This window comes from Lissotriton helveticus, chromosome 3_1, assembly GCF_964261635.1.
Source record: "Lissotriton helveticus chromosome 3_1, aLisHel1.1, whole genome shotgun sequence".
Taxonomy (NCBI): Eukaryota; Metazoa; Chordata; class Amphibia; order Caudata; family Salamandridae; genus Lissotriton; species Lissotriton helveticus.
Window position 1 is genome coordinate 1,443,031,711 of NC_136061.1, and position 72,089 is coordinate 1,443,103,799.

Consider the following 72,089-nt stretch of genomic DNA (forward strand, 5'->3'; position numbering starts at 1 on the left):
CTGAAATGGGGTGGCTGAGTGGGCCAAAGCATGGTGATGGATTAAACCCAGATCAGTTGACTGGGGGTGAGTGTTTGATTTGCTCAAACGCTCCGTCCATCATCCCCTTTTGTATCGCTTTGTTCGCCCTAAGTGTGGCAGGGTATGCTCAGACGTGTGTCCCTTGCTCACTTGGCCACTGGATTCAAGATAGTCTGGCTGATGAGGATTATGAATCCGAAACCGGTCCCAGGATGCTTGTTTCCGGTCCATGGAAGACATGGCTTGGCAGTTCGGGCTAGATTGATCCCATGAGGCACGGGGTCAGACTGATTTGCATATAGCCATGTCTGAAATGGGGTGGTTGAGTGGGCTAAAGAATGGTGATGGATTAAACCCAGATCAGTTGACTGGGGGTGAGTGTTTGATTTGCTCAAACGCTCCGTCCATCATCCCCTTTTGTATCACATTAGGTTTACGGCTCACCCGTTGGTCTACCCATTCCCAACAGAGTCTCTTAAGGTCATCTCTCCTTAGAGGTCCTAGGATGCTAGTTCCCAGCCCAGGGGGGACCTGGCCTGACAGTTCGGACTGGACTGTTCTCATTGGGCGCAGGGTCAAGACTGATTTGCATATGGCTGTGTCTCAAACTGGAATGGCATGGTGAGCAAAAAAAATGATGGATTTAGGCCCAGATCCTTGTACTGGGGTGAATGTATGACATTGTTCTACATTCTGTCCATCAACTGTGTTTTTTGCAATTTTCACCCCGAGTGGGCTGGGTATGCTCAGATGTGAGTCCCAGGCTCTCCACACCACTGGAGTCAAGCTATCCAGGCTGATGAAGGCTGATAGCCAGAAATCGGTCCTTGGATGCTTGATTCCGGTCTGGGAAAGACATGGCTTGGTAGTTCAGACTGGACTGTTCCCATGAGGCACAGGGTCAGAGCTGATTTGCATATAGCCAGTGTCTGACCCAGGGTGGTGTGGAGTGCAAAAATCGATGGATTTAGGCCCAGATCCTTGTACTGGGGTGAATGTATGACATTGTTCTACATTCTGTCCATCAACTGTGTTTTTTGCAATTTTCACCCAGAGTGGGCTTGGTATGCTCAGACGTGAGTCCCAGGCTCTCCACACCACTGGAGTCAAGCTATCCAGGCTGATGAAGGCTGATAGCCAGAAACCGGTCCTTGGATGCTTGATTCCGGTCTGGGAAAGACATGGCTTGGTAGTTCGGACTGGACTGTTCCCATGAGGCACAGGGTCAGAGCTGATTTGCATATAGCCAGTGTCTAACCCAGGGTGGTGTGGAGTGCAAAAAAACAATGGATTTAGGCCCAGATCCTTGTACTGGGGTGAATGTATGACATTGTTCTACATTCTGTCCATCAACTGTGTTTTTTGCAATTTTCACCCCGAGTGGGCTGGGTATGCTCAGACGTGAGTCCCAGGCTCTCCACACCACTGGAGTCAAGCTATCCAGGCTGATGAAGGCTGATAGCCAGAAACCAGTCCTTGGATGCTTGATTGCGGTCTGGGAAAGACATAGCTTGGTAGTTCGGACTGGACTGTTCCCATGAGGCACAGGGTCAGAGCTGATTTGCATATAACCATTGTCTAACCCAGGGTGGTGTGGAGTGCAAAAAAACGATGTATTTAGGTCCAGATCCTTGTACTGGGGTGAATATATGACATTGTTCTACATTTTGTCCATCAACTGTGTTTTTTGCAATTTTCACCCCGAGTGGGCTGGGTATGCTCAGACGTGAGTCCCAGGCTCTCCACACTACTGGAGTCAAGCTATCCAGGCTGATGAAGGCTGATAGCCAGAAACCGGTCCTTGGATGCTTGATTCCGGTCTGGGAAAGACATGGCTTGGTAGTTCGGACTGGACTGTTCCCATGAGGCACAGGGTCAGAGCTGATTTGCATATAGCCAGTGTCTAACCCAGGGTGGTGTGGAGTGCAAAAAAAGATGGATTTAGGCCCAGATCCTTGTACTGGTTGAATGTATTACATTGTTCTACATTCTGTCCATCAACTGTGTTTTTTGCAGTAAACCTAATGTGGGCAAACTAACAATGGCATTTTATTCACATAAACAAACTAGATATCTTGTGCCGTTTCTTGACATAATCTAGGTCCCTAGGGACAGATGTTGTATATACATTTCAGGTTTGGCACTTTACCTGTCTGCGAGATGACCGCGAAATGGCACTCATGCAACGAGACACCAAAATATTGCCCATGTTGGAGAACCCTGATAGGAAGCATTGCCCGTGTAATGTTCGCCTGCCCGGCATATAACAGCTCACGGGGTAAATGGCTAAAATTGCTTTGTCAGAAATTGGGCTCACGGGATTACCACCCAGCCCTGCGCATTCTTAGGTCTTATTCCAGACCTCTTTTTGCTTGTTGCATAGCAAGGTTTCCTGCCAGGCAAGTGGGGCAGCTTTGATTTGGTCGAAGTTGTGACAAACCTGCGTAACGACTCCAAGCCTGTCCACCGAAATACAGAATAAAAAACAATTTCCCATGCACAAGCACTTTATTTGCCATTTTTTGCTGCTATCCCCGGAAAAGTCCAGAATTAGCTTGTTATTAAGATGAAATGCTATCTGCTTTTATTCCGTTCTTATAGTCTATTTTTAACTGATGTATTAACTGTACATTTTTAATTTACGCATGAATTTTTTACTATTTGAATATTACAAATGTTTTACTGTGCCACTGAGTAAATGGGTAACAATCGCTGTGATGGTAAGTACATGAAACTATTAGGCATGCTTAAAAGAACCCTAATACCCCAGTTGGTGTCATGCTTCATCATTGGGGTCCCAACCAGGTGGCCGAATGCCCCCCGGTTGTGCTACACCACCTGATTACAGCAGAGCTGGTGTGGTGTAATTATGTGAAGTGTTGTGAATTTAAAAAATATCTCTGAGAATACTTGTCTGTAAAATGTATTAATGGGGGCTCAGGATATGGATAAAAATATATGTGATGCAACTACTAGGGAGTTATTACCCTTGATTGGCTAGATGATGTGTTCTAGATGTTTCAGTCTGAAAGTTACATAAGGTCGGCTTTCTTCAGTTCTGGGATTGTGAAAAAAAGTGAGTGGCAAACGTGAAATGGTGAAGTGCCTACACATGTGCTAAGGTGTGTGATAAAAGTGTTGGTGTACTGATAGACACTGTCAATAAAAACCAGTTGGGGAGAGAAAAGGACAAGACAAGACACATATAGTAGCAACATAAAAAGCAATCTTAAGAAGGTGCTGCAGTAATTCTCTCAGGTAAGTGACTACCACAGTGATTTATTACATAGCCGTGATTAGGTGGCGACGCATGCTGCTGATGGCTTAAGGTATGCGCTGCGGCTATATTGTAACATGCAACGAGGGACTCCAAGCTGAAGATTTATGCAGCGTTGACGGCGTGTCATCATGGGTGATCAAGTGCTTAGGAGAATAGAAATCACAGGGACAATGTATTAATCCTGTGAGGCCTTGATTGCTAGGAGTGCGATGTGCTAAATGGGGGGTGACCACACGTGTAGACAAACATGCGGCAGTTTAGACTAGATTTAAAGCATTTTGGGGCATATTTATGAGTTCTGGCGCATCTCTGCAAATCACACCATGGTGCAAGGAAGGGCAGATGCGTGACGCATCTTGTGGTGTACGGATGGAGCATTGCTGGAGTAGCATCGCAAGTGCGACGCAACTCCTGCAATGTACAGAGGCCACCCATACATAACTTGGTGCGTCACTCCTTACGCCTGCTTCAAGCAGGCGTAAAGATTTGCCGCATCAGCGTCGTAAAACTGACTCAGTGAAATCTTGTAGATTTCACTGCGTCAGTTTTACGGGGCTTTCCTACGAGGGAACGCCCACCCTGCGACAGAACGCCCACATGAAACCTGGCGCAGGTTTCATGTGGCGCAGGGCTTTACAACGTGACGCATCTGCCTAGATGCATCACGTTGTAAATAGGTTGCAGGGATGTGCCACGTTTCCGCGCCGTTGCGTCACGCAACGGCGGCGTAAACGTGGCGTAAGTCTGACATAAATCTGCCCCTATGTCTCATAAATACACTAGGTTTAAGTGTTGGGCAGAGATTCGAGGCCCGGGAGGGATCTCATCTGTAGTCCCACTCTAAAGAAATGGAGAGAGGGAGGCACGGTGAGCACTGCTGTCCGTGAGTGCTCAAATGCCCGGGTTATAATATCGGATGTGCAACCTTACATCGTTTAGATGAGAATCCTGCTAGTAACCTGCTGTGTTCTCCCGTAGTCCCGGCTGGTGAAAATTGTTAGTGAGCTTGAGGCTTTGAAGCAGGCCAGCACTGTCAGATACGTGCAGGATAGAGCGTCCTGACGAGTGAGTGATGTTTACTGGAACTGTTCCTGCGCATATGCGTGCATGCGCTGTCAAACGGTAGACAGGAGGTGAAGGAGTTAGATGGAAACAGGTCCATTTGGTAGTGGCCATCTTTGGATCCTGTAAAGGAGCTTTAAGGCTGTGTTTGTTCTAAAAAAAGGGGTAGAGTCAATACAATCTGCTTGTAAATGAATGCAAAAGAAGCAAAGAAACACAAAATGGGAATGATGTGAGCCTTGCTTCAGGAAACATAATGTACGTATGGCAAGACGGTGTTGCCATGTCCTGTAGATCTTACGAGCATAGAAAGTTCCGGCGGCATTTTTTCTAAGTATAGCTACATATATGAGGTAAGCTATATCCAAATTTAAAGGAGTTTTGACACAGGGCCAATAGATGAGGCCCTATCTGTGTTTCAAGTAGGACAGTTGAGTACAGGGCACACATGCTTATAGATGAAGTGCCATCAGGAGGTTTTTATGGGCTGCTCTAGGAGGCCACGTGGTGTAAGAAATAGTGTCTTAGCCACCTGGGCTTGGTATTGAATATTGGATAAGATTGCCATTTGTAGATATCATGGAGGCTTTCTGAGGCTGTTCCACGGAATTGTTATAGTTGAGGCCTGTTTTGTGACTGGACAAGCTGTAGATCCATCCCTGCTCTTTTTCTAAGAGGCGACTCTGTATGTTTGGTAGGTTGGGATCCAGTGTTTCAATGACGACCCAAAGCATGTCATTGGTTGTGTGGCCTGCCTCTAGGAAGTGGTTAGTCATTCGTGTGGTAATCTTCTTATATCTGATAGTCCTGCGTTGTTCACAGGTCCTGGTCTTTACCTTACGATTTGTCATCCCGATGTATGTAAAGTTGCAGAAGCATACGATACGGTAGATGATGTGTGCCGTGTTACAGTTTGTGTGCTTCCTTATTTGCCACGTTTTTCCGGGTTCCAGGCAGTCATAATTTCATGCTCGTGCGCATCATTCCAAGATGGAGATTTCAGACACCCTCCAGGCCAAACTACGAATTAATAATAAAGTCAAAGAAAAACATTAGAATATGAAAATAAATGAATGCACTGTACACCACTCATTCCTACTCTATTCCCTTTATTACATTTTAAGTGTAGTATTAGCAGTATAGTAGAATGAGCAAGACTTAGTTTCAGCACAGCATGTGCATTAGCTTGTGAGATTCAAGCGGCCATCTTAAATACTACTGCGCAGCTGCAAAGAATTCCCACCAAGCAAAAGACGTCATACTATGTAGATGCAGTAGACACATGCGCAGAAGAATCCAGCATTTTCGGCAGCCATTTTTGGACACTCGAGTTACTGGTTAGTAAAGTACACTGAAAAGCTTCCCTAGATGAAAAATATGTATTGTAATTGTGAGAAGTTGGCCTGATGTATGATGTCTCCATTTCTGGGGGCACCTTGTATCAGTCCAAACAATCCCTTGTGCTGGTGGTTGTAAGTCAACCTTAAAAAGACAAGCTATCCTAATGGTAGCATGGACTAAGCAGCCTTCAGGTTAAACTCAAGAGGGCATGTGAAGCCAGCTGTTTTACCATATGCATTCCTGTAATATCAAATGAAAGGACACCACACAAGTTATATAATATTAAAATATATGTATTTATTACTAGAATAATCCCCTGTACTCTTTATGAGTATAGAAGCACAAGCGTTTAAACAAACGCACAGTTTTACATATGAAAGTTGCACATTTACAGATGAGGCCGGTGGCCACTCAAACCATATATCAAAAAAGTGGTATAACTATCACTTTACGAACAGTGGTAAGGCCTGGGGCCTTGGGAATCGCTGGGACTACACTGGACTAACAGCAGTTAGGACGGGAGTAGCCAGCGGGATTCGGGTGCAGCGCCAAAAGCACACGCATGCACCAATGCAAAGACAATAGGGCGTAAAAGTTATCGAGTTACAGTTTTAAGGGTCTTCCGACTGGAATAGAATTACCACACTTTAAACTAGAACACTGGAGGTGTAAACCCCTACAGGAGCACCGGCGTTCATGAGTTACCTCACCCACAGGAAGCTGGTGCATAGGTGCCAAAGTGTGTTGGGTTTCGTCATGTAGATCTATGGAGCCTGGAGAAGAAGATGCTGCAGGCGGCCAGGAGAGAAGAGTCCGGTTGGATCCAAGGGTGGATCGAAGATGTAGAGTACCTGAAAGCAGAGGGACAGAGTCTGGGTCACTAGCCAGTGACCAGGAAGGAACCAGGAAGGAACCAGGCGATGTCGGGCGCAATCAGGTGGTTGTTGAGAAGCTTGTCTCCGCTGCCACGTGGACTCTGGGGCACCGAGGATGACCTGGAGTGAATCACGAGCAGTCCCACAAAGCTTCTCGCTGTCGGCGGTGACGGCTTCTGGATTGGAAATGGGGGTGGGGTCGCACACTACTCACACACCGGCGGTGTCGCCCCTAAGGACTATGGTTAATGTAGTAAAGTGTCAGGTATAGTACCATTTGTAACTTTAAAGCTCCCTTGAGCAGTGGGCTGACGAGCCTGGGATCCCGCACCTACGCGCCTGAGTGGTACTATACCTGGCAGATATTGGCAGCCATCGGCAACCCCAGTACACGGCCTATCCCTGCTGAGGAGGGGTAATACCCCGAAACACGTGTCCAGGGAAGGCGAAGACGGCGAAGATAGCAGAAGATCGAAAGATGATGCATCGCAAATACTTTACTACATTGACCAGAGTCCTTGGGGCGACACCGCCGGTGTGTGAGTAGTGTGCGACCCCACCCCCATTTGTAACTTTAAAGCTCCCTTGAGCAGTGGGCTGACGAGCCTGGGATCCCGCACCTACGCGCCTGAGTGGTACTATACCTGGCAGATATTGGCAGCCATCGGCAACCCCAGTACACGGCCTATCCCTGCTGAGATGGGGTAATACCCCGAAACACGTGTCCAGGGATGGCGAAGACAGCAAAGATAGCAGAAGATCGAAAGATGATGCATCGCAAATACTTTACTACATTGACCAGAGTCCTTGGGGCTACACCACCGGTGTGTGAGTAGTGTGCGACCCCACCCCCATTTGTAACTTTAAAGCTCCCTTGAGCAGTGGGCTGACGAGCCTGGGATCCCGCACCTACGCGCCTGAGTGGTACTATACCTGGCAGATATTGGCAGCCATCGGCAACCCCAGTACACGGCCTATCCCTGCTGAGGAGGGGTAATACCCCGAAACACGTGTCCAGGGATGGCGAAGACAGCGAAGATAGCAGAAGATCGAAAGATGATGCATCGCGAATACTTTACTACATTGACCAGAGTCCTTGGGGCGACACCGCCGGTGTGTGAGTAGTGTGCGACCCCACCCCCATTTGTAACTCTAAAGCTCCCTTGAGCAGTGGGCTGACGAGCCTGGGATCCCGCACCTACGCGCCTAAGTGGTACTATACCTGGCAGATATTGGCAGCCATCGGCAACCCCAGTACACGGCCTATCCCTGCTGAGGAGGGGTAATACCCCGAAACACGTGTCCAGGGATGGCGAAGACAGCGAAGATAGCAGATCGAAAGATGATGCATCGCGAATACTTTACTACATTGACCAGAGTCCTTGTGGCGACACCGCCGGTGTGTGAGTAGTGTGCGACCCCACCCCCATTTGTGGCTTCTGGATTGGAGTTAACAAGCCTTGGCAAGTGCAACCCATGCAGAATTGGAAGATCGCTTCTTGTTCGGACCAGCAAGGTCAGATAGATTGCTCCTTTTCAGGGGAGCGAGGGCCAGTCTGGAGCAACCAGACTACTAGTGTAAATTCAAAGGATCGTTGGTATTGGGGCCACTAGCCAACGGGCAAGTGACTGGACCAACGCGTCAAGCAGAAAAATGCAAAAGGGCCCCACGCAGCACTCAGTGAGTGTGGAGGGGAGATCTTCGGTGCAAACGCTGCTCGGGGCTCTAGCTTCTCAAACCCCAATGCACAGCTTCAAGGAAGCCTCGGGAGCTGCACGGTCAGCACTTTGTAGTTTTTTCAAGATGGCCGGCTCCACGCTTCACGTCGCCTCCAAGGGTCTCAGATTCGCTGGGACTGTGGATAGGGCTGCTGGAAGTCAGGGAAGTTGGGTCTTGTTGATCTCTGTTGCTCTAGTTCTAGCGGGAACTGCAACAAAGCAAACCGTTGGGCTCCTTGACCACAAGGGAGATTCTTCAGTCTTCCACGTCGAGTGGGATGTCGAAGGGTCCAGAGTTATGTATCAAAGTTTCAGTCAGGATAATCGGATATGCATTGGCACAACTCCTCCCTTTATTCCAAATCAAGGGGCAGGATTACCTGCTAGGTCCCTCCTATGGGTGGAACCCAGGAAGGGGGTGGTTACACCCCTTTCCCTTTGTCCAGTTTCGTGCCAGAGCTGGGGCTGGAGTGCCCCAGAACCTGTTTGGATTTTGCATGGGACACCTTGTGTGCCCCAGGCAGTGTCTAGTTTCTTTTAACCCTCCCTGCTCCAATCCACTATTTCCTGTCTGGGGTGGTGTAGCACCTCCCTGTGACAGGAAACTCTTTTTCCAAGCCTCCCCTGCCAGGTTTCGGTGAGCAGCAGGAGCCCAGACTTGTGTCGGGGCAGCATTTTGTGATGCTGAGGCTCTGGTTAGGATTAACCACGTTTTAAGGAAAGTAACATGTCTTCTCCCTCTAGAAGGGTGGAATGCTACCCCCGTCGCCAGAACTGGCGAGGGGGTAGTATTCCAAAGTGTATGACACCTTATACGACATGTTTTGATAAAGCCAAACCAAAGTTAGCAATAACCGCGAGGATTATAATGCACTTAAGAGTATATGGTATGGCAATATCCTGGAACAGCAGTAAGGAAATGGTTCCGAACTCTGCAGACAGGCTCAGCTCATGCTAGAGCACCATCTCACATAAAACCAAGCACTCTGCCTCCAGGATTGTAAAGGCCTGCCATAGGAGTGACTTATAGGTGCATATGTGTCCAGATATAGGTTAGATATAGGTATACTATATCTAAGCAAGGGGCGAGTACACCACCTTGCCCCAGCTGGGTGATCAGCCAGTTGTGTCGATTTGAATGGCCAGCCAGGGGTGGCAAAATATATGCTGCAGCCCCTGGTAGGCCTTGGATGCACCTATGCCCTGGGCACCTATAGTGCACTGTACAGGGGCTGATAAGGTGTCCATTACCAAATTGGTCATGTAACTATAGTACATGGATTATATGTAAAATGTGTAATAATGGAGCGCATGTGCACGATCTAATTGCGGAAAATGACCTCGATTGCCTGTTCGTTACAGAGACGTGGCTTAAAGCCTGGTGTACCCCTGATGTTGTTTTCGCCTTGCCGCAAGGGTATCATATCCAGCGATTGGACAGGCCGACACAACGCGGAGGGGGGGTTGCCATTATCCACCGTGATTCGATCAAATGCACTACGTTTGAACTCCCAGATTTAAGGGGGGCAGAAAGCCTGGGTTTCAATCTCCATATGCATAATACCATCATTTTTACTCTGTCTGGAGTATTGATATACCGGCCACCAGGTCCACAGAAAAACTTCCTAGATAGTTTAGCTGAGGTAGTCAGCAATCTTGCACTTAAATTCGCTAATTTCACTATCCTAGGAGATTTAAATCTTCACCTGGACTCTGACTCAGATTCCAATGCGTCTTGTTTCAAAGAGCTAATAGACGTACTGGGCCTGACCCTATTGACACGGGACCCCACTCACAAGGCTGGACATATATTGGATTGTGTATGTACAAACCTAGCATCCTTAAAGGTAAAATCGCCCTGTCCTTTAATTTGGACTGACCACATGTTCATCCCATTTGACCTCCCAGTAGAGGGGAAGGGGCTCAGAAAGGGTGTCCCTATGGCTGACGCCAGCATGAAACATGACTGGAAAAAAATTAGCAATGACCCAGATTTGCAACAAAGAGCCATGGCACTTAAACCCCTTTTTACGGGTGTCACGGCGGCAGATAATAACAACTTTAATCATTGGGTTAAGGAAATCTGTGGTCCCCCCAAGGCCAAAAACCAGAAAAAATCACATCACAATAAAAAAACGGCACCCTGGTTCTCACTCTCCTTGAAAGAGAAACATGTTGAGGTTAGAAGACTGGAGAGGAAATGGCGTCGCCTATATAAGGAGGAAGACCTCGGTCATTATAAAGAATCTAGGAGGCTATATCATGCACAGATTAAAACGGCCAAAAAGGACTACTATGTAAAAGCTATTGATTCCTCAAACAATACACAAAAAGAAATTTTTAAAATAGTCAATGATTTTACGAAACCAAGGTTCCTCCTATCGGAAATCCCTCCCTCCCTCACTTTGTGCAATTCGATTGCAGATTATTTTGAATCAAAAATATCAAACCTTACCAAGGATTTTTCTGAACCATTGACTGCTAAGGCAGTAGAGGACCGAGAAACCCCCTCTGGAGTAGCACAACTCTGCGATTTTCTACCTATTAGTTCAGAAGACTCACGTCAACTGATTTTGTCGACTAAATCTGGTTCTCCCTTTGATCCCTGCCCCCCCATGCTGATACATGCCCTGGTAGATACAGTTAACCCTACCATAAATAGCATTATAAATTCATCCCTGTCTTCTGCCATGATTCCATCGGAATGGAAACTGGCGGCAGTAAAGCCACTGCAAAAAAAACCTCTGCCAGATCCCACAACACTCTCCAACCTCCGCCCAATCTCCTTGCTGCCGCTGCTTTTTAAAATGACTGAATCAGTGGTGAACAAACAGCTGACTAAATTCCTGGAGGACGAGGATATCCTGCACCCCAATCAAGCTGGGTTTCGGGCCTCACACTCCACTGAGTCTGCCCTCCTGTACACCGTGGAGACATTGAAGACCGCCATGGATCAAGGGAAGAAGGCCGTCCTTGTCTTGCTTGATCTATCGGCGGCCTTCGATACGGTGTCCCACTCAATACTGATCAGTCGTCTGGTAGCAGCAGGGATAGCGGGTACTGTGTTGGACTGGTTGAAGAACTTCCTTGACCACCGTAGACAGGTCACGGTGTTGGGAGAACACTGCTCCGAGGAAAAAATTATACTAACAGGGGTACCTCAGGGCTCCACTTTGAGCCCGGTACTGTTCAACCTATATATGACCCCCTTGATTGAGCTGATTTCGTCTTTTAACATCAGTACTATTTCTTACGCTGACGATACTCAGCTCATTCTGGTATTAGACAGGGAAAATGGAAAGGCAGAGGAAAATCTAAAAGACTGCCTCACCGCCACCTTTATTTGGATGCGTGAGAACCATCTCAAATGTAACACCGGGAAGACCGAAATCATTCCTTTCGGACCCCAAAATCCCTTTTCCCCTAGTCTTTGGTGGCCATTGGATGTGGAGTCCCCTCCAGATACCATTGCCACGGCCCGGAACCTAGGGATCAGGTTTGACAGTGCCCTATCTTTTAAACAGCAGGCAGGGGCAGTGGCTGGGTCTTGCTTCAACACCATCAGAGGACTTAGAAAGTTTTTTGACTTTCTGCCTCTGACGGCCAGGAAGACGGTGACAGTGGCACTTGTAACATCTCGTTTGGACTACTGTAACAGCCTATATGCAGGACTAAATCGATCTGTCCTGCATAGGCTGCAGGTTGTCCAAAATGCCGCTGCCCGTCTGGTCCTGAAATGGCCGAGGAGGTCATCTGCCTCGGCCGCTCTCAAGGCCCTACACTGGCTACCCATCCACAAACGCATACTGTTCAAAATCCTTGTGATTACCTTCAGAGCTTATCACCAACAAGGACCCAAATACTTTCTCCCTTGGTTTAAACGGTATGCACCTACACGCTCTCTCAGATCAGCCAATATGAATCTATTACAGATCCCCAAATTCAGACTCTCAACAAGAGGAGGCAAATCCCTCGCAACATTGGGTGCGAAAGCCTGGAATAAACTCCCACCCAATTTGCGCCTGATCCCCATTGAGAAAAACTTCCGCAAGGCTCTGAAAACTTGGATTTTCAACCTCTCAGATATGGTCTGTATGACATTGGTTTAGTCAGAGTGTGTTCAGTATGGACAAGACGGATGTTGCGAGCTGACATTTCCGGCCTTCCATTTAGGCTACGGGCTTTAAGCGCCAAGATACTCCTTGGAGTGACAGCCGCGCTATACAAGTGCATAAACATAAACATAAACATAAACATAATTTAGAGAGAGAACAGCAGGCTGTGGGTCTGATTAGCAGGCCCACAGCCACATTAAGTCGAAAACCAGTGAAGCAAAAAGCAAAAATTGGGGTGACCATAGGAAAGCAGACCCTACTCTCCTACAGTAATGTACTTAATAGTATTCACAAAACATGTTGGCTACATTATTACATGTTATTCGAGAGGATTGAATCCAAGCAAGTTTCTTTACGTGCGAAACATTGCTCCATCACCCCTACACAACTGTCCAACTTGAAACACAGATAGTGCCTCATCTATTGGCTCTGTGTCAAAACTCCTTTATTTTTCGGATATATCCTACCAAATATATGTAGCTATACTTAGAAAAAATGCCGCCTGAACTTTCTATGCTTGTATGATCTATAGGACATGCCAAAACTGTCTTGCCATACGTACATTGCTTTTCCTGAAGCAATGCTCACACCATTCCCATTTTGCGTTTCTTTACTTCTTTTGGATTCATTTACATGCAGATTGTATTGACTCTACATCTTTTTTTGCGGTCAAACACAGCATAAAAGCTCCTTTACAGGACCATCAAAGATGGTCCTGTTTCCATCCAACTCCTTCGCCTCCTGTCTACTGTTTGACAATGCACGCGTACATGCGCAGGAACAGTTCCAGTAAACACCATTCACTCGTCAGGACGCTCTATCCTGCACGTACCTGACAGTGCTGCCCGGCTTAAAATCCTCAAGCTCACTAACAATTTTCACCAGCCGGGACTACAGGAGACCACAGCAGGTTACTAGCAGGATTCTCATCTAAACCAAGTAAAGTTGCTCATCCGATATTCTAACCTGAGGCATTTGAGCACTAACGGACATCAGGTCTCACCGTGCCTCCCTCTCTCCATTTCTTCAGAGTGGGTCTACAGATGAGACCCCTCCCGAGCCTCGAATCTCTGCTCAACACTTCAACCTAGTGTAATTATGAGACGTAAAGCTTTATTTTTGCAATTTGACTATCTAGTTTTAACCCTTTTTTAAATAACTTTACACCATTCTAAACAACCGTATGTTAGTCTACACGTGTAGTCACCCCCTGTTTAGCACATGGCGCTCCTAGCAATCAAGGGCCTCACAGGATTAATACATTGTTCCTGTGATTTCTATTCTCCTGATCACCTATGACAACACGCCGTCAACGCTGCATAAATCTTCAGCTTGGAGTCCCTCGCTGCATGTTACAATATAGACGCTGCGCACACCTTGAGCCATCAGCAGCATGCACTGCCACCTAATCACGGCTATGTATTAAATCACTGTGGTAGTCACTTACCTGAAACAATGACTGCGGCACCTTCTTAAGATTGCATTTTATGTTGCTACTATATGTGTCTTGTCCTTTTCTCTCCCCAACAGGTTTTTATTGACAGAGTGTCTGTGAGTACGCCAACACTTTTACCACACACCTTTGCACAAGTCTAGGCACTTCACCATTTCACATGGCCATTTCACATTTGCCACTCACAAACCCGGTCCTGAAGAAAACCCACCTTATTTATCTTTCGGGCTGAAACATGTAGACCACGCCATCTAGCCAACTAAGGGTAAAAACTCCCTAGTAGTTACATCACATATATGTTTATCCATATCCTGAGTCGCCATTAATACATTTGACAGGCAAGGATTTTCAGAGATATTTTTAAAATTCACATAATTACACCACACTAGCTCCGCTGTAATCAGCCATTGAAGCACAACAGGGGGGCCATTCGGCCACCCGGTTGGGACCCCAATAATAAAGCATGACACCAACTAGGTTGGTGTGTGAGGGGTCTTTTAAGCATACCTAAAAGGTTCATGTACTTACCATCACAGTGATTGTTACACATTTACTCAGTGGGTCCGTCCACATTGTTTAGCCTAGTATTGCATTGGGGACAAGGACATACCCCTTATTTTCCCTTGCTCTCTTCTTGTTTTCCATCAAATGTTTTACTGTTTCAAGGGCCCAATGGGCTATTATGTTGCATTGTCTGTCCATATGTTCATGATGTTGTGCCATTGTGTTTCTCTTTAAAAATAAAATCCATTTTTATCGCTTTTATGACATCTTTTGTCAAATAAAGCTTATACAAACAAACACATATTCGACCCCAATTTATAAGCATGGCACTCACATCTAAACTGAATGTGAAAATAAAGAGATTGCCAGTGAAGGTATCTCAAACATGGGGAAATTTAGTCCGTTTTTTGAGCACCTGCAGACAGGAGTATACTTCAATTTGAAGACACTTTTTAAAGGAAGATGAGCGCACATAGAAAAACAAGACATCAATTTTGCATTCAGTCAAAAAAGGCTTAGTCGTTCTCTGGAATGAAATCAGTAATTGTTTTTGATATCATATGGTTTTTTTTTAGTTTGATTTTATTGAAGAAATAAAGAAAGGGAGGAGAGGGGGGAGGAAAAAACAGGAAATGGATATGACAATGAAATACATCTTAATGAAAAGGATCAGCAAATATAAATACAAAAAGGAAATAAGCTTTACAATAAACTCTTGCGAAAGGCATGGATAACAAGCATAAAGATTTTTGCACAAACGTGTGTGTTAATTAGAATTACAGTAAAAATGCTGTGAATGTAATTCTAACAGAAGGCAAAAAAGTCACGGTGGTTTGCGTACCTCCATTACGCCCGGATCCGGAGAGGTATGTACTGGAGCAGAGGAGGAAAGATACGTTACCAAAGGGAGCCAAAGCAGATCACGTTTAATTGCCAGGGAGATGGGGGAAACATAGTTAGTATCTAGTCGGTGATGAAAACAGACTGCATTCCACCAAGAATAAAAAGGAGACGTTTGTATCTTGTTTCCAATTAGAAGTAATGTTATGGAAAGCGACAGCATTCAAAAGGTCAAGTAGGAGGTAATGATGAGGAGATCGGGGAAGTGCCGGTGAGAGGGATTCTAGAAAAATTTGAGAAGGGGAGAAGGAAATCTGAAATTGGAAAATCTTTTGTATTTGAGACCAGACCAGTGTCCAAAACTTGGAAATAGGAGGACAGTCAAACAACATGTGTTTGAGGTCAGCAGATGGACAGGAGCATGACCAACAAGTAGAAGGACTGTCTGGTGAAAAATGTGATAACACATGTGGGGTAAATAGAGTTCTGTGATAAATAAAGTATAAAGTGGATAGCTGACCTGATTTACGGAGGCTGGAGCCTGGGGTGCATCGCGACCTGCCACTGGACACTCGCCTCGGGCTCCCACATCGCGATGCCGGGAGTGGGCGGCTGGGGTTCAGCGAGACTGCAGAGCCAGAGTTGATCGACGAGTCAGGCGGTTTGGCGGAGGTCGGTGCCTGCAAAGCCCCGCGACCTGCCTCTGGTCATTTCCCCCGTCGAGCAGCCGGGACTGGGCGGCTGGGGCTCCGGGAACCGGCTGAGCCTGCACCGTGGTTGGCCCTGGCCGGCTGGGGCTCCAGGAACCGGCTGAGCCTGCACCGTGGTTGGCCCTGGGCGGCTGGGGCTCCAGGAACCGGCTGAGCCTGCACCGTGGTTGGCCCTGTGATCGGCCCGCACCACAGCTGAGGATTCGTAGCGGCTCTGGGGAGCTGAGGGAGGCAGAGGCGCGAGTTGCGGCGCTGGCTGCTGCGACCGGCGGGGTCTGGCAGAGAGGAGCCACCCGTTGTAAACGCGGCGGCCTCGGAGGACCGGGAGGCCCCCCCCCGCCTGATCCGCGGCAGAGACGAGGGCTGTTGCGCTTTGATTTAGGGCTGCTGGTTTTTATTTATTTATGGTGAAGCAGGGGTCCCGGCTCCACGGCGGAGGAAGCGCGGCGGCATCAAAGGGCTGGGAGAGGCCCCCCCCCAGCGCGCTCCTCGGCAGAAGGGAGCTGGTACCAGATCGTTGCGATCAGCTCACACCTCGGTCCTCAGACGCGGCACACTAACAGGACCAGGAGGGAACAGGAGGGTCGTCTGAGGAGTGGAGCCTGCCATCGGAGGCTGGAGAGACAGAGGCATTGGAGGGCTTTGGGAGAGACCCCTCTCCACCTCTGTATTCAATTTGATTAAGCATTGTAACAGCAACCTGACAATCTATGCTGGCAAAATCAACATGCAATCGATGCAGCTGGCCTATAAGGTATTTATTTATTTCGCCCCACCCGCCTGCTCACATCTTAAACTATCTCCTTTGTGCAAAATGGCTGGGGCCATAAAACTGTAGCAATAAATCTCACTGATCCCCCTGATGTCCACGAGGCTCTTCAGCTCAACTCCTCCACACAAGTCCACTAGAAGTAGAGATAAGCTCCCCTCCTCAGCATACTACGAGATGGGCCTGCTCTAATTGAAAGTGAACCTGCCCTCCCTGATGCACAAAGTAATAGCAACTGACAGAGGACTAATCTCTCGATCTCCCCTAGCGGTTCGGCCATCTTAGACTGCCTATCCCTGGCGACCATCATGGACTAGTCATTCCTCTCGAGTAAAAGTTTGCCTTACTACAGTGGTACTTTATGTATATGCCTAGTTGTATCTTGCACATCTCACTTTTTCTTCAAATGTAACGCACCGACGCTACCTCATATATTTACATCATATATTTACACATCCCACTTTTTCTTCACCCTATGCACCAATTGCTACCTCATATATTTGGGTTGCTCACTAGGGTCACTTTAGGTCTCATATAATTTTTGGTTGTAATTGTATTTTGCTGTTGACTTATATACCTCATTTATTTTTGACTACACACTATTGTTAGATAGCATATAACTTGGGGTGACACCCATTTATATTAACCCCTCAATCACAGACTTAGATCTCTCCCCGACATACACCAGCCGCACCCCCTCCCGTCCCACCAACACCCTGACCTCCATTCATACCACTCACACTCCTCTCCCCCCTGACACCACAACCCCCAACTACTACGCCTCTAGCATTCCTCAGCCCCAAATGGACATGCACCTCTCCTCTACCATCAGCACCTTAGACATACACCCACCTACGGTAGATACCTCACACCCCTCAATCACTGACATAGATCTGTCACCCATATTCACCAACCGTACCCCCTGCCCCCTGTCACCAGCCCACACGCCCATTCTTTTCACCCATGACAACACAGCTTCCACCCACAAGTTGCCCAACCGAGTTCAGCACCAGACCGACACGCACACAGACAACCCCCACCCTTTATCCCCCCCAACTCGAAGCCCCACTTCCACACATTAACTAATCATTCTGAGCACGCCACTATCAATTCAACTCCGTCTCCGCAAAAAAGAACCTCATACAATGACACTCCCCCCCGATTCTCACCCCCATTACCCCACATGTGCCCCCATCACAACTAACTACCACCAATACCTTCCTCCATTCTATGTCATCCTCCCCCAACCCTCCAATACCCATCACCAACACAAATCCCAAATCAGACCACGTTATGGCCTCCCTCCTCCAGCTCAAAGAAGACATTCACATCATCAAACAACTACTCCGCTCGCATTCCAGTCACTCCTCACCCACCACCCTCCTCAAGCTCAAACAAGACATTCACATCATCAAACAATTACTCTGCACACATCCCGGACACCCCACACCCGCCTTCACCAGCACCACCCTTCCTAACAGGACCTCCACTCGGGCGGCTGACTCTCGCACTCAACGCCCCCGCACTGGATCTCCATCCCTGTTCGCAATCGGGAAAACCGCCCCCATCGTACCGGCAACACACTATCGGACCTCGACACAGTCACCCTCCTCTGCTCCTACGACCCAGCTCCCCTTAACAACATACCCTCCGCGCCATTCCAACGATTCATCCAAATCCCCTTAGACCCCCCACGCAAAACAACAGAATCTCTATCCTTAGTAACCTGAGAAAAGTCCCCCTCTCTCTAGAACCCCCTGCCACCCTCGACACACCCCGTCTCAAATGCACCCTCCTCAACTGCAGATCCGCCTCTAGGCACTCCTCTGCAATTGCTGATCTCATCTTATCACTGGACTTAGACCTCATCATCATGACTGAAACCTGGCTAACTGAATCTTCTACACCCATACTGGACATACTGGTTCCCCCCAACTACCACATCACCAGATTAGACAGGGTTGGTCAAAAAGGTGGGGGAATCGCATGTATACACAGGAGTAACCTCTCTGTCAGGAAAGTAACCTCTCCCTCCCTACCCTCCCCAACCTCCTGTGAATACATTTGCCTTGATATTCTCAGTGAGGGCAAACCGATATGCTCTCTCCACGGCATTTACCATCCACCAGGGGACAACTTTACCTTCGCGCAACAAATTATGGATTCGATCACCACCAATTCGGGGCGACAACTCACACAAATATACCTTGGTGACTTTAACCTCCACTGGAACGATCATAATGACGCGGTGGTGAAAAGTCTTAAAAACTTCCTTGACGCCCTTGACCTCACCCAAATATGCAACAGCCCGACCCACGAGAAAGGCTCTATCATCGACCTTATCATCGCCAAAGAAGACTCTATCCAGCTCGAATCTATCAAACCCTGTGACTGGTCAGATCATCACATTGTCACGTTCTTCATCAACGAAAAAGTCAAATTTAACCCGGTTCAATCCTTCAAACCCAAAGTCTGGAAAAGAGACTTTAAAAAAACTCAACCCAAACTCTCTACCTCCCAACAGCTGCAATATATTATTCCCTCCCACTGGCGTTGCGGATGTCCAAGCCTTGACGGATCACTATCTCAATGCTATGACCTCTTTAGTTAATGAAGCTGCACCTATGCAGCTAAAAAGAGCATCCGCAAAAATGTCCAATCCTTGGTACAACGGGAGTCTCAACGACGATAGACGGGCCATGCGAATGGCAGAGCGCACCTGGAGATCAGCTCCCTCCGCACTGCACCTAAAAACGCTGAAGAAAAAGAGAAATGCCTAATTCAGGAAAATAAAACGCACAAAATCGGATTTCTTCAGCCGTCAGCTTGACCAAGCCAAAAACCGCCCGAGAAAGCTGTTTGAGCTAATCAGAACGCAATCCAAGGATCAACCCCAACCACTCAGTACTCTGGGCGAAGCACCCTCCTGTGAAGACTTCGCCTCTTTCTTTATCCAAAAAACAGACAACATAAAGATCGATCTCCTCATTGACGTAAGTCTCTATCCCAAACCGCTCTGCACAGCACCCGCTGAACCAAAAAACAATGCTACATGGTCATCCTTTGCCACCTACTCGGAAGAAGAAATTGGTAGACTGCTCAGCACTGTGAAACCAGCCAATCACCTCTCGGACCCCCTTCCTGCCAATGCTGTCAAAGACCTTACCCCGTCGCTCCTCCCACTTTGTACTAAAATCATCAACAGCTCTCTTCAACAAGGGACCATTCCCGACTCCCTCAAAGTTGGACAAGTCACACCTCTACTAAAGAAACCTACAGCCGACCCCTCTGATCTAAATAATTACCGTCCCATTACCAATATTCCGACTCTTGCCAAACTACTGGAAAAATGCGCACAAACCCAATTGACTAATCACATTAATCAGTTTGATCTACTCAACACTCATCAATCAGGCTTCAGCGCGGACCACAGCACAGAAACTGCTATGATACACATAATTGACGACGCCCTCCAAATCCTAGATCAAAACGATACCTGCCTCCTTATCCTTCTGGATCTCTCCTCTGCATTCGACACTGTCAAACATGAGAACCTACTTGATCTATTAAACACAAGAATGGGTATATCTGGAACTGTGCTCAAGTGGTTCACGTCCTTTCTACACAACAGAACGCAGAAATTCAAGAGTAACAACTTGATGTCTTCTCCAATACCGGTATCGCTAGGCGTCCCACAAGGATCCTCCCTATCCCCAACTTTGTTTAACCTAGTCATGGAACCTCTTACCACCTTGCTACAAGCATCCAATGTTCAATTCCACATGTATGCCGATGACACCCAACTTTATCTCAAAGTACAATAACCCAAAGACATTATGCTCTTGAATTCAATGATCAGAAGCACCCAAGCATGGTTGGCCGCTAATCATCTCAAGCTCAATGCTCTTAAAACAGAGTTCTTCTTGATCTCACCTCCTGCGAAGATCACTACCACTCAAATCTGGCTTAAACACTTAACCGCACTCAATGTTCATCCCACCATTGTAGACTCAGCAAAATCTCTAGGCATAACACTTGACACCAACCTCAACATGCAGGAACACATCAACAAAGCAACTAAAGGGGCGAACTACCAGATCAATACCTTAAGGAAACTCAAACCCTTCCTTCCAGCCAAAGATTTCCAAACTGCGGTACAAGCTTTAGTCATCCCTCGAATAGATTACGGCAGCATAGCCCTCTGCGGTCTCCCCCTAACTACCACGGCACCCATAAGAGCTTCTCTAAACGCTGCAGCGAGACTCATCACCGGATCAAGAAAACACTCACACATATCCCCTGACCTGAGAGCCCTGAACTGGCTACCTTTTGAAGCCAGAATTCATTTGAAAATCGCCAGCATCACGCACAAGGCTGTCCACATGAGCTCACCCGGATACCTCGCCCAAAAGCTGTCGATTTCCGGAGGCTCTAGAATCACTAGAGGCACAAACAATCTCCTGCTAAAGCCCCAAAGATTCCGTAAGGAAAAAACGTATAAACGCTCCTTCTCTGGAATGGCACCCAGGATCTGGAACTCACTCCCCCCTGAAATCAGGCACACCCCTCTACCGTACTTTATAAGAAAGAAGTAAAAGCTATCCTCATGGCGAAATACACTTGAATTATTACTGGGGATGTTAGTTACAGACGCTGTTTCATTCAGTCTTACTGACCTTTTTTGCATTTTTGCATGACTCGTGTTGATGACCTGCCTGAGTGTTTACGCTATCAATTATTTGTACTTGTATTTGTACTTGTATCATTATTGATGTAGCTGGTGGTCTATGCTCCCACATATACCTTCCCCACCCCAATACTATTTGCTCACACGTTGTTCTTTTCGTCTGTAAAGCGCTCTGATATCTGCAAAGATCTTGTTCGCGCTATACAAAACTTTCAAAATAAATAAATAAATAAAATAAAGTTTGGGTATTATTAGCAGCTCTACAGGTCGTATGAATCTTGGCCCAGATTTTATCCCAGAAAAGAACCGACCAATCCTGGGAAAGATCAGATTTCCAAGCGGTTTCGATCTTGGACTTTACTCTGTCAATTGTATATCGAAAGGAATTATAAAGGGCAGAAGCAGAGGGAGAGGATTCTAACAATAAGGAAGTGGATTTACGATCTGATGGAATATCGTTTGTAGGCGGTAAGGAGTGGAGATGAAGAATTAAGACTGGGTAAAGAGCATTATACTGTGAACGAGTAGAAGATGGTAATGAGAAAGAGGACTTAAGTTCCAGGAAGGAGAGAGGGACGCCATGTGAGAGTAATTGAGATATCCAACACAATCCTCGAGAATGCCAGATCTTCCAAAAAATGGTGCGATTACGGATTTTAAGAAGTGAATTATTCCAGATCGATTGCTCGTGAGTGGAGAGAAGGGACGGATAAGAAGAGGTTACGTAAGGAAGAAGAAGATTGGGAGAGTGAGAAATAACAGGCGAGTGGATGCGGGTTGGATAGGACGTAAAAGACAAGAATTCACGGAAATTAAAAGGGGAAATAAAGGAGGATTCCATGCGTAACCAGACGGGGGATAAAAAGGAAGATCAGAAGAAAATCAGCGAGTTGATTGCTTCAGCGAAAAGGCTCAGTTATATTCTCTAAAATCAGGAAAGCGCACACCGGAGTGAGCCTTGTCCTTCCGTAGGGAGGCGAGAGCTATCCGGGGTCGTTTGCCATTCCATAAGAATTTTAGTAATAAAGAGTCAATCTTTTTGAAGAAAGAAAACGGAATGCGCATTGGGAGCATAGAAATACTATAAAGAAGAAGGGGGGATAACATCATCTTTATAGAGTTATGCCGGCCCCACCAGGACGAAAAGAGTGGATGCCACCGTGTGATAGCTGTATCCATTTTCTTAGAAATATAATCAAAGTTCAGTTTAAGAGTGTCAGATAGGAGAGGAGCAAACCAAACACCCAGATATTTGATTTTAGAAGGTTGCCACGAGAAACCAGTTTGAGAAAAAAAGATGTTTTTGGCAAAGAGAGTTTAGAGGGAGGATTTCACATTTATCGGCGTTTAAACGATAACCAGATACTGCGGAAAAAGAAGAAACCTGCTGAAGAAAAGAGGGTAAAGAAGAAATAGGGTCGGATCAATAAAATAGGATATCGCCTGCATAAACCGAGAGTTTGACCTGATGAGAACCGAAGTGAATACCCAATATATTATCATCCTGCCGAATTTTGGTGGGGAAAGGCTCCAAGGCCAAGACAAAAAGCAGGGGGGAGAGTGGGCAACCCTGTCGGACACCCCTATGCAAAGAGAAATAATCCGAGGTCATACCATTGACGAAAATGGAGGCCTGGGGATTAGAATAGAGTAAGGAGATAATAGAAATGAATTTGGGAGGAATGCCAATCCAACGTAGAGCCTGAAACATAACGTTTCATCCAATCCTGTCAAAGGCTTTCTCCGCATCTAAGGAGATAGCTGCGAAAGGAAGGTCCAAGGATGAAGCTCTGCTGAGAATGTTAAGGGAAACCCGAGAGTTGTCGGAGGAAAGACGACCCTTAACAAAACCCGATTGCTCCGGACCGACTGAGTCAGGCAAGAGGGGATCCATTCGCAATGCCAGAATCTTAGCTAGAATCTTGTAGTCAGTATTGACCAGAGAAATCGGTCAGTAATTCTGTTTTCCAAGTCCTCTGTCTGCTTTTTAAGTAGAAGTATCTCCGCCTCCAGTGATGGAATATGGGAACAAGTGGAATGCAGAGATTCTGTGGATTGTTCTAGGGTTAACACACGCGAGTCCAGAGATTACCACTTTTCCTGCATAGCCTGCATGTTTTTAGTGGTGGCTTCCATAAATGGTTTGAAAGCGCGTAGCTCCTCCAAAATGAGATCCATAGCTGAGGAAGAAGACGTACTCCCAGGAGACGGAGGATCCTTCTTCAGTCGTTTAGAGGAGGCTAAGGAAGATGGCGATTTGCCCCCATTGTGTGCTTTAGGAATGGCTCCATGCGATGAATCAGACTTTGATAACATGCCTTCTTCAAAGTCCTGAGAAGGAGATTCGGAATCTGAACCAACAGGCACTTTAGAGGAAGTGTTAAGCTTCAAATTAAGGAGTTTTCCCATGAAAACCCCAGAATATCATATGAAGAAGGAGCAATAATCCAGCGATGAACAAGCAGGTATCGTGACACAGAGAAGTGCAGGAAGACCTGAAAAATATGGTCTCGAGGAGATGGGCAAAAAGCAGACACTTTATAGAGCAGAGGAGTAAAAATCACCAGTGCACAAAGTTCAAACCAAAATAAAAATACCATATAATAGCCATATATTGATCAAAAAGAATGACACCATCTTATCCCCTCAAGGCAGGAGCATACACATTAAAAAGAGTGAGAGGGATATTATCAATAAGCAATGTAACAATAACCCAGCAACCATTGACATCACATTCATGAGAAATTGAAGAAATATGTAACTTTTTATGCAACAAAATCACCACACCATTTTTCTTGTTAACAGTGGGGGAGCAGAGAACATGACCCACCCAACAACGCTTAAGCTTCAGAGCCTCTGCCTCTGAGAGATGAGACTCCTGAAGAAGGGCAACATCAGTTTTGAGTCTTGCCAAATGTGATAACACCCTTTGCCTTTTAATAGGATTATTTAATCCTTTAACGTTCCATGACGTAACACGGAATGGAACCGTAAAGAGAAACAACTAGCAAAAACATGCTCATTAAATGCATATAAACATGCTGAGAGAAATGAAGGAAAAGTAAATGTAGTGATGAGGAAGAAAGAATAGGAGGAGAAAAGGGAAAGGAGAAGAAAAAGAAAGAAACGATGGAAGGAACTACTTTAGAGAAGATACTGAACCGTGAAAAGATGAAGAAAAAATAGAGAAGAGAGAAACAGCAAAAGGAAAGAAAGAAGAAAGAAAAGGAAAGTAGGAAAAGGACCAAGAATAGAAGAGAAAGAAAAAGGACAGAAACAAAAAAGATCAAGAAGATAGTACATGTCCAAAACGAACGACTGAGAGACATACTTACAAAAACGGAAAATGCAAACGAGGACAGGGGTGGTGGCGCCGTGCGAAGACAGCGACAACATCCAAAGCGGACACCGGACCACTATTATCATGAATCCAAAGGGCAGCATATAGAAACAGTAGGGTACATCAGGGTAGAGAGAGAAAAGGGAACATCTGTAAAAAGAAGAGAAACAGAAGGTTGAATGCAAGAGTCTAAAAGAATCATGAAGAAAAAGTTGGATTAAACAGGGGAGAGACAGAAAGATAAAAATGACAACAATAATAGGAAACTACAAGTAAAACACAACATCAGTGCCATGAGAGAGACATCAGGTCGATGGTATGATGATATCCGAAGGTTATCAGGTCCTGTCAGAAAGGTATGGATACGTCCATAACATCAGGACCATGTTGATGAAGAAAAGCTTGCAGGGCTGCAGGATCTTCATAGGTGGTGGTTCTGTCCTTGTAAGTAACCTTAAAGAGACATGGATGTAGGAGACCATATCTAGCGTTGAGGGCTCTGAGTTGTGGACGCATGTCCAAGAACTTCTTCCTCCGATCAGCGGTGGCCTTGGAGACATCCAAAGGAAAAAGACGATGACCCTGCCATATGATTTGTTTCTTGAGCTTTGCGGCTGAAAGCACCTGTAAAAGGTCGGTGTATTGCAGGAACAACATAATGACTCCTCTAGGTTTGGTGGTGACCTTAGGTCCAAGACGATGGGCTCTTTGGATGTTGATGGAGGATAAGGCCGGGGCATCCAGGATCTTAGCAAGAAAAGACTGGAAGAAAGTAGTAGGGTTAGTCCCTTCTGTAAGTTCCGGAAGGCCATATAAGTGTAGGTTATTCCTGCGGTTTCTGTTTTCCAAGTCCTCTGTCTGCTTTTTAAGTAGAAGTATCTCCGCCTCCAGTGATGGAATATGGGAACAAGTGGAATGCAGAGATTCTGTGGATTGTTCTAGGGTTAACACACGCGAGTCCAGAGATGACCACTTTTCCTGCATAGCCTGCATGTTTTTAGTGGTGGCTTCCATAAATTGTTTGAAAGCACGTAGCTCCTCCAAAATGAGATCCATAGCTGAGGAAGAAGACGTACTCCCAGGGGACGGAGGATCCTTCTTCAGTCGTTTAGAGGAGGCCAAGGAAGATGGCGATTTGCCCCCATTGTGTGCTTTAGGAATGGCTCCATGCGATGAATCAGACTTTGATAACATGCCTTCTTCAAAGTCCTGAGAAGGAGATTCGGAATCTGAACCAACAGGCACTTTAGAGGAAGTGTTAAGCTTCAAATTACGGAGTTTTCCCATGAAAACCCCAGAATATCATATGAAGAAGGAGCAATAATCCAGCGATGAACAAGCAGGTATCGTGACACAGAGAAGTGCAGGAAGACCTGAAAAATATGGTCTCGAGGAGATGGGCAAAAAGCAGACACTTTATAGAGCAGAGGAGTAAAAACACCAGTGCACAAAGTTCAAACCAAAATAAAAATACCATATAATAGCCATATATTGATCAAAAAGAATGACACCATCTTATCCCCTCAAGGCAAGCTGGACGTGCAGGAAGACAGACGTCAAGATGGTGAGCGCAAGTCTCTATGGTGCAACTGTGAGAGAACAATACTGATGGCGAATCTGAGCAGATAGAATTACTCCATGGCTGAAGAAAGGTACACTGATGCTCTCCAGGACAGGTTCAGGCGAGATGAGAAAAAATAGGGGAGAGATAGAAGGACGTGGCGTAGGCTCACAGAGGTAGCCGCAAAGGTAATAAGTCTTGATGGTGGTGAGCAGTATAAGAAGACATGATGAAAGGAACGGAGATACAGGCTGAAAATGCGCCAAAAAGCAACTGCTCAGAAATTTCCAGTGCTCACTGAAGTGGTGATAAGTGCGACATATGGAGCTGTGCAGTAAGGAGTAAAGTCAGTACACAAAATGTCGCCAAGGATAGCAGACAGTGAAACTTGAAGTAAAACTTGAAGTAAAATGCACAGGAAAGCAACCAGCATTTGTAGGTAAGCTCACCAGCTATATTTGGCGCAGATTGAGTTGTGAATAAGTCGGGCAGGCATCACATAGACTTCTCATGCCGGCCGCCTTCAGAAAATGCGGCCGGCGCTCAAAATGGCGGAAGAGAGTGCCGGAGTCGGGACCCACGGGCGTTCCTCAGAAATCGCCGCGAACCGGGAAACAATGAGGGCGCTAGGCTCTCCTCATGCTCCGGTTCACGATACAGCCTTCATGTGTCTATAAATCTCCGAATAGCTGCCAAGAATTGCCTTTAGTCCGAGGCCGGTGTCGGAGCCTCGGGACTACGCCGCCATCTTGGCCAGCGTTCAAGCCACGCCCCCCCATATGTTTTAAGTTCCATGCCCAATAAAGATTGCTTTAACAGTCTAAAGGCATTACATAGACAAAGGAACTCAACCGGTTCTAATAAAGCTCATCATTATATGAGGTTCCAAAAGTTAGGATAGGCATTTCAATAAAAGAACAGCTTAAATGGGAGGGGATGGGTTTTAGAATTATCTGCTTGTGGAACTTGACAATCTAAAGTTCTGAAAAATATCATAAAGAACATCCATCCGCTCTATACAGAACGAAACACCTAGTGGTTTGGCAACATGTTAACCTCCGTTGCAGTGAGCAGTTTCCTCCTGAGGAATTTCTGTCAGATATTCTTTTCCTCTGAAGCATTGAAGTATTTCTCACGGCCAACACTTCGATATGGGGAGGTTTCTTAGACCAACACTCAATGGTGTCAAATTATAAAATAGTACAGCACAATGGCCTTGAATCAGAGGATGTTGAGCTCTTTGGACAAAACATTATTTTACTTAGAGCGGCCAATATTCCTGCTGTTACTGTTCTTACTTAAGGGAATTACACTCCACAAAATTATTATATTAGTTGTTTAAGAATGATCTTATTGTGATTCAGAATCAGAAATGAATTTGACATATGTTTACATGTAGCCAAATATCTTAAATCACAGGGTCTACCTAGTAGGCATGATGAAGAGGATTACTGTTTGCATGATATTTGTTGTTAAATGACAAACAGGTCAGTTTAATTAAAATGGATGTGCCTACATGGTATAACTTTACTCTTTAGAAAAGAATAAATGTCGAGAACCTTTAAACTGATGACATTATATTGGTTTGTTGCTGTAACGAACATCAGATCCAATATTGGATCCTAAATTGAGCTTAACTACAGTTGACCTATTCACTAAGGGGCTGCTTAGAAAGTCACATATTTTTCCTGTGGCATTACTTCTACAGAAGGAGCACATTTCAGAATTTATTGGAATTCTCAATTCATTCTGATGGTCTGTAACAGTTGAAAATCTGTGATAGGGATTATTTTTTTTTAGAAGTGCTCAAATGCGCAATCATTTACTCATAAGCCAGCCAAGTAGAAGCCAGCATGTGTACGTGTGCAAATGTAATTGATTCATTTATTTGCATTGTCCATTTATTTTGTTTCTTCACAGAACTTTTTTTTTTCAGTATAGAAATTCTGTTTCCTTTATGCTCATCAATTTTGAATGGATTCTTTCTACTTTCCAATCCTGAAAATGGATTTACTCCTGTATCAGACATGATTACATACTTGACCATTTTCAGTGTGAAAAAGAATCTGTAATATTTTGAAAAACCTGCATACTTGTCTTTTGGTGGATATTTACCACCTTTTGCAGGTGTCTAAGGCCTAAACCACTAACAGACTTATTTATAACGAAATTTCAGCAATGCTGGTGAGCACTGAGTGTAAGTAAATACATTATCGGCAAAAGCCCTCCATTCCTCATGAAGGAGCATATACCATTGAGCATGCTGCAGTTTGCACAAGCTAGCCACACTAAGGAATGGAAATAGTTTAGTGACGGTCTGAGATGGGGGAGACAGCAAGGAGAGCAGAACATTGGTTCTTTACGTTTATCATACACGTGACTGTAGCTTATACATTTAAACATACTCCATACTAATGGTTTATTTATCAAGACGATATGCTGCCCCAAAGTCACACAAAGTGATTCAAAGCAGTCAAAGTCTTGAAATGGCATGTACTTTCGAGCATAAAACTGTTTCTTAACTGGAAAAGTGCAGGTTCTCATTACAAGTAATGCTTTGTGCCATCTGGCTTCAAAATGAGTTACACGGGTGGTACTTTTTGTTCCAGGACAATCACCCGTATTTTTGATCTAAAGTTGCATGTGCTAAATGCCTATATTGATTCTTGTGCAGAAAAATAACACTTCCTTGATAGAGGGCAAAGTTGGAGAAATTGGTGTATTTCTACAAACAATTCACACACTGTATGTGTGCAGCACACATCCAGTTCGTACATTTTTTTTAAATAGTCTAAACTTATAATTTTGTCTTGGAAGAGTATACTTCTGTTCGAATACCTACGCTACACATTATGGACACATTGAGGGATATGTACAAGCCCCTATCGCCACCACAACGTCACTTTTATTGATGTTGTGGTGGCGATAGGGGCTGTGCCTTATTTACAAGGCAGTGCTAAGCCACTTTAACGTGGTTTAACGCTGCTTTATAAATAAGCAGCCACGGCCGGTGGTAGGTGTAACTGCAGGGTGGTGAAGTAGGGAGGGGGAGGGGCAGGGTGGGGGGTTGTAATGTATGGATTACGGACTTTAACAGGTAAGTAAACATATCTATACTAATATTATAAAGGAAGAACTTTGAACCTTTGAGGTGGGTAAACTCGGGAACCACAGCGCCAATCCACACACCCAATACATCGTTATAATCGTAAGGGTGTGCAGATGGACATAGGCTATATAAACGTAATAAATATACGTTATTTGAAAAATTTACCGAAAAAAAAGTAGTCCCTTGAAAGAAGCGCCAGCCGCGACGTATGTGCCCGACGTTAGGAGTGCGGGGAGGAGCGGCGTCCAGGAGCGCGAGGAGGACCGGCGGACATGGCGCGGGGAGGAACGGTGAGGAGCGGCAGACAGGAGGTGAGTAGCGGCGGACAGGCGGTGAGGAGCGGCGGACAGGCGGGGAGGAGCGGCGGACAGGTGGGGAGGAGCAGTGAGCGGCGGATGAGGTAGGTTATTTATTTATTTATTTAGGAGCGGTGCGCGGTGGAAAAATGAAGCAAAAATGAAGATCGTGAGCAAGAGGAAACAAACGGAGCATGAGCCAAACGGTGCATTACTGGAGGAAAACGTTATGTGTGCAGGTTACAAAAGCAGGTTACAAAAGCGTACATCGTGAGCAAGAGGAAGCAGACGGAGCATTACAAAAGTGAGCCAAACGGTGCATTACAGGAGGAAAAAGTTACGTGTGCAGGTTACAAAAGCGTAGAAAGTAAACATATAGGTATAGGAGGAAAAAGTGACGTGTGCAGGTAGCAAGAGGAAGCAAACGGAGCATTAAAAAAGTGAGCCAAACAGTGCATTACAGGAGGAAAAAGTTACGTGTGCAGGTTACAAAAGCGCAGAAAGTAAACATAGAGGTATAGGAGGAAAAAGTGACGTGTGCAGGTAGCAAGAGGAAGCAAACGGAGCATTAAAAAAGTGAGCCAAACGGTGCATTACAGGAGGAAAAAGTTACGTGTGCAGGTTACAAAAGCGTACAATGTAAACATAGAGTTATAATACTGCAATATATGGAGGAAGGCTCAGGGGGACCCATGGACAGCGTCGGGTCGGGCGGGGGCCCTGAAGCCTAATTACTCCCGGACAACGTCGGGACGGGCTGATAGTAAATAAATAAAACGAATTTTGTTGCGCGCACTGCATCGCATTTGGTGATGCAGTGCACACAACAAAATTCGTTTTAATAATGTATATGTTTACTTACCTGTTAAAGTCAGTAATCCATACATTACAACCCCCCACCCTGCCCCTCCCCCTCCCTACGTCACCGCCCTGCAGTTACACCTACCACCGGCCGCAGCTGTAAATAAGGCCCCCTTTCACGCTATGGTTAGCGTGGAAGGGATGGGCAGTGGGTGTTGCGGTGAGCGTTCCACCCCAACACCCATTGAATTTGACCCTGCCCCCTATGTACAAGAGCAAAACCTCGTCTTAAGTTGGTGAAACAAGGATACATGCATTATTTCTCCTCGTTTCTGCTTGTTCCATGTGTGCTGCCTTGTGCAGCACACTAGGAAAAAGCAAAATGCCATAGATTGTTTATGTACAGCACAGTCCCCCTTCCTGTACATAAAAAATCTTTTTAAAAAAATGCCATTTTGTGACTTTCATATGTGCTGCAATAAGCAGCACACATGAAAGCCACAAAATGGCATTTCAGGATTGTTTATGTGCAGGAAGGGGGACCTTCCTATACATAAACAATCCACCCCTGCATGCTGACACCCTTGCACTATGGTGCAAGGGTGCCTGCGTTGGCGCGACACTGCTAAATGTAGCAGCATCGCAGGGGGAAATGCAAGGCTGCGCCATATCGTTGTAAATATGGTGCAGCCTTGCATTTTTGAAGTGGCGGAGTGAGGCGTTAAGCCATGATGGGTAATGCCTCACTCCGCCACTTCATTGTTACATATCCCCCAATGTTGTAGCATAAGACACATGTATGTGTTTGGCGCTAGGCAGCCTGGGAAGGGGAAAAAATCAGCTGCAGGTCAAATGTAGTAAATTTAGCTCTGCGCTTCTCCCTTTCTCTTGCGCAACACAGTGCAGCAGCTTGGGTGCTGCACTAGGGCAGCCTATATTTAGCATATGTACCCCGAAGCTTTTATTAAGTAGCTAGGTAAGATGAAGTTATTTATGTGCGAAGAAATAAAAACAACAGTAAAATTCATGACTGGAGACTCAAATCACTGTTTCTTGAAACAAATGACACAACTCAGCAGTCATTCATCCACTTGAAAAGTGTGATCTTATTTTTGCAGTCACTCTAAAGAGAGACAGACGCATCACTTAAATGGCCATTGACATCACGCTGCGGTGCCGGCCTGGCTGATGAGCCTTCACTGCGCGGACATAAATTCAACAAGGAAGCTACAAATTAACAGGGGAGAAAGCGTTTAACCAACCTCATCATTAGATTTTAATTAGGAAAATTCGAGCGGATGCTATTTCTTGCTTGATCTGTTTGACAAATATACTCAAAAATGGGTATGACATTTCTAATACACATCACAGCGCCACGTGTTGTGTTAAAGGCAAGTCATGTTATAATTAACCCATTGATCCAAAAATTGCAAGCTAACGAACCCGTTAATAACCATTGGCTGGTGCTAGGCCTAATGAGAGAGAACTTGTAGTATTAGTGAAAGATGTTCTTAAGTGAGTATATGTTAAGAAGACGGTAAACATTCCCATAAAAGGGTCATTGTGCAGTGACCTTGTGTTACTTGTTAATTAAAACTTTGATGATTACAGATTAGAGATGAATACAAAGGATGCTTTTCGCACTGTGCCTCAGTAAAGGCATCTTTTCAACCAGTCTGAATTTTGGTAATTTAGAAAAAGTTAGGCAAAGGAATTTACTGCTCTATTCACAGAGTCAAATCTGAGGAAGGACTGCGCCTCCTCTTCCTCACTGTTAGTAAAGCAAGGCATTTAGGGTAATGCAGAGTCTCAAAAAAAAAGCTGAACCCGCCCAGTGGACAGAAATGATAGTAGAGCCACAGGATATGGTGGAGTGTGAGCCTCTGTCAGGAGGATCTGACCTCGCCCCATTTATCAATATTAGGTTCCCGGTTGATATCCCTGCTGTTTATCTTTCTGTCCCCTGAAGTAGCTGAAAGACAAGCGCCAGGACACCCACGGGTAACAGAGCGCTGTACAAATGTCAAAAATAAAATAAATAAATAAATAAACAAGTAGTCTCAAGGGTGGTGAGGAGAGGCATTCCCTACCAAAACAAAGTGATCGGGGTCATGCCCATTGGGGCAAGTTTATTTACTGGAAAGTCTCTCCTGAGGCAGGAGAGTGACCATTGGTGTACCTGAGGGGCTGGGGGTGGGTTTGCCCCAGGCGTCACTTTTTTGGTGGCGGCAGTGAGCCATAAGTCCAAGCTAAGTTTTGAATTTTTTTTTTTATTGTCCTCTGTCAGCGTTGCTTAAGCACCCCGCTCATTGTTGTCTGTCGCCTGCACTACTCCGCGTGGTCTTTCGCCAGCCCCACTCCTTTTCCCCTGCTCTTACCTGCACTGGGCACTGGTTGGCAGCATACTGATGTATCGCCCTGGGTGTCAAAAGCCTTAATTACGCCACCACTGAGAGTGACTGAGGTGAATTTTCCTGAAAGAGGAGTATGCCACTTGCACCACAACAGTTTCTTCTGCCAATGGATGTGAAACTTCTCACTGTGTCTGACTTTGAAGGAAGCCTGTAAACTATTGGAGTACATTTAGAGCAACAGCAGAACATGCTGAAACAGGGAATTTTATGAACCTAACTGTGAGCTGTGCAGAGCCTTCTTGCATATTTTGTCAATGGTCTGATGCCTGAGAACATTTTCCTGAAAGTATTGAGGGCATCATTTACAAGTCTCATGCACCACTGGTGCGTCACTTTTTTACGTGGCGGTGGCGCAGGGTGTCTGCCCATATTTACAAGGTCACGTAAAGTAACCCTGGGTGCCTTTTGATGTTCTTTTAAATATGGGCCCTTTCAGACATTACTCTGTGTGAACGGGGAGTTCCATGGGTGTTGCTCTGGGTGTCCCCACACCTCATCCATGAAACCTGTAATATTCCCAGATTTACAAAATTGTGTAAAGCTGGGAATGCGTCAGAATCCTACATCTCCCTAGGGGAGGCATGGGAGTGGCGCAACGAGGAAAAATACTTTTTTTTCTCCCCATATTTTTCCTTTTTCTATGCCTGCTGCACTTTGCAGCATGCATAGAAAGATGAAAATCCCATCAATGACTGCCATCAATGATTGTTTTTGTGCAGGAAGATATCCATCCCAACACTAAAACAATCATCCGCGCAACACAGGCACCCTTGCAAAATGCACTGGCCCATGGCAGTCAATTGTGCTTCAGCGCAGGGGAAAGCAGAAGGATGCATCACATTATTGGTCATACAACTCATCCACGTGCTTTTTAAATGACATCACTCGATGGAGCAAAATGGCTTGCAGCACCACGCTGCGTCATTTTTTTGTAAGGCCCTTAAAATTTTGCAGTACGAGGGAGAGGTTCTAGAACTTTTTAATCAAGTTGGGACTTGAAACATCTTCACCCCTTAAAGGTTAGAATAAAGTATCATGGCTGTGTTCTACATAGCTACATTTTGCTTGTTTGTAGGCTTGTCGTTTTTAGAGCTTTTGATACTGAAGCTAGAGACTACTGCAGATCTGCATCACCTTCAGAAAAAAATGAATTCCTAGTCTTACATTGCTTTTAGCCACCAGTCAGGCTATGGTGGTGTCTCGGTTCTAGCCTCCTTTCTCACTTTCGTTCGGTTTTGAGTTCCTATTGTCTCTTTCAACAATTTGTTTGTTTATTTGATAACTCCTGATTACTACAATCAATTTTCTTAACTAAGGTGGCATTTATTAATTTAAATGTATTCTTTCTAGCAGATTTGGTGTGATTTAATATTTTATTTTCCGTGATCTCCTTTTGGAACTGTTGCACATATATCACATTTACATTAGTCTAAGAAAAGCCTTGCTGCATGAGCCAAGTTATCAAACATGCCACAGTTTGCGCTCAGAAACCTGATTTCTAACAGAATTAGATAATTTTGCTTTCTTTAAGCTGAGCCACAGCTTATCTGAAGTCTGTGGGTTACCTATGGTTTAACAAAGACGTTTCCTACAACCTCAAATGTATAGATTTGAGAGAGTGCACAAACAGAAAGGCAAGACATTCTATCCCTGAATCCATTCCTGGAACACTCACACCTGACTTTTCCACAGCCCTGGGAGAAAATGTATGCAATTTATTTTTGCCTGTGTAAATCCTTGTATGAGTGCAAAACCAACTTACATGAATAGCAGAAGTGGTTTTGCATTTGCAAAGAAATCTATTTGCAGGTTGAGGCTAACCTTCCCCCTTGAAATAGCTTCGATTCTGGTTTTAGATTAATTTGTAATAATTATTTTATATTTGGTTACGTTCTAGCAATTAGTTTGCTGTGAGTGCATAGGATTGTAGTGTGATTTTTTATAATTGTGGTAGGTGTTTCAACAAACGCACTCCTCTAACAGACCTTTCGTTCATACAAAGGGCTAAGAAGCTTCAGGTAAAAAAAAAGTCACCTTTGCCAACTGCAAGTTTAAGTCTGAATTTATTAGCATGAAACGCAACACAATCGGCTATCCCCACTGGTTCTAGTAGCTGTTTTAAAGATTGTCCATATATCATTTTGAATGATGTGTACTAACACATTTTCTCATAAACATAGAATGATTAAAACCCTTTGATACATCAGGCACTTTTCTTCTCTGCACTTTTTCTTCGATGTAGCCTTTGAGAGAATGAAGAGGGCACTATGCATGAGACTGATTCCCATAGGACCAATCATGAAATCAACTTTACATGTTGTAATACATTTTCATAGCTATTCTAAAAAAGTTCAGGGCCTCATTTATGGCATTGTGGCGTAGGACAGCATAGCGAGGCAACCGGCTGCACTGCCCTACTCCAAACTGAAAGGGCAGGAATGCACCAAATTTAAGCAATACAGTGCATTCCTGTCCTTTTTTCCTGTACTGGCGCCATTTTGACTGCCTAGTGCCAACATAGTCACCCTCACACCATGGTGCAAAGGTTGCTTTGTTGCAGGCAGGATTGGTTTTGTGTAGGAAGGGGCACATCCCTGAACAAAGACAATACTATGAAGTGTTTCCTCTTTCTATGTGCACTTCAGAATGCAGCACACATGGAAAGAGGGAAAAACAAGGAGAAATAAACAAATGTTTGCTCGTAATGCCTCACCTCGGGATGTGTACGGATTTGGCTCTTCCCCAGGTTTACATCATTTAGTAAATCTGGGGCAGCATCAAATTCCATGGGTGTTGCATGGGAAATCCCACAGCAATGCACATGGAATGCCTCCTGGTTGCAGATCAAGGTGACACAGTGATTTGCACTGCATCGCCTTGCTCATGATTTATGAGGCCACTCAAAGCCATGCAAGGTGGCTTTACATTGCTTAATAAATCTTTATGAGAGTCTTGCGTCGTGCAAGTACCACTTTATGTAGTGCAAGAGGTGTGGTGCAGCGACCAGGGCAGCTGATGCCGGAACACGGGGGTTCAAGGTTCAATCACCAGGTCAGCCCAGCACCATGTGACTCTGAGCATTAGCTTGCTTAATCTTCCCGATGACCCCCAGTGTCTTGACGCCCTCGGGTAATTGTTTGCGCTTTACAAATGCTGGATTTTTATACAGGGCCCTACATATAAGCCCCTCAGTGTTTACATACTACTTGCTTTAAGTCCCTATATTCCGTATCATACATTGCTACAACGAGGATCCTAGCCTGCTATTTATTTTCTATACATGCAATGAATAATCTATCTTACTCTATCAAAGACTGGGTTCGGTAGCGTTCGATGGTGGGAGTGCTGCGGGTGGTGAGCTGGGGTGGGGGTGGAGCAGGGTGGGGGGTAGTAAACCATGGAATTTGGCCCAACGGAGGTAAGTAAACAAATAAATAAAAAAAACAAATTTAGTTGTGCGCACTGCATCGTATTTGGCAATGCAGCGCACGCAATGACATTTGTTTTATTTATTTATTTGTTTACTTACCTCTGATCGGCCGTAGGCCATAGTTAACTATCCCCCACCCTGCCCCACCCCAGCCCCGCCGCACCGCCGCACTGCCCCGCAGCACTCCCACCACCGGCCGCTACTGACTGGATTAGTCATCCTTGACCTCTCTGTGCTTCTGTTTCATTTCAAGAGATTTACGTTACATTTCAACTGCACCCTGGATATATTGAGATGGGTAAAGATTAACATGCATAACCCTAGAGTACTGGAATCCAACACATTTTTTAAAACATATTTGGTGATGGCTTTCATGTTACAATTTGTTTTAATAATTTGCCTCCCTGTATGTGTTTGCCATTATCTGTGTAACGACGTTATAGAGGCAAAATATGTTTCAGAGCAAATACTATTTAAAGTCAGTAATTTCGAATCACCATGGTTCCTATCTAGTGTTATTTTTGTATGTATACTGGTCTGAACTCGTGTGTCTTCAGCAGTGCTGAGCTTACCACCTTACTTCACTGAATTCTTGCATATTTCAGCATTACTGCTACAGCCCTACAATGTTTTGCATACTGCTTCTCATAGTGTGCTCATTAGGCACCTTGGCTACAGGGGTGAGATCTCTCACTAAACCTCTTGTAAAGCTCTTGTAAGAGTCTACATAGCCTTGAATTCAGGGGTTGCAGCTGTCTGCCTACTGACTACATCAAGTACATCTTTAACTACATGAACATGCTGTCGGCCATCAAAGGTTGGCCTAATAATTCATGCTCAAACATTGCTAGATCAATAGTGAAATCTCTTTTTGAATGCCTTCACGATGGTGGCACTAAGGCTTAAATTCACAGAACTAATGCCATTTATGATAGTGTGCTCCATGGCCACCCCTCTAATACACATGCACCATCTTCCAGTAATTTAGTGTTAACCTCTCCTTTGTGCTGTGTTTCCAATTTTACTTTTATATAACTGAGAGTTTGTGAAGAATCTTGCAGTTCACGGTTCATTGTAGCACTATTACTAGCACTATTGGCACGAAGAGCAGGATGAGCTTTACTGAGGGTCATTACTGTAGTACGCAGAGCAGGTAGTCACTGAAACTTCACTGTTGATGAGACAGTGCAGGCCTTGTCAATTTTCGCTGGTGGTAACTGTGGGCATGAGAAGCAGGTCCCGTTGGAGCAGATGGCAATTTATTGGTGCAAAGAGGTCCCTTTGCACTCGCAAGGCACCCATACTTTAGGATTTTCACCTTTTCTTTGTTTACTTACCTCTGATCAGCTGAGCTACACTGATGCCAGCCAAGGGACCAGGACCTGGGGGGCACATCACAGGGATTAGGACTCACACCAGCAGAGGCCAGCAGCATGGCTCAGGCAGGTCCAGGGAGGTTCAGTTGGTGCTGGTCAGCTGTGCAATTGCAGGGAGGCTTCAGGAAGCTTGTCATGTCCCTGTAGCTCACTCATGAGGTGAACGAGCTGACCCTTGGAGTCACTCTGGTTAGCCTGGAATCAAGGCAAGCATGTTCAAACTTCCTTCTACAGACAGCAACACAGTCTTCCCAGAAGCAGAGCAGTCCTTCTGGAAGCAGAAGAAAATAAATAAATACATTAAATTCAAAAGCTATTAAGTAGCATCACTTCACGGTATAATTAGTAGCATCAGTGCTGGGGACATTAACAGGAGGAGGGGGGAGTGCCTGCATTCGTTGGTGTGGAAAAGGACACCATTTATTTATAAGTGCCCTGGTGGTGTATGTCCTATTATGTTTGTAATGAATTTCATGCATAACATGAAGTGTGCGTTTCCAGTGATTAAATGAGTAAACCTTGCATATTTGTGAAAATATAAGAAATGAGTTCCATGTGCATTACTGACTAATAAGCCATCTGATCCATCTTCACATTCGCCTTAAAGGGACCATGCCGTTTTGTTTACATTAAAGTAATATAGAGACCAGAAAAACTTTGGAATGCTGCCCTGGTTGAAAAAGGGCCTGTATTCAACCTTTTCTAAAAGAAATCCACGCTCGATCCCCTAGAGGCTAACAATTACCACCCAACCTCCTCCCTACCTCCACCCTCCAAAATTTTGGAGGAAGCTATGAATTCCGAGTTGACGGCCCATCTGGATCTACAAACATCCTTGATTCCACTCAGCATGGCTTTAGATCTCGGCACTCCACTGAGTCAGCCCTGATCATGGTGACAGAGGCGATCCGTAAGGTGATGGATGGAAGTGATAGGGCCGCCCTGATACTGCTTGACCTTACTGCAGCCTTCGATTCCATAAATCATGCGGTATTAGTACAAAGACTGCAGGCCATCGGTATTAGTGATAAAGCCCTGGCCCTTCTAACATCACTCTTGTCATCTAGGGATCAAATAATTCACTGGGATGGACTTCGGTTAGAATTGTTTACTCTCCCAGGTGGAGAAGCCCATGGCTTGGTTCTGTCCCCGACCATGTTTAACATATACGTGGCCCCTTTAGCCAGATTAGTAAAAAGTCATGGTCTGTTGCTCGTGTCGTACGCAGATGACATGCAGCTAGGGGTGTCCGTGACGCAAAGTGGGGACAAGACAGCCAAACGGTTTCGCAACTGTCTAACATCATGGATGTCTTGGATGAATACCAATTTCTTAAAACTCAATACTGAAAAAACTTAGATCATAGAATTTGGTCAGAAACCATCAATCTGGAGCCAATTATGCTGGCCCACTGAAGCCGGAACATGCCCGGTTGCAGTGCCCAAGGCTCAGAACCTTGGCTTCTTGATTGACTAAAGCTTGCCTCTCAGACAAACCAAACCAAACCAAGTAGCCTCAGCCTGCTTCTTAATGTTGAGGGTTTTTATCAAATATCCGCCCTTTCATCCCTTTCGCTTTGAGAAAAATGGGGGTAGGAGCTTCAGTTCTATCAAGAATAGACTATTGTAATGCTCTCTACCTAGGCGCTGGCGTATGTCAGCTCACTAAACTCCAATCACTTCAAAATGCAGCAGCATGAGTACTGCTTAGTCTACCCAAACACCATCCCACTTCCGCCAGTATAAAGCAACTTCACTGGCTCTTTGCGTAGTACACAAAACCCTTTATGGAAGAGGGCGAATGATTTACAATCTCTATTCCCTCGGTATGCTCCACCACACTGCTTAAGATCTACTGACACTGGACTGGTACACCTCCGAGGATAAAATAAGTAAGATGGGGAGGAAAACTGTTCTCATTCCAAGCAGCTAAATTATGTAACTCCCTCCCCGTCCAATTACGACTTCAGTCCTGCCGGACGCTTTTTAGGAAAAATATAAAAACATGGCTCTTTACTCAACTCTAATTTTGCCTGCTGCTCCAGTTTTGCACATTCCTCAGCACCAAGACGCCTCAGCAATAGTGGGCTTTACAAATCTTCAGTCAGTCAGTCAGTGCTCCTTCAAAATGACGCAGCTCAGAACAGCAAGATGCCTTGGGATACTGTGCTGCATCATTTTGTAGCAAATGAAGCACTGAATGTTCTAAGTTGTTGGTGAATTGAAATTGATAAAAGTAATTATAGTTTCATGGCATTCATGGCATTCTACCCAATTCACAACGCATTTTGCACACTGAAGTATAACTTAGATGTGAAGTGAAATCAGGAGTGGTAATTTTTATTTTCTACAGAAAATGTACTGTGAAAGTTGAGATTTGGCAATTCTGCAAAATGACTGCTGTCTCAACATAAAGGTTGTTGGTAGAATTGTAGGTGTTTCTGGCTATGGTGCCATTTAAAAGAAGGTTAACATTCACAAACTCCTATGTTTTTGAGCATTCATATAACTCTTGTAAAAAAGTATATGGCGCATTTGTCAAGTTTTCACGCCACCTTGATGCCCTGCATAAAAGGGAATGGGCAGGAATGCGCCATATTTAATATTATACAGTGAATTCCTGTCCTTTCCTTGAGATGGCGCCCAATGTGGTGCCTAGTTCCAATGCAGGCACCGTCGCGCCATGGTGCAAGAGTGCCAGCATTGCAGACAGGATTGTTTTTGTACTTAAAAGGGCACTTTCCTGGATGCGTGAGAACATGACCGCTCCACTCATGGATCACCTCTCTGGGGCAGTGTTACGTAACACAGCCATTTGCGCTGCATTACTCTAGACTTGACTTAGTTGCTGCCTCATCCTTGCGCTCCTTTGCGTTGCAGAAGGACGATGCAGTTCAATGATTACTGTGCCCCAGTGTTTCTAATTCAGGAGATGGGGGCAGGCCAACAAAATAATAAATGGGGATATAACAACAGCCATAGATTTACGCACCGTACCCCTACGCACCGTACCCCTACGCACCGTACCCCTATGTACCGCACCCCTGCAATCATTGGCTGTATGTACCGTACCCATATGCACAGTACCCCTGCAATCATGGGGTGTATGCACCGTACCCGGGGGGTCCGTTTCGTACGCAGTTCGAGGCGAAATCTGCTTTTCTGGACGTTTTGAGCTCCCCTAGAAAAAGAGTCGTACGGAGTGTTGATGAGACGGATCGTACTTGCTGGGTCGGATTATGCTGCTTCGATCCGTACGGACGTCGCGTACTGCGTGTTCTGAATGTGATTCGTACGGATTTTTAAGTCGTATGGTCTTTCGTACGATTCGTACGGAGATCTGCTTTGGGTCCGAATCGTAATTCATCGTACGTACGAGGACGTTTAAAGGTACGATTCAAACGGGAAATATGCTCCGTACGGCTATTTGTAACGGATTTTACCGAATCGGAACCGGACCCAAAATGTGCTAAAACAGCAGAAGGACTTAATAATCATTTCTTTAAGTTCTTAGAAAGGGTTTAAACAGTCTTTTGTCAAATTCATTTAAAACGTTTTTTGTGTTTTCAGGGTGTAAAATAGTAATTTCTCTAAACGCAATGCAAACATAGTAAATCACGTGTGCATTACAAAAGATTAAGGGGCATATTCTCAAGCACGTATTGCCGAGTTATCTGCACTTTATCGCAGCCAAATTGGCGATAAATACATCGCCCCCCTATTCACAAGCTGGAGCTAACAGTCAATATCACCAAATTACCAACAATAGCAGCCGCAAAAAACATCGCCACAGATGACCACGGCAAATAAAGTTAATGAGATGCAGAGTAGGCGTTCCTGTGCAAAAAGCTGTGACAACACTACACCGCAACATTCTCAACAACTGGTCAGATTGGCGATAAGACCACCAAACAGGAGATAAGGCACGTTAGCAGCAGGAAATTAACACCTGCTCTGACCTGGTTAAAGTCGGACGTCAAACTGCAACAAAAAAAGGGAGCCCAGAGCCACACCTGAAGAACAACAGATGCCATGGAGCTACTGATCATGCAGCTCAGAGCCCCAACAGGGCCACAACACCCACCGCCACCACCCCCGGACCCTCCCGTAACCCCTCTTGGACCACCACAGAGGCAGCGCAGACAAAGACAGCAGACCTTCAGGAAACGCACCAGCCTCACAGACTTAGCGCCAGAGAATATAATTGCCCACTACAAGCTCAAAAGGACAACCGTCCTCCTCATCCTGAACATCATTGCCCACAGGCTGACAGTACCAACACAGCGGACAACCAACATCCCTCCGCAGACAAAGCTTCTGGCTGTGCTGCATCTGTTGGCCTCTGGTACCTTCCAACCAACAACTGCTATAGTCGGAGGAGTCTCACAGCCAGCCCAATCCAAGTTCCTCACACCTGTCCTGGATGTCATCTTCAGCTTGGTACCCCAGGACCTATACTTCCCCCACATTGCTTAGGAACAGCTGGAGACCAAGCAAGGCTTCTATGCCATAGCTGGCTTCCCGCACATGTTGGGGGCAATTGACTGTACACATGTCCTACTTGTGCCCCCTGTCGACACTGCACACAATTACTGCAACAGAAAGCACACACATTTCCATCAATGTGCAAGAAATAGTGGACCACTGGGGACTCTTCACCAATGTTGTCGCCAACTACCCAGGCAGTGTGCATGATTCTTACATCTTCCGACAGCCCATCATCAACCAGCGCTTCCAGGATGGCACCTTCGGAAATGCACTGCTCGTTGGTAAGTACCAAATGAACACACCACACACCTCAACTCCACAATCATATAACTCTGGGAATGCACATGTTACAAACTCTCATACAACATGCCAAACAACATGCCCACCCACCAGACACGGCAGCACAACTTACTGTGGGAACCTGGGCCAGCCACATACATAAGATCAACGGAATGGCATCTCTGCCTCACAATAGCTGATTGCGGGGAGAGGTGGGAACCAGGCATGTACGAAGGAGGCAAATGACCCATGAATGAGAATGTACACAATGCCAAGTGTGGCGTGGATGTGATGGCCAGACTGCAGTGTGCAGACCACACACATATCCATGTCGACATGCACTTCTGGCGTATGGAGTGTAGTGGACAGTGAACGCAACCATGTCACCCCAGCCAGTGGGGAAGATCGTGGAATTGCAGCTTGTTACATCCCCCCTGTAAGTATGAGTGGAGTTAGCTGGCCAGCCATATGCCAGGCCAGCGTAGGGGTGTGAATAAAAAGCACGTAGCTCTGGGCGTGGTTCTCTTCATGAATGTCCAACGTCTCTGCCAGATTTAAAAAAAAAAGTTACCTGGCCACCAATTTCAGTACTGCTAATTAATACTGCAGATTCGAAATACAACGCAAACAATCATTGTACTTTACTTTCATATTTGTAGTGAATCAACTTCATTTTAAACAACTATTCATCACTCTTGATGCATAGGAGGAATACACATTTCATTCAGTAAATTGTGCGACTCAAAATTATATGAAAAACATTTTACAAAAACATATTAGAAAGTCAAAAACAAAGGCAAAACTCTGTTGTATTTGCATCAATTAATTACACCAGTCCAAAATTTCAACAATTGCCTGTCAAAATTCAAATTCTATGTGGCACTATGACAGGCAGACTGCGGGGAAAATTATTTTTTATAAAAGTTCGCTCTCAGTGTATATTTCAATTATGACACCCTCACTAGAGTCCCATTCAATGTTCGTCCTCACAGACGATTAAAGACGTGCTGATGCGTTTCCAATCCCCTTCTGCATTGGGGGATTATCATCAGGGCTTTAGACCACGGTGTAATCCTAGTAATTAACAAAATAATATATAATGAGTAACGCCCTTCTTTACCTCTCCTTATCCAACTTTTAAATAAACCAACCCACTAAGCACATACCAAGAGTACCTTATAGCTTTAGATGGGGTTCTTTTGATGGTCCACGTTCTGTCCCTAAAAACAACCAAATTGATTTTATGTAAATTGGAGTCTGACGTTATAGGACAATCTTAACTATGATCGTTGTTTTTTATGACTTAGAGTTGGAAGAACTAACTGGAGTCTTCGTACATCTATTTCGATGACTCCCCACTTGTGTTCGTGTTTCCAGACACAGTCAACTTAGGACGTTTTGAATTCACCCTACAAACAAATGAATTGCCATTGTTTAAACAGACCGAAGTTGCTCACTGTTTGTATCTTAGAAAGAGCTTTCTGCGGCATTTCTCTTACTTGTGTGAAAGGTTCCTCTTCTACCAGATGAATTGCATCCTCATCTAAATTTGGGGTAGCATAATTTCCTGTCGCAACCAAGCAGAGGACATTTTTTTTAAAAAAGGCAGTGTGAACGGAAAGCTGTTTGTTTAAATGTGCGCTTTCATCGTCTTTGTTAGTCTATCTGCTGCAGCCCATTATGTTATTGTATGGAGTGTAGTGGACAGTGAACGCAAACATGTCACCCCAGCCAGTGGGTAAGATCGTGGAATTGCAGCTTGTTACATCCCCCCTGTAAGCATGAGTGGAGTTAGCTGGCCCGGCATATGCCAGGCCAGCGTAGGGGTGTGAATAAAAAGCACAAAGCTCTGGGCGTGGTTCTCTTCATGAATGCCCAACGTCTCTGCCAGATTTTTTCAAAAAAAGTTACCTGGCCACCAATTTCAGTACTGCTAATTAATACTGCAGATTCGAAATACAACGCAAACAATCATTGTACTTTACTTTCATATTTGTAGTGAATCAACTTCATTTTAAACAACTATTCACACTCTTGATGCATAGGAGGAATACACATTTCATTCAGTAAATTGTGCGACTCAAAATTATATGAAAAACATTTTACAAAAACATATTAGAAAGTTAAAAACAAAGGCAAAACACTGTTGTATTTGCATCAATTAATTACACCAGTCCAAAATTTCAACAATTGCCTGTCAAAATTCAAATTCTATGTGGCACTATGACAGGCAGACTGCGGGGAAAATTATTTTTTATAAAAGTTCGCTCTCGGTGTATATTTCAATTATGACACCCTCACTAGAGTCCCATTCAATGTTCGTCCTCACAGACGATTAAAGACGTGCTGGTGCGTTTCCAATCCCCTTCTGCATTGGGGGATTATCATCAGGGCTTTAGACCACGGTGTAATCCTAGTAATTAACAAAATAATATATAATGAGTAACGCCCTTCTTTACCTCTCCTTATCCAACTTTTAAATAAACCAACCCACTAAGCACATACCAAGAGTACCTTATAGCTTTTGATGGGGTTCTTTTGATGGTCCACGTTCTGTCCCTAAAAACAACCAAATTGATTTTATGTAAATTGGAGTCTGACGTTATAGGACAATCTTAACTATGATCGTTGTTTTTTATGACTTAGAGTTGGAAGAACTAACTGGAGTCTTCGTACATCTATTTCGATGACTCCCCACTTGTGTTCGTGTTTCCAGACACAGTCAACTTAGGACGTTTTGAATTCACCCTACAAACAAATGAATTGCCATTGTTTAAACAGACCGAAGTTGCTCACTGTTTGTATCTTAGAAAGAGCTTTCTGCGGCATTTCTCTTACTTGTGTGAAAGGTTCCTCTTCTACCAGATGAATTGCATCCTCATCTAAATTTGGGGTAGCATAATTTCCTGTCGCAACCAAGCAGAGGACATATTTTTTTTTAAAAAGGCAGTGTGAACGGAAAGCTGTTTGTTTAAACGTGCGCTTTCATCGTCTTTGTTAGTCTATCTGCTGCAGCCCATTATGTTATTGTATGGAGTGTAGTGGACAGTGAACGCAACCATGTCACCCCAGCCAGTGGGTAAGATCGTGGAATTGCAGCTTGTTACATCCCCCCTGTAAGCATGAGTGGAGTTAGCTGGCCCGGCATATGCCAGGCCAGCGTAGGGGTGTGAATAAAAAGCACAAAGCTCTGGGCGTGGTTCTCTTCATGAATGCCCAACGTCTCTGCCAGGACAGCGCCTCCCACCCTGCCACAAGGCCGATGCCCTGGCCATGAGCGGTGTTGCCTGCAATCCTGTGCACCTGCTGCACCTCGGGCCTCTGGTCCACGAACCAGTCTTGTCCGCTCCAGCACACCCTGGCCTCACTGCTCACCTGCTGATACCGGTGTGTGTCACGGATGACCCACCACATGCCGGTGCAATCTCCAAGCCCGAGACCTGTGACCTAGGCAGCCTCCTCAGACGATCACGGCCTCAACGACACAGGCTCGCAGTACTCCTTTCTTGTTGATGTACTCCACCGGCATACACAGCGGACAAGTAGGTCACACATTTGTACCTGAGTCTTGATTACACTTTGGCAGAGTACATATTTTATGGCAGAGTTTATATCACTATACTCCCTTCGATGTGGTGCCACCAACTCTGTGCGTAGCATTTCAACCACACTTGTCTGTGGGCCCTTGCTGACTTCTGCCTTCGGCCTACACTGTGGTCCAGCAGGCCTCACACCAATCCAATACAGTCCGTACCAGGCAGGACACGCAGCTCTGGTGCCTCTACCTCCTCAACCACAAACCATCTCCACTTGCCGTTCCAACATCGTGTATTAGAGATCCAGGAGGAGCTGGCTGAACAGCGGTTGACCCGCGCTGACCACTGCCTCCGGCCTACACTGTGGTCAAGTAGGTCACAGATGAAGAACTGAGTCTTAATTTCTTCATGGCAGAGTTCATATCACAGTATGCAAGGAGAGGAGTAAGAGGAAGACGCGGTTCAGTCCGGGGGAAAAAGGAACCTCCGTTATGAAAATGATCGAACACTACCAACAACTGCACTGGTGCCACTAACTCTGTACATCGCAAGCGGACAACACGTGCCTGTGGGCCACTGCTGACTGCTGCCTCCGGCATACACTGCGGTCGAGTAGGTCATACAATTAGAATTTTTGGTCTCTTCATGGCAGAGTTCATATCATTGTACAGGCCTCATCGCAGACTGCATCCACTCCAGCTCTGGTGCCACTGACTCTGTGCCACGGAAGTCATGGACACTCTCTAGTTGAGCTTTAGTGGCATCTGAGTATATGGCCTGGGGGTTGTCTTCATCATCATGTAGCTGATACTGACATAGTGGTAAAAAGATGTCTGTAGAATTCAATTCCTCCATTTTCCTGTTTCTGCTTGCTTTTGCCCTCTGCATCATGCCCTGTAAGGACACCTCCCACTGTCCCCGTAACACTCCGCGACATTCTCCTTGGACACCAACGAGGACCCGCTCAGCTCTCGTGGCCCGACCTCAGTGCATCGCAAGTCACCATCCTGTGGCGGTGTGCCTGTGCCGGTCGCAGTGCATCTGGGGCCACTATCTGTGCAGCTCAAGTCATGGACCCTTGCTGTTTGAACTTTGAACTTCTGATTGTCTGATCACTGTTGTAGTTGTTGCCAGCACCAACCAACCCCTAAGCGGTGGCTTACACTACCCAACAGTCATCCAGCACAGGCGTCACTGGACATGTGTCCCTGGCAATAAAAGGTGCTGGGCGCACATGCCCGTAGCCAGTTTCACAAACTACCTAAGTATGTCCATGTGGTCATTATGTATGTATGAGGGCCCCTGGCCATACCACATTACATTGTGCTGCGTACAGCGGGCGCAACCTTGTCACCTCAGGCAGTGGGGTAGACCTGGGACATGTAGCTGTGTCGTACCACCCTGTGAGCGTAAGCGGAGTGGGACGCGTACGGCAGTACAGCATAGGGTTGTGGTTATTCAACATGTTGCTCTGGGCGTGGTTAAGTTTAGGCCTTGCCAAGGAAGTAACTCATGCATGTGCTCTGTTGTAGTGTCTGCGCCACCCATCCCACAATGGACAATGTTGCTATGTAGCATGCCCCCGGAGTGCGGGGTCAGCCGAGGGTACATGAGGGAGCGCAAGCCCGCTCAGGGTCCGGGATCATACATGCCGACTGTTGTGTGGGGGGCTATTACCTCAGCATAAGCCAAAGGTCTACCCTCAACCATATGGTGAGTTCAGCCAGGCATGAACCCTATACCTGTGTCCGCTCTGTCCTTACCATAGGCCTACACACAAGTGTCCACTCATTTTCAGCACACAACATGACTCTGTGCTTGTCAGGCTTGTGGACATGTGCAGACAAGCATGACAATGGTGTGCCTTAGGGGTGCAAGTGATGCAACCGCCTGTGCACACTAGTGAATGGGATTGAGGGAGGGAGGAGCAGCAGTGAGTCTACGTAATACACATTGATGCCGCTCATTTGCAACAAGCAGTGCATGTTATGCAAGATTCATACATCACACACATCACACACCAATGAACCAGTGTGCCTGCCAACACATCATGCAGAACGAACTATTGACTCATGTCTCTCTGCACTGTCACAGGTAATAAAGAAGATTTTCTCTGCACATTATATGAAACTGACCCAGCCCTTGGTACAGACATTGAGGCCACAGAAGTGAATGTTTCTGAATGGCTATTGAATGCCATTGATTAGCATGCCTCCCTTAAAAGGTTTAAATCAGCCCGTAGCACTGACTCACAGAGATGGTTCACCTCTGAACTTAAAAAACAGAAACTGGTGTTACGTCAACTGGAGAGACAGTGGCGATTAAAGTACTGCCCTGAAAAAAAAACTCCTCTATATGACAGCCAGGAAAGAATATAAGAAAAGCATCCTTACAGCCAAAGCTTCCCATTTCTCCACACATATCCTTAACTCCAATAAGAGCCCTAAAGAAATAGTCAATATAGTCAACCAACTATCTAATCCAGAGAGAATTCTTTTGAGGGCTTTGCCCTCCCAAGCACTGTGTAAATCCCTTAATGATTATTTCATTGATAAAATTATTGCTATCAAGGCCAACATACCCAATCACCCACTCACTTCGAGTTCCTCTGCTGTGTCCCAAAATAATAGTACTTTAAGTTATTTTCCTAGTATTAATACTGAAACCTTTCTTAATCTTTTAGCGAAAGTTAAATCAGGGGCCCCCTCTGATTGCTGTCCGCCCTACATACTAGTACTGTCTTGCAGCTCTCCCAGGTCCTGTACTCACCCTTCTGAATGAGTCTCTTTCATCTGGTCAAGTTCCCATGGCTTTCAAGAAAGCCTTAGAGGTACCCCTTTTCAAAAAAACAAGAGCTGATCCCACACTTCCATCGAATTATCATCCGATTTCCCTGCTCTCGTTCTTAGCAAAGGTAGTAGAGGCCCATGTAGCCAAATGCCTCTCTAATTGTTTGGAGGAGTCTAAATATCTTGATCCTCATAAGGCAGGGTTTCAGCTGGCCCACTCCACCGAAACTGTCATTCTTGCTGTCCTGGATACTCTCCGGGACCATGCTTATAAAGGCTCTCCTCAGGCCTTGGTACTATTGGATTCATCAGCCGCTTTTGACACGGTCGACCATGCTATTTTGGCCAACCGTGTCAAACTTGCTGGTATTCAAGGAGTGGCTGCTTGCTGGCTCACCTCATTTCTGGATGATCAGCCCCAGGCTGTCCGTCAAGGGCACTCCTGGCTCCCTCACTTAAAATTACTTGTGGAGTCCCACAGCTCTCTGCACTTTCCCTCCATTTGTTTAACATTTATATTGCTCCTCTGATCCAATCTCTGAAGGAAAGAATGGTGACAGTTTTCAACTATGCAGACGACTTACAGTTAGTCTTTGAGACTGATGGCTCTCACACTTCTGTCATGGATTTTCAGGCTACAATGTTATATATTCAACAGTGGATGGACCTTAATCACCTTAAATTAAAACCGGGAAAGACAGAGCTTGTTCTGACCGGGGATAGTCATAAGTTTTGGGGCCCGCACTATTGGCTTCCAGAGCTAGGTCCCTCTCCATCCTCATCTCCTTCGGCCAAAAATTGAGAGTCTCCCTTAATAATGAACTTACGTTAAAATCTCAGGTTGGCATGGGGATTTCTAAGTGCTTTTTCCAGTTGCGTAAGATCAGGAAAATACGTCGCTTTTTCACTCATGATGTACTGATCCAGATTATGATTGCCACCGTCTTGTCACATCTGGATTATGCCAACTCAGTGTATCTGGGTATGCCACTCTATTTGTTTAAATGACTGCAGCTAGTTCAAAATCATGCTGCCTGGTTGGTCTTTCAACAACCGAGATGGCAACCAGCTACCCCTCACTTGAGGAAACTACACTGGCTCCCCGTCTTCCAGCGATGTGCCTTTAAAACAGGATGTCTCGTTTTTAAAGACTTGCATGGCAATAGCCCTGCTTTTATCAACAGCCTGATACTTAGGCATACTCCTTCATGTAATCTTCGTTCTGCCCACCTCTCTCTCTCTCCTCACCATTCCAATATTTAAGCGAGTACATCAAGGAGGCTGCCGATTTGCGGTCCTTGCTCCTAAATTATGGAATTCCTTTCCATTGGAAATACAGTCCTGCACTGACCTTCTGCAATTTAGGAATTCTCTTAAGACCTGGCTATTCCTGCAAGCATACAATTAAACAAATTAACAAATTCTGGTTAGCATACTGAGCCTGTGAGCGCCATGAAGCCACCCGGTGTAAGTGCACTCTATAAATAACTAATAACATTAACATTAACACAGGTAATCAAGGATATGTACTCTGCGCTTGGATGATGACACACCTCTGAGCCCCAAACACACAGGCTCAGAGGCAGTGTATTTGGCCCACAAATGCACCAGGGGCATTGTGGAACACACATTTGACATGTTGAAGTCGCGTTTCAGGTGCCTGTACATCACAGGTGGCATGCTCCTGTACAGGAAAAACAACAAAGGAGTGACTTCGGGAAAGATAGTGAGAAAAGAACCTGGGAGAAATACAACCTCGGTTCCATTGATTGTGTGGTAATGGTTAGATAAGCCAGTACCCCCTTGTGTATTGTGTCTTAGTCCTAATCTACGTGATACTGACTGTTCCACTAATATACCGTCTGGTACGAGGCTCACCCCTTGGAGGTAACAATCTACAAAGGAGGAACTCTATTCTTATTGAAGGACCCTCACTCACCACTAGTTGGTGACATGCTTCATCATCGGGTCCCCGCTAGGGTGACGGAATATCACCCTAGCGTGCTACAACGCCTGATTACAGCGGAGCGGGATGTGGTGAGTGGAACAGTGCCCAAATTAGAAGTGACTATTCGTGATGTGTTAGTGCAATTTTAAAAAATGCGTAGGTTGTAACCTGCTCAAAAATTTTAATGATGGTCAACCCGCATTGGTTAAAAACATAGTGAGTGGACTAAGCAAGGTTCTGAGTTAGGGAACCCGAGTCCTAAAAATTGGTCGACATGTTTCTGCTGTTTTTTAGTGCTTTTTGCTCAGCATTCTTCAGGACCTACTATCTAGTCCTCCGGTGGTGTGCGCGCGCTAAGGCGTACCCTCCCGAGAGGCTCTAAATGTGAAAAAATTATATATAAAAAATGTGTGAAAAATCACACATCAGTAACCATGTTCATCTCATGCCATTTGCAGAAACAATCATAGCAACCTGTAAAGAAAAAGACAGACAATGACACATAATCGGATCTCAGATTCAGGTCCAATGAACTAGAAGAAGCTGCATTAAATGAAGCTCATATATTTTATGTCACACAAGGGACACGACCCATCCTTAAATAATGATGGTGTGTCCTTTAACTTATGTCGAAAGGTGCAAGTTATTTCTAGATTATGAAACAATATCGCAAACAGATCCGGCCAACTTTGCCAGTGAATTGCGGGGCAAATCGCATGCACTTCCTGCTATTAACTTCAGCAGGACTAGCCTTGTACATATAGTTAGTTTGTCTTATATTAGTAACTACAGTCGAGTGATAATTCAAGATAAATCCGTTTTTTGGGTCATGCAAATACATAACTCAAGAGCTCTCAACCTCCAAATCAAAGGAAGACAGTGTCAAAATGCTCAAATTCTCCAAGAATCTTAATTACTCACAAAAAACGGGACATAAAACTGCCCCTTCGGTGAGGGTGACGCGGGTATGATTCACGCGGTGGCTTTCTACAAAAAGAAAAAGAAAAGAGAAGAGAGGAGGCGTGTATCAATCCACCCGAATCAGGAGAAGAAATAGCGTGGGATTGCCAGCGGTACGAAAAAGTGTTGGAAAGATCGAATAAAACTTACTTCTGCACTCGCGGCTCCCCGCCCGCAACCTACTTTCTGGTCAGGTCCCTCCCGGAAATGGTTGTTCTGCGGGGAAGGCAGGCCCGTACTCATAAGTCGGCCTGGGTGGCTCAGAGCACACCACGTGGGGTTGTGGAGTCACGTGGTGCGCTCCGTTGCTGGAGTTTTAAAGGGATATCCCACTTCAATATATTTAAAGGGAAACAGGTTTTTTTACAATAGCACTGTAGTGAGAGTTCGAGCCCCGGTGCCAACACTTACATCCATAATGTGCTACAAATGTCAATATTATCGTAAAGCCCTAGTAAGTTGTATGCACTTACTTGGAAGAATTACCTCAAGTGGAAATGGGATCAGGATTGCATTGTTGGAACCGGAGTCATCCGGGTGTTGCTCACGCATTAAGCGTGCTCTCATATGAAATGACAAAAGTCTTAAGTTTTTAAGGAAATAGCAGAGAAAACTGCGACTTAAGAACTATTTTGAGTCTGCTGGAACAGATCAAGTAACAGAATTAGAAAGTGACACTGATTTCAAGCTGAAATCCAACTTCATGCCCCCCCCACATACAGTCGCACCCGAGATTCTGACCTTTGAGCAGGCAGTATTCAAGGAAGTGGAACAGATGCAGGAACCAATGCCCTTTAAAAATCTAACTGCAGATGAGTTCAAAGCGATTCAAACTTTGAAGAAAAACAACAAGATCATTATCAAAGGAGCTGATAAGGGGGGTGGCATTGTGATCCTCAATAAAGATGACTATGATGTGGAATGTCTACGCCTGTTGAACAATGCCACCAATTACATCCCCCTAATGGTGGATCCGACAGATGATCTACGAGACCAAATTTGCGAATTGGTGTCGACAGCTGAAAGGGATGGCTACATCACTAAGAAAGAGGCTGACTTCCTAACAACTTCAGAAGGACGGGTACCCTACTTTTACATACTACCTAAAATTCATAAACAAAGGTTACCCCCTCCTGGAAGACCAATAGTTTCTGGTCTAGGATCATTGCTTGAACCTCTTTCCAAATACTGCGATTTTTTCTTACGACCCATCATACAATCTACGAGTACCTATCTGAAGGATACGAAAAGCTTCCTGTCACTACTGAGATCAATCACCCTACCTAACGATCAATGCTTTCTTGTCTCAATGGACATTGAGAGTTTATACACCTGTATCCCGCAGGATGAGACTATTAAGGTTGTGAAAGAAGCCCTGGAGAGAACACCTTGGGAGTATGCCACATCGAAGGTATTTGTAACCGAATGTGCTACCCTTCGATGGGCAGTACTTTTGCCCCGTCAGTGGCGGGCCTATACGTCTTTGATTTTGAGTCAAAATACATCCTGAGCACCCAGAACCCGTTTGGTAACAACATCATCATGTGGCAGCGCTATATAGATGACATTTTTTTGATTTGGCAAGGCGATGAGGCGGTTTTGTTAAATTTCTTTGCATGGCTTAATAGGCGTGATGATCATTTGAGATTCACCCACGAATACTCCAGAGATCAATTGACTTTTTTGGACGTCAAAATCAGTAGAAAGGACAATCGGCTTGAGACAACCACCTTCTACAAGCCCACTGCCAAAAACAATTTGCTGCATTTCACCAGCTACCACCCGAGAGCCCTACGGGAGAATCTCCCGTATGGGCAATATTTAAGGATACGTCGTAACTGCAGCAACCTCACTGATTTCAAATTACAAGCCAATGCATTGACCACCAAACTAAAAAACAGAGGTTATCCTCAAAGGATAATCAATAAAAGTCATAAGAGGGCTCGAAACCAACAGAGGGATACTTTGTTGGAAGACAATCCCCCTAAAGAGAAGGAGGAAATTCCTCTTACATGCGTAACTACCTACAGCTCACTATCCAACGCAGTGAGTAAAAGCATCAAGAAGAACTGGAAGATAATAACCAGTAATAAAACAGATTGGAAAAAACCTTTACTTTCCTACAAGAGAGCAACCCGTCTGAAGGACTCTTTGGTCCACACAAGACCTAGAACCGAGAGGACCACTGACTCCACACCGAGCGTTCTCAATGTATGGGGTTTCCCACCGGTGAAAGGCCATTTTTCATGTGGAAATTGCAACGTGTGCCACCTGACTTCTAACACCAAATACATGGATTTGATAGATGGCAGACGTTGGGAACAACGCAGCCACACCAACTGTAACACCACCAATGTGGTGTATCTTATAACATGTCGATGTGGTCTCCAATACGTGGGAATGACAACACGGCGTGCAAAAATCAGAATATGTGAACACAGAAGTAACATACGGTGTAAAAAAACGACCATAAAACTCACCGTGCACTTCCTACATGCTGGTCATACCCCTAATGACTTACAGTGGACCATTTTAGAACATCAAGAATATGGGTCCGAGGCGTCACTTTTTGAACGAGAGCAACGTTGGGTGTATCGTCTTGGAACAAATAGGGTCGGCCTCAATGATGATATACCATGGGGGAGTGTCCTACGAAGATAAGAGATCGCACCAGGTCTTTTGTCGCCCATGACGTAACCTCCTACCCATGTAACAGTGAACATCTACACTAAGACACACATAGGACATTCATCGTCTCTCAACACGAGATCTGGGTTGAGAAATTGGTGAATGCCTTACTGGGATTTAGTTTTAGTTTCGGCCCGTCTTTTTCTCTGCTATTTCCTTAAAAACGTAAGACTTTGTCATTTCATATTGAGAGCACGCTTAATGCGTGAGCAACACCCGGATGACTCCGGTTCCAACAATGCAATCCTGATCCCATTTCCACTTGAGGTAATTATTCCAAGTAAGTGCATACAACTTACTAGGGCTTTACGATAATATTGACATTTGTAGCACATTATGGATGTAAGTGTTGGCACCGGGGCTCGAACTCTCACTACAGTGCTATTGTAAAAAACCTGTTTCCCTTTAAATATATTGAAGTGGGATATCCCTTTAAAACTCCAGCAACGGAGCGCACCACGTGACTCCACAACCCCACGTGGTGTGCTCTGAGCCACCCAGGCCAACTTATGAGTACGGGCCTGCCTTCCCCGCAGAACAACCATTTCCGGGAGGGACCTGACCAGAAAGTAGGTTGCGGGCGGGGAGCCGCGAGTGCAGAAGTAAGTTTTATTCGATCTTTCCAACACTTTTTCGTACCGCTGGCAATCCCACGCTATTTCTTCTCCTGATTCGGGTGGATTGATACACGCCTCCTCTCTTCTCTTTTCTTTTTGTAGAAAGCCACCGCGTGAATCATACCCGCGTCACCCTCACCGAAGGGGCAGTTTTATGTCCCGTTTTTTGTGAGTAATTAAGATTCTTGGAGAATTTGAGCATTTTGACACTGTCTTCCTTTGATTTGGAGGTTGAGAGCTCTTGAGTTATGTATTTGCATGACCCAAAAAACGGATTTATCTTGAATTATCACTCGACTGTAGTTACTAATATAAGACGAACTAACTATATGTACAAGGCTAGTCCTGCTGAAGTTAATAGCAGGAAGTGCATGCGATTTGCCCCGCAATTCACTGGCAAAGTTGGCCGGATCTGTTTGCGATATTGTTTCATAATCTAGAAATAACTTGCACCTTTCGACATAAGTTAAAGGACACACCATCATTATTTAAGGATGGGTCGTGTCCCTTGTGTGACATAAAATATATGAGCTTCATTTAATGCAGCTTCTTCTAGTTCATTGGACCTGAATCTGAGATCCGATTATGTGTCATTGTCTGTCTTTTTCTTTACAGGTTGCTATGATTGTTTCTGCAAATGGCATGAGATGAACATGGTTACTGATGTGTGATTTTTCACACATTTTTTATATATAATTTTTTCACATTTAGAGCCTCTCAGGAGGGTACGCCTTAGCGCGCGCACACCACCGGAGGACTAGATAGTAGGTCCTGAAGAATGCTGAGCAAAAAGCACTAAAAAACAGCAGAAACATGTCGACCAATTTTTAGGACTCGGGTTCCCTAACTCAGAACCTTGCTTAGTCCACTCACTATGTTTTTAACCAATGCGGGTTGACCATCATTAAAATTTTTGAGCAGGTTACAACCTACGCATTTTTTAAAATTGCACTAACACATCACGAATAGTCACTTCTAATTTGGGCACTGTTCCACTCACCACATCCCGCTCCGCTGTAATCAGGCGTTGTAGCACGCTAGGGTGATATTCCGTCACCCTAGCGGGGACCCGATGATGAAGCATGTCACCAACTAGTGGTGAGTGAGGGTCCTTCAATAAGAATAGAGTTCCTCCTTTGTAGATTGTTACCTCCAAGGGGTGAGCCTCGTACCAGACGGTATATTAGTGGAACAGTCAGTATCACGTAGATTAGGACTAAGACACAATACACAAGGGGGTACTGGCTTATCTAACCATTACCACACAATCAATGGAACCGAGGTTGTATTTCTCCCAGGTTCTTTTCTCACTATCTTTCACGAAGTCACTCCTTTGTTGTTTTTCATGAATTAAGCCCGGGGTCTAGGAGTGTCCACTCATACCCTCTCTCTCTTGTTGCTGATACACATGCTCCTGTACAGCCCAGACATCATGTGCAAGATGTTCATTGCAGGATGTGTGTTGCACAACATATGTGTACACAGCAATGCCCCATGAATACAAGTGCCAGATGCACTGGACGATGATGAGGAAGATGAGGCACGTGGACCACACCCCTCTGCAGCCGCAGCAGGAATAGTCCATAAGAACACCATCATTGACAATTTCTTCACATGAGCATGTCACATTGTGACAGTCCTTAGCAATCATGGGACAGTACAAAATGACCACAGCATGTGCAAATAAATGCATTCCAAGACACATTCCCTGGGTGCATGTCACTCATCTGTACAAGCACATCAAGCAGACAAGTGTGGGTGTGACATGTAGTGCTAACAATTTAATAGTTTGTTTATGGATGGTGGGTGTGTCACCTCTGTGTAGAGACGCTGTTTAGGATGTCACGTATTCGAACTGTCAGTCCTTTGTGTCAGAATTAGTACGGTATCCCACTCTTGAGCATTTCACATGTGTCCTAAATCATTCCATTTTGGATGTCATTTGTGACCTACAAGTGACAACAGGGCTCCTTTTGGGGTCAGATATGTACCACCGTGATGCAGGGATGCACCCTGTGACTCAAGTCCCACAACGTGGGCAACATGTACTTAAGTGGGAGTCACTGCCCCTACATTCGTCCATGCTTTCATAATTGTTTGCTCATGGACATGACACATCTGTATGCAGAAGGCGTTGATTGTCCCACAGCAATGTGAAGGGGAGATGCGGTTTCATAGTGTGTTCCATGTATGTTTCTGCATTGGCGCTGTTTAAATGCAGACTGCATGTCAATGTACATTGTGACTGTTAATGAGGAGATGCCTATTTGATGCAGGACTATGGTCATTTGTTCTACGTCAAGGATGTGGGGTTGTGCTCACACACTGTCATCTCACCATTTTTTACACTGCTTTTATGGTGCATTTTCCTTCATGACGGGTGGTAATTGCAGGCCTGTCGCTGGTTATCACTGACTTTTGTATCGCAATTGGCCTCATCGCTACAATTTACGCGTTCGTGTTTCGCGTTTTTCCGGCGTCGCGTTAGTTTTAATATGGTCATTTGAAGTTTTATCGTAGCCTATCGCATGGTACCGCCGTGTTGAGAATACAATGTTAACACTGCGTTATTTAACCGCGATAGACTGCGATGTAAAGAGTTGCGTTAAGCTAATTTTGCGGTACTTATCACACGTTCTGGAGAATACCCCCCTTAATCTTTCATCATACAGAAGTGATATTAACAGTGCTTGCTGTAATTGTATAATCAAGCAAATACTGCTGTAGAACTAATAAATTAGTACGTCTCTTTCGCTGAAGCAATGTTGCATACTACAAAAGAAATTCAGGTGTTTGTATCTCAGCGGATCGTTTTATGCATAGACTGCGTGAGTTGAAGGGATTTAGAGGCTGCCTCCGGTGTAAAAAAGTATTACGGAGATAAAAAACAGAACTTTAACTCCTGCTTGAAACTACAAACATAAGCGACTTTTGAAATAATGCAGATCATTGCAAGACATTCAAGGCAGCGATTCGGCGCGTTCTTAGCACCTTCAGACCTCTGAATCAGGTGAACGTCACACTGCTTTGTTTTGTATCCTTGCTGACCAGTCTGAATACGTGCTGACCAATCCCATATCAAATGTAGGTCTGCAATGTGGTGATAACGTTTGCCCTTCACCACGCCTGCTGCTAAATCTTCTCAGACTGACTAAGACCGTGCTTTTTTATAGCTTAGCAAAAAAAGTGATGTATTTGCAATGTGTTTCTCCGTAGAGATGATTTGAAAAATAGCATCACACACTGCACAGCAAATTCTTAAGTGGGTGCCAACAGGTGAAAAAAATGTATGCATACGAAATATTCCTCAATAAAAACTTCATTAAAAGAAGTAATGCCAATGCATACTAAAAACCTAGGGCCTTATTTACAATGAATTGGCGCCGGGCAGCACTGCAAGTCTTTTTTCTACACTGCCCTACGCCATTTCGAAAAGGCAAGAATGCACCATATTTACAACATAAAAGTGCATTCCTGATCTTTCTGCCGGTGGTCAATTTGGTGCCTATCTCCAAAGCAGGCACCCTTGCACCATGGGGCATTTGTACATGCATTGCTAGTTGGATTGGTTTTGTACAGGAAGGGATTCCTTCCCGCACAAAAACAATCCATGGAGGCATTTTCCTCTTTCTATGTATTCTGCAATAAAGCCCACATGGAAAGAGGAAAAAAACGAGGAGAAATAAACATACTACTCATCGTTACACCTGCCATGGGAGGCGTACAGTTTTGAAGCATTCCCAGGTTTACAGAACCCTGTAAATCTGGAATGTGTCAAATCCTATGGGTGTTGTAGGGGAACACCCAACACAACACCCATGGAATGCCTCCCTTATGCAGTGTAAAGCCACACAGCAACTTGCACTGTGTTGCCTTACACCATATCATTGGGGCAATGAAAAGCCACACAAAGTGACTTTGCGTGGCCTTCTGGATGTGGGTCTGCACTCTGCACCACCAGAGCATCATAAAGAGTGATGCACCGGCGTGCAATGGGCTTGTAAATTAGCTCCCGAATTTGTTTGACAAAAATGACACCACTTCTGGGCGCTAATTAGCCCCTGCCTTGTAAATAATTCTATGGATGTTGATTGTACAGTTAAAATACACCACTAGTGTTATTAAACAGCTAAAATAAAAAATGGTGTGGGTATTGTGTGTCTCTGTTTTAGGAGGATATGTGCCTATCCACCTTAAAAGGACAAGCAAAGTCTCAAACGAAGTACGCAGAAAGCCTAGATGGCTTGTATAGTAGTGGCTACAAGCATTTGTGATTGAAACGTTTAACAATTTATTCCTTGTAGAAATAAATCCTAAAATAGGTTTTCTTGAAATTTATAATTGGAAGTAATATATGAAACATAGCTATTTACAAATGTAACTACACATAATTTTCATGAAATGTTGCTTCTATTAGGATTGAATTTTAGAAACATAAATGGCGCCATTTAAATGCAGTGTTAAGTTCTCCTAATTACAGGCGATAACTCCATGTAACCATTAGCTGTGCTTTTTCAAACAAAAGCCACATAACCATGTGCAATACATGAAGGAAATATAGAAATAGTGCACTTATAACACACAAGATGTGTGTTTTGAAATAGTGCACTTATGCCTATAGTCTCAAAGGTTTCATGGAATGCAGCGCAGCAGCCAAAACTGATGTTCTGCATTGTGTGACAGGGAGAAAACAGGAGAGCGCTATATTCATACAAATATGGTATTCTCCCCTCTCCCTATCGCTGATTTCAGCTGATGTGTGCCATGCACACACCTTAGCGCCATATTGCTAGAGTGAGTGCTTAAGTCCACCATAGGTTTTGTGCAGGAAGTGTATCCATACTGTGCAAAATACAATGACTAGACATGTGAAAAACTTTTTTCTACTTTGTATGTGTGCTGTACAGTGCAGCACACATGCACATTTGAAAAAGAAAGGAGAAATAAAAACATTTCTCCTTTTAACACCTGCTTTTCAGGAACGTTACATTTTAGTAATAGGGTTTGAAATCAGAAAGCATATGTGGTTGCATAGGAATGCCCATGTACCACCCATGTAACTCACCCTTAACGCAAAGTAATGCAAAGCAGCATTGTGTGCTGCTTTATGTTACTTTTGGGTAGTTTCCAGCACAAAACAAGTTTTGTTTTGGAAAGTGAATCAGGAAAAAACATTTTGAGCTAGTTAACGTCACTTTTGTGACGCTAACCCAGTGCAAAATCTTTGAGAATCCTCCCTAAGGGGCTTATTCATGAGAGCCCTGAATCACTTTTGCACCACGCAAAGTGGTCCATGTGTGACACATGCCTCTGAATCAGATTTATGAAGCCATGCACAGCTGTGTGGCTTCCAGAAATCTCATAATATGGCAATGCAGCACAAATTGCTGTTTACATTCAATGTGCCATTAAGTACAGGGCTCCTATGGGTATGCAATGGTTCTCTTTTCATCTTTTTTGGTCTCTGAGCTCTTATTCTTGATTTTTCTTGTACGATTATATGGGTTTTATAATGTAAGAATGACAAACAGGGCCAACTTTTGATTTAAATACCGTTTATGATTAACTGCTGCATGTATTGTGTTTATATGTTTACTTTTATGGTCTAGCTAGACTGAATAAAGTTATTCTGACTGATCTAAAAAGGAAAACTGGCGGTTGCCAAGTTAAGTGGAGAGCAGTTCTTTTATACGGAACACTCTACAACACCACTGTTAGACCTGGGATCGCTGGTTGGCTGAGGTAGGTACATTAAGCCAAGTAGGGACCCGCGTTCCAACGTCAGCGAAAGGAAGGTCACCTTCTTAGATAGCCCTGCTCACCCCCTCTGTAGCTTGGCACGAGCAGCCAGACTTTTCTTCAAGGCAAATGTGTAAAGTATTCGCAACTATGCTCATAATAATCCAATGATGACACCACAAATAGACTCCACACAAGTTTTATAAAACTAGTATAAACTTTAGGTAAAAAGATATACGATAAGACTGCACAATATAAAACCAACATATAAGGTTGTGAAATATTTCTCATGGCCGGTTGTTAGGCCAGCCAGCCCTTGTAAGTTCTGGCGATGTCAATGAGCACTTCTAAACATTCTCCTATACTCCTAATAACACGTTATACAGTTCGTAATGCTAGAATCAGGTACTCTTGCAATGTAAAAGTACTGTAATGCGTAACATAGCAATCAGACACTCTGCAATGAAAAGAATGCAACGCGTAACGCAACAATCTGGCATTTTGCAAGGTAAAACAATGCAATGCGTAATCCAACCACCAGATATGTCGTTTTGAAATAATAAGGCAATGCGTATACACTAATCAGGTAATTCGTTATGCAGGAATAATGCAATGCGCAATACGCTAATCAGGTAGTTCGTTATGCAGGAACAAGGCAATGCGTCATACGACAATCAAGTAATTTGTTATACAGAAATGTTGCAATGTGTAATATGTCAGTCAGGTACTCCACTCCCAGAAATGGAATACTACGTAGTACACTAAGGCCCCGATTACTGGGCCTTAGGCGGTCTCTCTGCCTCCTCTTCTGACCTTCAGTCAGCCTCTCACAGTTGCCCTCCACACAGTACGATGTAATCCCAAAGTGCAGCTTCTCACTCCGGCCCCTGTACTGCCACTCTTTTTGGAAATACGGGCGGCGATACGAGCTGAAGCAGAGGCTTGCACTGCCAAAACCAGAGAGAGACCAAGAGCGTCTTCCTCCGAGCCCGCGCCCCACCCCAGGAGTCGACACACACATTACCTGGGGGGAGCAAACCCACTCTCCTCTCCTCGTCCAGCGGCTGGGCCTCCAAGCTACTTTGTGAAATGGCAATGGTGGCTTGGGCCAGCAACTCTGCTCCTCCGGGCTCCAGGCTGCCACAAAGCACATGCACACAGCGTCACTGAGACTTCCTTCACTCCGGTTGCACAATCACTGGGCACTCCACACACAGGTCTCAGGCTGCATTAAGATCACATGCACAGTGTCGCTGAGACTCCCTTTACTCTGGTGCACACAATAACACTGCAAATCCTCATGTAACTCTTCTGGTGCACATCGCACCCGCACACAGCGGCAATGAGACTCACTTGTATTCCAGTGCACACGATAACAAGGCAAATCCTCACGAAAGTCTCACAGTGCACAACTCACATGCTCACAGCCTCGATGAGACTCACTTGGATTCCGGTGCACACGATCACTGGACAATCCTCATAACAGGATTCAGGCTGCACAAAGCACATGCACACAGTGTAGCTGATCCTTGCTTGGATACCAGAAGCCCACGATCAGAGGCAGTTCTTACGAGGGTCTCAGTCTGCAACAGGCACTCTCCCACAGCGCCGATGAGACTCTCCTGGAACCTTTTATGTTCCTGTGTTTCCAAACAGGGTGCCAGCTCACCTCAGGCCCTTGGGGATAGTTTATTTATTTATTTATTTATTTATTCAAAGTTTTATATAGCGCGAACAAGATCTTTACAGATATCAGAGCGCTTCACAGAGAGAGGGGTAGGGGCAGCAGGGCTGAACAGAACCAATGGGAACAATATAATAGTCACTAAACATAAAAGGAAAACAGTAGTGTACAGAGCACATACCAATATACATCCAGGTAACAAGTAGTATAAGACGGCGCAAAAACATTGATCACGCTACCACAGAGTTCAGGTAAACTTTGGATGTAGGGATGGTTTATACCAAATTCTAAGGATAGAGCGAACAAGGGGTGGGGGCAACGTGGGGGTGAATCAACAAACTAAGGTGTATCATATAGTGATCGGTAGTAGTAGAGTAGCATAATAGTGTCACAATCACATAAGAGTATAGTGTCAAGAGGCAATCAGGAGATCAAAAGTTCAACAATACACAGCGATGCAGAGACTCTGATCCATCACCTGTAAAGTTCAGGTGAACTTGGCCATGAGGATGGTTTTCACCTCTTTCTTGAAGAATGCAGTGGAGGGGATAAGCCTGGTTTCAGGAGGGAGTGCATTCCAGATCCTGGGTGCCATTCCTGAAAAGGAGCGCTTGTATGTTTTTTCCTTCCGGAATCTACGAGGTTTCAGGAGTAGGTTTTTTGTACTTCTATTGGTTCTCGAGTCACCTGATATAGACAATTTTTGAGCAAGGTAGTTGGGTGCCTTGTGGTGCACGGCCGAGTGTGTCATAACGGCAATTTTTAGCTGTATTCTGGCTTCAAAAGGTAGCCATTTTAGCGATTTTAAGTCTGGGGATATATGCGAATGTTTTCGTGAGCCAGTGATGAGTCTCGCGGCAGCGTTCAGGGAGGCTCTTAGGGGTGCTGTTGTGGCTAACGGGAGTCCGCTGAGGGCCACAATTCCATAGTCTATGCGAGGGATGACTAACGCTTGTACAGCCGTTTGGAAGTCCTTGGCTGGGAGGAAGGGTTTAAGTTTCCTCACTGTGTTGATTTGGAAATTAGCTCCTTTTGTTGCTTTGCTAACGTGCTGTTGCATGTTGAGCTTGGCGTCGAGTGTGATGCCTAGGGATTTTGCAGAGTCCACGATGGTAGGTTGGACATTGAGTGCTGTTAGGTTATTGAGCCAGGTTTGGGTGGTGGTAATTTTCGCTGGAGGTGAGATGAGTAGAAACTCAGTTTTCAGAGCATTTAGTTTGAGGTGATTAACGGCCAACCAGGATTGAGTGTTACTAAGTGTAGAATTCAGAAGTTCGATATCTTCCGGGGATCGTAGCTTTAGGTAAAGTTGTGTGTCATCGGCGTACATATGGAATTGAACATTGGATGCTTGGAGAAAGGTGGCAAGCGGTTCCATGACGAGGTTGAACAGTGTGGGGGAGAGGGATGATCCTTGTGGGAAACCTAGATCTGCTGGCACAGGTGTAGATAACACATTGTCAATCTTGAACTTCTGAGTCCGGTTATAGAGGAAGGAAGTAAACCATTTGAGAACAGTTCCCGATAGACCCATTCTAGTGCTTAGCAGCTCCAGTAAGTTCTCGTGTTTGACCGTGTCAAATGCTGAAGAGAGGTCAAGAAGGATGAGGAGGCAGGATTCATTGCGATCTAGAATTTGGAGGGCGTCATCGATTATGTGCGTCATAGCCGTTTCCGTGCTATGATTCGCTCGGAAGCCTGATTGATGACTTACTTGATGAGTTACTTCAGGACACAGCACACAGCAAAGTCCTTCAAGCAGGGGGACATAGCACACAGCAAAGTCCCTTTAGCATTTCCTTGGTAAAAACAGCAAATTGCAGGCCAGCCCGAGAACACACAGCAAGGGTCCGTCCTATCCTTCAGTCTATTCAGTTTTTTCTTCCTTGGCAAAGGTCCTCTTGACCACGAAGTAGCTCCAGTCTTGTTCACATCTGATCAAGACTTTCCCCAAAGTTCAGGGGCTACAGCTCTCATTGTTATACCCCTTAATGACTTTGAAGTCTTTGTGCTTCAGGGGGCACTGACCCCTGTTCAAACCAGTTCTGGGTGCCTCCCTGCCAGTGACACCTTACTTTCTTTGATTAGTGGCAGTCTGGATTCTCAATCACTCATCTGGAGATGAGTCAATTGTTTTATAGCATCAACCCTGGCCTCTTTACCTCTTATGGCTTCTGCTCCCCCTACACTCCAGATGCAGGTCAGCCTGGTGCTGTCTCACCTCCTCCCCTGGGTCAAGAAATTCCCCAGATCCTATCGCTTTCAAATCCAGACAGTCAATCCACAGCCAGGCAGAGACACACAAAAATGTTAGAGCACAAAACTCAGCCACTTCTAAAAGAGTGGCTTCTGAACACACAATGCAAAAACCACCTTCATAAAAAGATGTATTACATTGTGAGTTCAGGCATACTAAACTTCACCTTTCCATTTTAAGCCCTTGGGAAGATAGGCTGGAAAACATAGTACACAGCCTTCCCATTCTATCCTATGGGCAAGATGGCCTTTCAACAGTGAAAAACGAAAATGGAGATTATTTCACTGTCAGGACATGACACACACCTTAGTACAAGTCCTCCCTTTACTTGCACTACACCCTGTCCAGGGGGTACCCTAGACCTACCATAGGGGTGTCTAATGTACATAGAAAGGGAAGGGTAAGGTCTGGCAAGAGAGTGCACTTGACAGACCAACATGGCAGTTTAACAAACTACGCACAGACCCTGCACTGACGGGCCTGAGTTTGCTTTTTAAGGCTACTTGTATGGGTGGCAAAAATAGTGCTGCAGGCCCACTAGTAGCAGATGCATTACCAGCCCTGGCACACGTAGTTACATTTTACTAGGGACTTTACTTAGCAAGGCAAACACATCAATCACGGACAACCAATTACCATTATTTTATACAGGGAAGACTTACACTTGACACTTTTTAGCAGTGACGAGGTGTCCAAAGCACCTAAATTGGCAACACTATGTCAGAAAAATGTCTATGGGGAAAGCAAAACATTTAGGGACTTTAGCCAAAAAAGGCCAAGTCCTACAATCATCAACACTCCAAATTTGCTAACCTCAAATGTCCCTTTTTACCAGCAGATATTTAAGCACATGATTAACGCAGTGTCATTCACACCTTCATAGAAAATGACCAAAGCCTTTCACCATGTTTACTGCAACGTCTTTAAGCATAGGATTAGCGAGGGCCTACAACACAGAGCCAAAAAATGACAAAAATGATAGCAGTTTTGTCCAGGCACAGTATTAGTCAGGAACCATGGACTCAACATTGTCTCCTATGCTGATGACACCCAGCTGAATCTCTCCCTCTATGATGAACCCACAGTCTCCAAAACCAACTTCCACAATGGGATGGAGGTTGTCGTTACCTTGATAAAGAACAGCTGCCTCAAACTCAACTCAGAGAAGACCAAAGTCCTCATTATGGGTTTCCCCCACCTGGGACGACTTCTGGGGGCCACAGCACTGGGGAAAAAAACCACAGACCATGCACAAAACCTAAGCATCATTGTGGACTCCTCACTCACCATGAACCGTCAGATCAACAGTGTCACACCATCCTGCTTCCACACACTATGCCTGCTCTGAAAGGTCTTCAACAGGATCCCCACCAAGTCCAGAAAGATGTCACCCACGCACTCATCAGCAGCCAAATCGACTATTGCAAGACACTCTATGCTGGTATCACCTAGAAACTCCTCACGAAAATGCAGAATATCCAGAACGCCTCTGCCAGACTCATCACCAGCCACCTGAGAGACCTCTAATGGCTCCCAGTCAACAAAACAATTAATTTCAAGCTACTCATACACACCTACAATGCTCTACAAGATGCGGCACCTGCATACCTTAACAACTGTTTGCATACCACACACCTACCAGAGACCTCCGCACCACCCAACTAGCCCAGGCTACTATTCCACGTATCCGTGAGACCACGGTTGGAGGAAACTTCTTACGTGGAACACCCTGCCTCTCCACCTCAGGCAATCACCGTCACTGCCTCAATTCAGGAAGGACCTTAAGACCTGGCTCATCGACTGAGCCACAGCGCTTCCAGCGGATTAGCTGTTTTCCCCCCAGCTCCTTGAGAACCTTACAGGTGAGCAGGTCACGCTTTACAAGTAAACTGATTAAGGTTAACAGCTTTGGATTGGTAATATATCATCCACGCCAATTCGGGATGAACAAAAGCAACCCCTGATACACGTGTTTCATTCTTAATAGAGCTCATTAGAACAAAATAGCTATGCCACAACTAAGACAAAAACCAGACAAAAATAAAAAACAATGCCCTTTCAGTCTTAGCGAACTGCATAAATTATACAAGAAAAAATAAGCAGAGAACCCTGGGTCATTCCCAAGTATTAGGTGTCAAACAGTTGCATCATATAGTTAAATGAGTGACTTTAACTTGGGTACTGACATGCACAGTGATATCATAAATTATATCACGAAAAGATGTCATTAGTTGTATATAACATGTCATGAGAGACGAAACCTGTGAAGTTATATGTGAGGTCATAAGCAGCGCAGTTAATTTAAATCTAACTGGTAAATTTCAGTGACTTCTTTTACTAATCCTAACTATATTGTCCGAGGCATCAGATAGGCCACAGGGCCTGGCATGAACCTAGGGACAAAAATCCCATTTAAATAAAAAAAAAATTGATCCTACACCATTGCAGGAGTGAGGGTGATCACAACAACCACTTTTTTCAAAATATGTACTTGTGACAGGGAGTGGTTCAGTGTACACCTATCCTAGCCATTATACTTTGTTTTTTTTCATTTTCAGAATAGGGGACTGAGTGCATATGTCCCCTATATGTCCTGCGAAGGCAAACCCTACATTTCCTATCATATTGCAGCCAGCCAATCAGAGTGCAGGAACCCACAGGACGTATAGGAGCTTCTAACTCCTGCAGGAGTGAGGCAGCTGATGGGAAAGAAATCCCCCGTGGTCAATCAGATCGCTCTATTGTTTGAAAATGATTGCCTGTGGGACTCCAGGAGAATCCCATGAACCCACCAACTGTTCAGATATCCATACCTTTCTAATCTTAAAATCTCAAAACTACTGAACTGATTTAAATCAAATCTCAAAAGGCATGCTCTCTGGGAAAAATCTAGCTTTCTGACAAATGTGGTGCAATTCCTTTCAGCTGTTTTGGCTGTAGCACTTTTCAGAAATCTCTAGAGAAATTATATTTGTAAGAAGCCCCTTTTACTCGGCCCACTCTTGACACATCACCTATAAAGATTCCAGGAAGGAACTGACATGGATAACCTTTTGTTTGGAAACGTTTGTGAAGATTCTTCAAACAAAGCCAAAGTTATTAGCAAAAGAAAAACACTCATTTCCTATGGAAACTAAGGGCCCGATGTAGGTCGGTCGGTAACGGCCGAAAATCGGTATTTTCGGCCGTCACCGATCGGTATCGAGCAATCGGGATGTAGCAGTCCGAAAACCGCCCAAATCGGGGAAAATACCGATTCGGAAAAGTTACCGAATCGTTAGAATACCGATTCGGACATTACACAGATTCGGTATATATACCGAAACGGTAACAAACCGAATCGGTAAAAATAGGGATTGGGAAAAATCACCGATTCGGTAGAATACCGATTCGGAAAAAACACAGATTCTGAAAAAAAATACCGAATCGGTAAAGTCATCGAATCGGTAAAATTACCGATTCGGTATAAATCCGATTCTGTGTGAAAAACTGAAGATTGAGATGTAGGAAAGCTCTGAAATACCGAATTTGCGTCAAATTTGGTATTTATGAATCGGTAGTTACCATAGATTGAAATCAGGTGGTAACCAGGTGCAACCTATAAAAATTGACCCAAAATGCAATTCTTCTTGCACCATGGCGGCATTTTATGTCATAGCAAGACGGCTACGGCTACAGCAGGAAGGAGAGAGGGAATGGCTGAGACAGGAGCAGGTGTATAGACAGCGGATCACCCTGGTCATGCTGACTGATGCAGAGATCCTACAGAGGTACAGGCTGGACTCAGAGACCATCTTAGAGCTCATTAGGGACCTCCAACCCCTGTTGCAGCACACCACCCCAAGGGCACACGCAATCCCAGTGCACGTGCAGGCGCTATGCAGCCTACACCTGCTTGCGTCTGGCAGCTATCAAAGTGTAGTTGCTGTGGCAGGAGGGGTGACCCAGAGCAGCCTGTCAAGGTTCTTCCACAAGTTCCTTGACGCCATGATACAAAGGATGGACCAATACATTTCCTTCCCTGCAACCCATGCAGAACTGGTACAGACAAAAGCAGACTTCTACCAGATGGCAGGATTCCCCCACATCATTGGCTGCATAGATGGCACACACATTCCGATTTGCCCCCCTGCTGACACGGAATACGTATACCGCAATCGGAAGTCACGGCACACCATAAATGTGCAGGTGATTTGTAATGCGAAGTGTGTCATCACTGACGTGGTAGCAAAATTTCTGGGGAGTACCCATGACTCCTACATCTTTCAAAATAGCGGAATTTATGCACAGCTGACGGCAGGGGAATTCGGTGAAGGATACCTCCTAGGTAAGACACAGTGTCAGACCCCCAAAACCTCAATAGCAGTGTGAAGTACATGTATGCATGAGAGTAATGTTACCCCTTTTCCTTCTAGGCGACAGTGCATATGCCCTCCGCTCATTCAGTCTCACCCCCTACCTCAACCCCTCAACACCCAGCCAAAGGAGGTATAACCGTGCGCACAAAAGCACAAGGAATGTAGTCGAACGGACCTTCGGCATCCGGAAAAGCAGGTTCAGATGCTTGCACAAGAGCGGAGGTGCAAGGCAATATACCCCCATCACCTGCTGCAAGATAATTGCTGTCTGTGCAATGTTGCACAACCTTGCGGTCAAGAAGGGCACAGAGGTTGAGTTGTCTGACTACGAGGACCCTGACGATGACATTGCTGTGCCACAAACACAACCTGCTGGAGTGTCTACACCAAGTGATGGCAGGTTCAGACGTGAGGAGATCACAGACAACTATTTCTGAGTGAGTACAGATGCACAGACACGTTATGTAGGTCAAGAAATGCAATTTTTAATTTTTGGTACAACGTTACAGCACTGATGTGCAACAAATGAAAAGATAACCTACAATGTGGGGACAGGAAATGGGCCGGGTTGTCACCCACACTGGCAGTGTCATTTCCTGTTGCGCTTTGCAGACCCACTGGGATGCGGCTCCCCCCCTTCTGCATGTCCGGCTGCCTCTGCGGAGCGCCTGGAGCTCCGGCGCGGCTCAGACACTGCGCTGGCCGGACTGCTGTGGCTGCTGCTGTCCCCAGCCTTGGCCACGTCCAGGGCAGGATTCACCGCTGCATTGGAAATGATGAGTGTCTCCATGGCACTGGTGATGCGGGCCATGCCCCTGGTCACCTCCGCAGTATTTTGAGTGAGGCACTCTTCCATATTTGCTCCTCTGCAGCATAGCAGGGCTGTTGCTGCGGCAAGCCGGTTAATTGCCTGGTTTTGTACATGGGCATCCCTGCGCCTTATGTGCTCATGCTGGTCCATCTTGCCACACAGCTGTGTCATGGCAGTTGTCATTCGACCCATTCCTGTAGCTATTTCCCGGTTACTTGCCACTAAATCAACAATTCCCTTTGTCAACTCCCCCATCTGCAGGTTATGTTGGCGCAATTGCCGGTGGCAAGCGAGGATGGACTTGGCCTGCATCCGCTGTATTCGGACCATGCTCCCCTCAAGCCCTCGGAAGACGCTGCCATCCCATGATGGAATTGCACTGCTGGAAGTGCGTGGACGGGGGCAATCGGTGCTGGTCTGCTGGGTGGCCTGCTGTGCCACAGGTGTCACAGGTGTGGGTGCTGGTGCCTGACCCGCAGCTCCCTCCATGATGGACAATGGGGCCACAATACTCCTCCTGGCTGGAGCTGTGGCAGGTGCTGGCTGGGACGGTGTGGATGAGATCTGTGGTGAGAACTGCAATGTTGGGGATTGTGACAATTGGGGGGAGTGGGGAAATAAGAGGGCATGTCCTGAGTCATCCTCATTAGCCATGGCACTGCTGTCCTCCACCTCCTGCGAGTCATCCATGCTGCTTGGCCCTGCCACCACACTGTCCGCTGTTGCTGGAGCTGACACTTGTGCAGCTGCTGCTCCACTACCTGATGGCGCCCCTAGGAATAAAGTAGCATTTGTCAACTGAGTGGAAATGTCTTCCTGTCACTACAATAAATGCATTGCACGTGTCATTTTCATTACTCTGATTCTTTCGTAAGGTGCATTGCAGTTTTATGTGCACTGTTAAATGTTCCTACATTAGCTGTCTATATTTCCCATCATGCATTGCTCATTTATTTTGCTAGCAGTACTGGGCTGGGGTTTGGCTGTACTTGGGGGCCAATGGGGAGGTGTCTGGTAGGGTGTGTCATGCTGTGCATGCTTCTTACCTTTAGCTTTGGCTCTGGCTGAGCTGTCCATGTCCCCAACTCCAACCACACTCTCCCTCTCAATCGTTGTGGACACCAGTTCCTCCAGTTCAGTGAGGGGGGGGCGCGGGGTTCCTGCCGCCACCGGTCAGGCTTGCCTGCTTGTTGATCTCCACCAATTTCCTCTTGGTGAGGCTCCGGATATCATAGAACCTCTTCTTGAGGTCATCCATGCTCCTGGGGGTCACACCAACAGCATTGACACTCTCACTGATGGCACTCCACAGTTTCCTCTTTGTTGACTCAGGGACTGTGAGGGACAGCCTCCCATACAGATGCCTGTGGACCCTCACCACCTCCTCCACCAATACTTGCAGCTCCATGCTGCTGAACTTGACCTTGCGCTTTCTGTCAGCCTTCTGGCTCTCAGAGCTGCTTGCCATTTCCACTGTGTTCACAGATCTCCAAAAATCTCTCTGCTGCTCACTCTCCCTGCTCAGCTCTGGCTGCCTCTCCAGAAAGTTCTGATGAGTTGCACCTGCCTGGGTTGCCACTCCCTGCTAGGGTGGGGGAGGGAGCTTCCACCTCATTGGCTGCTTTCATTAGTTTCACTTCCTTGTTTGCCGATCACGTGTTTACCGAATCGGTATTTACCGAATCGGTATTTACCGAATCGGGAAATACCGAATCGGGAAATACCGATTCGGTATATACCGATTCGGTTTTGCCAATGCATTCCTATGGGCCTTTTGGGCCATACGGTTGCATTGCCATTACCGATTCGGTATCTACCGAATCGGTCAATACCGAATCGGTAAGTGTCGAAACACGATACCGAATGTTACCGATTCAGTATTTTACCGATTTTTTTCTCTACATATCATTTTCCGATTTCAGAATACCGATTCGGTAAAAATCGGTATTTTAAAATCAGTAAATGACATTTACCTACATCGGGCCCTAGGTCCTAACAACAACTCCACTGTGTGACTGCCACTTTGTAAAATATGTATATGTATATTATTCTAACATTCAATAATAAACTTCACTTAAAAATTTAACTTTTCTAATTTTGCAAAAAAAGTAAAAGTATTTTAAATTAATTCAACATATGAGTATCTAAACTTTAATTAATAGGGAATCAACAATAAAAGTTACTGACAAAGACGATTGTCTTTGTCAGTAACTTTTATTGTTTATCCCAATGC